Consider the following 68,106-nt stretch of genomic DNA (forward strand, 5'->3'; position numbering starts at 1 on the left):
TTTATCTGAATGTCGGACAAAATTTCCTTATTTAGTTCTTTTTCAGAACTACTAAACTGGTCTGAATTATTACTAATGGCAATTTGGGCATTATATTAATGTGTTAATGATTCTACAATTTTCTTAATATTATATTATATTTGACTGGTCAAAAATCTTATCATTTACCTAGGAGTGTGTGCCTTAATCTTATCATCTAAGGGTTTGTGCCTTGATCTTATCGTCTAGGAATTCGTGCGTTGATCTTATCATCTTCCTAGGAATACATGCTTTGACTTTTCAAAGGTTGACCAAGTCAAAGATGATGTAGTATGATGCAGTCCTTCTCAAAAGACGAGTTTTGACTTTTCAAAGTAATCATTACCTTTGACTTTTCAAACTTTGACTTTTCAATTTATGTCCACAACTCTTTTCTTGAAAATAGCCCTTCAATTTATTTAGTTATACAAGCCAATTTATATGGTTATTCCCAACATCGACATCACAATTCAAGCATAAAAAATTATAATTTAATAATAAAAACTACACAAAAATATTAATGAAATATTAATATTTAATTTCCAAAAATTAATTCATGTAATAAGAAAATATTAATTATCAAATAATCTGATAGCTTATCGCCTAAATAGCGATAACTTATCACTAATTAAAGATAGCTTATCACCTAAATAGTGATAGCTTATTACTCAACAATTGATAGCTTATCATCAAATAGTGATAGTTTATTATCAAATTGTGATAACTTATCACTAGTAACTCCGATAGCTTATCGCATTCTTGATAACCTATCAAGTCCACTTATTACTTCTCAAGATAACTTATCAACTAATTCCTAATTAATTAGCACTAAACATACTTAGCCTAATCTAATCTCATCTTAATCAAGTTTAAGATACTAATCAAGAAATTATGGCGAAAACTCACCCGACAATGATTCTCAAGACATGGGCGCGACGGCAGCGGCGGTGGCGAGGGCTACACGTGGCTTGGTTCGAAAACGATACGGAACAATGATGGATAGATGGACAGCAGCAAAATAGAACCGATGAGGGCTGGTTTGCTCCGTGGGGCTCGGACCGGCGGTGAGAAAGGCTCGAACGGGTGGCGCACGGCGATGGGAGGTCATGTCGGTGCTTTGTGGTGGCTCCAGTAGGCAAGGCATCAATAAAAAGGGACCAAGGTGCTGTTGGTGGTGGCCGGCCAAGAAAAAAAAGTGAGAGAGAGAGAGAGAGAGAGAGAGAGAGAGAGAGAGAGAGAGAGAGAGAGAGGGCACGGGTTTGAGTGAGAGAGGAGAAAGGGTGAGAGAGGTCCAAATGAGAGATATTATCTCATTCAATCTTCTTGAGCAAGCCTAAGATCAAGATATTATCCCCTCATCAATGCTTTGCCCCCAAAGTTTTCACTCATCATGGTCTTTTATCTCAAGATCATAAATGCAAGAAGGGCATTTTGGTAATTTCACAAAGTATAGTATAAAATACCATACGCGTGTATGGGCCAATGTACGGGTTCGTATAGATCATGTTTGGGCTTGAAAGGGCCCACTTGGGCTTGTCCTAGGCCCTATTGGTCGAGCCACATTGGGCTTGAGGCCTAATGGGCCTTCATCCGATCCACTTCCTCGTGGGCTCTTAATCTCGACCGTTAATCCCTTCTTCTTTTTCCGAGAGTTCGAGCCAACCAATAAATTGATAGATCAATGAGGTGACGTCTAATAGTTTAGTCTTGAAATCCTCGAAGGTTCGATACCCAAATTCGGATTCTAATTCATGATCAAAATCGATCGATTGCGACTTTAGTACTCCATGAGTTAATGGGCAGCTTTTAGGAGTTACGCGTATTCGACCCGTAGTTGATTCGACATCAATCAACATTTAAGCTTCTGGAGCCATGGATGACATCGGTTGTTATATACTTGCGAGTGGTCAATCACTAGTTTCGGTGTACACGATCATTAGGAATTGGTTTAGGGTCATTCGCAATCCATACAATGATCAAGCGGAATCACCCGCGATCCAATTGTATATTATTGACGAAACATTCTATGGTCATTCCTTGATCTATCTAAAGTGGCTCAAAATTGTCTCTCCTCAATCCTTATGATTGAATTACCAATCCATGGTTGAGTTCTCGGATTGTGCGTACTTAATTTCTTAATAGCCTTTTCCTTTTAGTTAGTCTCTCATGAGTGATCAATTCAGACCGAGAATTACTAACAGTGCATCAATTAAAATCATCATTTCATTACATCCTGAATAGGGTTGAATTTGAGGATGCTACGGTTTGTTTCATAGAAAACAACTTTCAAGAAAAAGCTTTCAAGAATTTTCTACATTTGATGCACAGAAAATAGATTAATCAAGAAAAATATTTTCAGTCAATGGAAAAAGCTACTTCAAAATAGGGGAAAATGACTTCCTACTTTAAAAATAGAAAATCATTTTCTCTCCTCTGTCTCTTGTTCAACTTAGCACGCTCTGCTCCTCCTCTTGTGCCCTTCCTTAAAAGCCAACTCCTTCACCTTAATCTTCTATGCCTTCTTGCTTCTCATTTCTTTCCGCCTCAGATAGTTCCTCTTCCTTTGTCTCTCTATCTACTTACTCCTCACCTCTCTCCACCCCTAGAGTTCATCCTCCTTCTCTCTCTCAACCCCCCCTCTTGCACCTCATATGTAGTGTCTAACACAATCGATAAAGCAAGGCCAAGTGTATCTGTTGTTGAGAAGAACCCCTAATTGATTTTGAAGTTGATAAAATAATACATGATCTCTTATATTTGAGATAATGCAATGAAATACTTATTTTGTATGTTTTCCATAGGTGTAAATAACACAGGATTGAATATTGCATAGAAAAAGCTTAGACGATGTTCTGAGGAGCTCGGATATTGTATGGAGCTCGGACGTTGGAATGAAGCTAAAGGTCTAAGAGAGTATTTCATGTGAAACGATCAAAATATGAAGAGATATAATGAGATGATCTAATTGGAATATTGCATCATCACAATGGCTAGCAAATCAAGCTGGATCATTCTTGAAGGTTCTCAAACCTAAAGATTAATCAAGGACATGGATTAAAGGAAACGAGAATGATTCACCTAATGAAGAACTATATTTATGGAAACCCGGAATCACGATTTATGGCAATTTGATCCAACGGGTGATTCTTTCCTTTGTTGACCTTAACAGCTACGAGATCTTTTTTATACAGTCTCATCCAAATGGGGAAAGTTTGGATAGCGATCCTTGTACACCTTGCAATGGGTAATTGAAGGTGGAGGAGTATAAAAGGATATCTTAAGGTCGGAGTGAAAAACGCGGAAAAGGGCAGAATTCTAAATTCAAAGATCAAGAGAGCATCACATTATTTACTTACCTTTGATCCAAAACACTGTAAAACCTAGAGGAGGACATTCGAGTGTGTGAGTGTTAGGCGGGAAGTCTTTCGACTCAAAAGCTATCACCAAGTTGTAACCTTTGAGCAATTTACTAGTGGAATCCAGCCGATTGGTTGCTAACGCGAAGAAGTGGACATAGGCTTGAATAAAGCCGAACCACTATAAACTTTCTGTGCAAATTCTCTATCCCTTTAACTCTCTGGTATTCTGTGATAGTTCAATTGTGCATGTCGCTGAATCTGGCACACCTCGGATCTTATTTGCGATCTTCATCCGAGCTTAACTCTAAGCTTGTCCGTTCAAATTCCGCATTGACTTATAAAATCTTTGAAAATCACCTATTCACCCCCCCTTTAGGTAATAACGTTAGCACTAACATTTGTCTCCAGTCGATTTACACCTTTGGGTTAATCCATTAAAGTTGCGCTTGATCGTCTCTCTTGATAAGTCGACTCCTTTGTTTGGAATATCTTTAGTTTCTTGGGTGTTTATTTCTAAAAAAATTGTGGTGTGGACTTGTCGATTCCAAGGGTTTAGGTTGGTTGAGATTTCAGAACACCATTAATGGCCTATTTTCGTCGCAGCACTCGTTCACCCATGAATGATGAAGACATCAATGCTACATTTCGGACCTCTATCACAGAACATTCGATGTGAAGGCAGGTGTATACGACATATTGCAGTAGTAGGGAAAACGAGTCGCCATGCCATGGAGCTTATCAAGAACGTCACAACACAATTAGGCAACCCACAGTACGTTCAAACTCAAGAAAGCAGAATGAACAGAAGAATGATTTTCTTTTTACATGGTCGTAGCTAACTCTCGCGTAAGCTATGGGTGCTCTTATAGATTGTATTTTCAGAAACTTTTTTATTTGGAACTAGCAATTGTAGAGCATGTGAAATGGGGCTTATCTTATGTCCTCGATGTGCTTTTTTATGTGATTCAAAGTCTGTATTTTTTACTATTGCATCAGTGACTTTTGCTGTCTCTCGGTTATAACATCCTTTGCAAGAGTTTTTCATATTAAACTTCATGCATTCTCTAAGTTTATTTTGGTTTATCACTTGCGTTGAGCTCTTGTCGCTAATGCTTCGCTTTCTCTGCCAATTACCTTACTAATTAGACCGGATCGCAGTTCTATCGAAGGGGAGTAAAAGGGTAGTGCTACAGCTTTTGACTCCAACATTAGATTGAGACCAACAGCAAAATTGGGAATGTGATCGAAAGAACCAAAACCAGCTTCGCGAACTAAGAGATTCGAGCATTTATGTCTTGCCTAGTACAATGTTTCAAGTGATGCACAAAATGGACAACAAGGATCAAAATGTTTTCCATTTATGGCACTCTCAGGTAGTGATGATCATAATATTCGTGGGAAAAGGACAGTATACGTGCCAAAAGTTGTGTACGGAGATCACTTTGGTGCCAAAAGTTTCCGCCGGATCACTGAAGTATCAAATCGGAGACAAAACGATCATTTTGGTGCCTCCGACAAAAAAAATCGGTCATTCTCAATACGTGGCATTTTTAATTTTTTTTTTTTAAATTTTTTTTTTTAAATTAAGTCCACATGGACTTCTAAATCAAAAAAACATTTAAAAAATAAAATTATATTTTAAAAAAATAAAAACTAACAAAAAAAATTTTAAAATAAAAACTATATTTAAAATAAATTTAAATTAGCTCAAAAATTAACAAAAAAAAGCTCAAAAATCCCAAAAAAAAAAAATGCAAGATCGGGTGGCGAGAGTGGGGCATGACCGGCGGGAGTTGCCGACCCCGGCCAAGGGCTGGTAACCCTCACCGGCCGTAGGCGAGGGCCTGCAGTTCCTTGTCCAGATCCGGGCAAGAGTTGCAGCCCTCACCTAGATCAGGCGAGGGTCACCGGCCCCCGTTAAGGTTTGGCCGAGGGTCGCCACCAGCGGGGGTCAACCGTTCGTAGTGGCCCTTGCTGCCTAGTTATCCATTGCCCTTTTTTTTTTCAAATTTTTAGCTTATTTGTTAAAATTTTCAGCTTATGCAAGGCGTCCAGCGAGCTAGGTTAGCTTTATATTAATAAAAAATGACATGTCGCATTTCTAGCGAAGCATCTCGGAGTTGGCGCTGAAATGATCATTTAAAAAAAAATAGCACTTAAGTTATTCGAATGAAATTTTTGGCATCAAAATGATCTCCATACACAACCTTTTGGCACTTGTACTTTCCTTTTCCCCTATATTCGCTACATCCTGTTCCTTCATGCCGTGTAACTCCCGCATTTCCTTTGCAGAAAAAACTAATCACCTCACTTTAAGCACTTAAACTCAAAACACGATCCACTGTCCATGGAGATGCAATCCAAAAACTAGAATGTACGTCAAATTCGTATGAATTCACTATCCACAAAAATAAGCAGACATGTATAGTTTCATAGCGGAAAATGGTTTTTGTACCGTGAGGCACGTCAAGAAAATTACTATGCAATTCTGCAAAATGACAACAACACGGAATGATAAAAATCTTCAAATGACACTGTAGAAGAGAAATAGAAGTAACATTCCACACAAGATCACCGTGGACCGGAAAGAATTGATGGTAACACAGAAATTGCAGCGCCCAAGTCAATATTCTCGTGACCAATCCTTACGTTAACATTCAAGGTGCGATGTGTAAAGTCATAACCTAGGTCATCTGGAATTTCCATAAGTCCATCTAACACCTTGTTGACCATCGACATGGAAGGCCTCTTCGAAAAATCACCTTGTAAGCACCATGCAGCAATTCTCATCACATTGACCACGTGGGGACGATTTAGTTGCATGTCCTCACAAGTGTTGTCAACCATATCCAAAAGCCGCCCTTCTTCGGCCTTTCTCTTGAAAACATCAAGAAGATATCTGTCTTCCTCGTTCTGAGAACTATCGAATACTTTCCTTCCACAAACTATCTCCAGAACTACCACACCAAAGCTATAGACGTCCACTTTCTCAGTAATTATTGCGCTTAGCCACTCCGGGGCCATATATCCTGGAGTTCCCCTCATTGTAGTCGCTGCTTGGCTTTGGTCCCTATCAAGCAATTTAGACAAGCCAAAATCAGCAACCTTAGCATTAAAGTTTTCATCCAAGAGAATATTTTGGGGTTTAATGTCCATGTGAACTATCTTCCATCTACATTCTTCGTGGAGATAATTTAGGCCCTTAACTATGTCATGAATGATCTTTCTCCTCTTTTTCCAGTCAAGCATGAACAACCCTTTCGACTTGCAAAAGATCCACTGATCCAGAGAACCGTTGGGCATGTACTCATAGACTAGTAGCCTGTGGAACTTCGCGGCGCAAAGTCCAATGAGTCTCACCAAGTTGACATGATGAATGTTGCCGATAGTCTCAACCTCAGCTAGGAAAGATTTTTTGATTTGGCGCGCCCCGTCGAGGAGTTTCACGGCAACTTTTGTGCCGTCAATTAGAGTGCCTTCAAAGACAGATCCAAAACCTCCTTCACCTAGCTTCTTGCTGAAATCCTCAGTGACGACTCTTAATTCATCGTAAGTGAACCTTGTGGGTAGTCCAGGCAGTTGTTCTAGGTTGTCCTCCTCAACGTCGTCGACTTCTTGCCTCCTATGAACTAGGAAGCTTATGAACACATAAAGAATAATCAAGGCTAAGAGTGACCCGACGCTAGAACAGAGTATTATTACCTCCAGAGTGTTTTGACTTTTTGCTATTTTGATGAGAAACATGAGGCTCATTTGCATTGGGAGAGGGAGAAGGAGCTTCATGAGACACATTCTGTACTTTAATGAGAACAGTGGAATAGCTCAAAATTTCCTCATGGTATATAAGCGAAAGTACTTGAGATACTAAAGCAAGAACCTGAATCATTTTGGAAAAAAGCTGTTGTGCATGAGCAGTCATGAGCACAGGCCTCTTTGCAACTCTCCTTATCCGTATTTGCTAGATCTGGCATGATTTGCATGTCTGGGCTATCGGTGAAGTAAGAAATGTCACTAAGCTCCAAGAAGGTTTGGAACTCCGAAGCTTCGCAAGACAAAGGAACAGTTTCCACACACCCGAGTTTAAAATTTCTATCATCCACTGGCTTGAAGAAGCTCGTGCCCTTGCTTGATGTTGGACAGCGACACCGCCCGTCGGGATAACAAATTCCATATTTACCACAGACCGTTGGATAACTACAGTTCCCATAACCTGGACTAAGAAGATCATCTCTCATATTCCAGCTAGATCCATCCCATTGATATGATGCCAGATTCCCACTAGATCCAAACTTCATGTACTGCATATGTGAATCAAAATGAGAAAGCACAGAACCCTGTCTTGAGGAATTCACGAACAATGCCAAAGCTCCTTCGACAAATTCAATATAATTAGAGTCATTTCTTGTGTCAGGAAAATCTATCCGAATAGAGTGATACACCTGCGGAGGATCAGTCTCTGTCTGGGCAAGTAAACCGCTAGGGGTAAGCGAAAGTGAAAATAAACTTCATTCGGTTCGACTCATTTGGGAATTAGTCGGGGTCAATTTCTGCCCCACCTTCAATTTCTGCCCAAGGACAAGTGAGTCCGTAGGGTGATCGAAGGATTGCCACACTGCGGCATTGTTGTGATCAAAGAGCACAAGATTGCCGGTGTCTGTCAATTTCATGCCCGCAACAGACTTGCCAGTTGTGTTGGTGGACCAAGCCACATACCCATCAACATCTGTCAATACCAAATCTCCTTCCGCCGTGAGCTCCAAGGTGGCGTTGGTACCCACCGGATTGTCTCGATTAGCAGACCACACCGGTATCAGATCTAAAAGCCTGTCAAAATTCTTGTCAGCGCCAGCAATAAGGATGCCGAAATAATAAATTTTCCTGTGTCCATCCAAGTAGAAGGCACAAGCCAATGCCGTGTCCGATCCATTGCGTTTATTCACAAGAATGGGTGACAGGCCAGTAGCCCGATCTTGATAATTGGCTATCCATTTATTGGAAAGGCCTACATTTGGATGAATGTCAGCTCGAGCCTTGTCTAATCCACAAAAAAATGGCAGGAGAAGAAAGGAAAGGAAAGAGCAAAGTCTCCAGCACTTGAACATGGTATTGGAATTATCACAGAAAGCAGAGAGAGGAGTGAGGAGAAGAGCAGAATGAAAGCAAGAAACTGGAAATCGAGGTTGGAGGTGAGAGTACAATCATTTTGACCTCCATTGACAAGTCCAAGAACTATGGAATTGCAAGATTAAGAAATTCAGGACTCAGTCGTCCTCCATACGATGAATGAATGTAGATGCCCCCGATGTGCCGGCCGGATGACAGTGTGAGGAAAGGAAACAAAAGAAACATTCGAAACTACAAGACGGTTTTTCTCGATGGTATCGAAGAACAAACACGATTCGAAAGCGCCAAAGACAACGGACAACATGAAGAAGACAAACTAACATCGGAGGATCATCATTAGCCTATTCTCTTCACAATTGGCAGAAGACACCCAACCCCCCCAAAAACAAAGTCCATGAATGTTGGAGGCATCAATCAATGCTCCGTATTAGTGATTGTAATTGTTTTAACATCCTCAATGGAAAAAATAGTTAAAGTTTATATCTTTACTCAATAACTTGGTAAAAGAGTACATTTGAGGATTCCATTCATAGAATATGAGAGACCCTAACAAAATCCTAATTTCTATGTTTATGACCATATACTAATTATTGGATTGTCGCCCGCTCTATAATAGGAGTGGACCCGCTTGATGCTCGTCAACACCAAGGGCGGCCGCTGGCTGAATTGTGCTCTATGTATTCGGACCAAATTGCCTTTCAAATTGTGGATGGAAGAATTTAGGGAATTGCTTGATTTGTGCGAATTAGATTTGAAGAACTTGGGCAAATTGCTTGACTTGTCCGAATTAGGATTTATATTTGGGGAAAAAATGTCGAATGATGTCATTTAAGGCTATTAATGTTGACTTGAAGAACCAGCGAGCCACATTGGTCCAAACAATTGATCAATTATTGTCGCATCGGATTTCGGCGTCCCAAAGCATCAATGATGCTTAAGTGATTTGGCAAAAAGCTTTGGCACCAAAGTAAGCAGTACCAAAGCTGTGACACTTCTAGTGTCATTTTCCCATACTTAAATTGTTGACCTGTGGGTAATTTGACTTAATTTATTAAATATTTATTGTCTAGGGAATTTCGGAGTGCTCTTCAAGCTCTTATAGTGCAACGAAATTATACATGCTACCGTTGGATTTTAAAGAAACTTTTATCGAGCTAACGGTCGATTCATCAACATGATCTATGACTTCGTCTTTTCTTCTTGTTCTTTGAGAAGACATAGACAAAGACTAGCAATTGTAAATGACAATGACTTGGACATGATCCAATGATCAAAACCGTCCATGCGAGGACTCAAGGCCTTGATCAAGGTGATCATTAATAGTGATCATTGATCTAGATGAAGAGTTATACATGGTGATCTAAATGAAGAGATATACATGGCGCAACTTAGAGGTTTTGAGATTAAAGGTAAAGAAAACATGATGTGTCGCTTGAAGAAAAGCTTGTATGGCTTGAAGAAAGCTCTGAAATAATAGTACTTAAAGTTTGATGTTTTTATGGAAGAAAAAGGATTTGCACATTGTGAGGCTGATCATTGTGTTTATTTTCTCAAGTATAGTGGTGGTGATATTGCGTATCTTTCTTTATATATTGATGACATGCTATAAGCTAGTTCTAATATGAAGAGGATCGCAGAAGTAAAGAAGATGTTGGCATTGTAATTTGCTATGAAAGACTTGGGAGAGGCCAAGAAGATTTTAGGCATGAAAATCATCGGGGACAAAAAAAATAAGAAATTATGGTTGTCATAGGAAGACTATGTGAACAAGTGTTAAAAAGATTTAACATGGATAAGGCAAAACTGATTGCGACTCCTAGCTAGTCACTTCAAACATTCCAAGGATATTTGTCCGAGTACACATGCTTTGAAAGATAAGATGGCGACAATGTTGTATGCGTTAGCAATGAAAAGTTTGATGTATGCCATGGTGAGCATGAGACCAAACACTACACAAGCAGTGGGAGTTGTGAGTCGATATTTGCGGAACCTAGGCGGAGAGCATTGAAATGTAGTAAAATGGATATTGAGATATCTTGCTAGTACATCAAATTACTCTTTTTGTTATGGAGGTACATCACTATAATTGCAAGATCGTGTGAATGCTTTGACGACCCGAAAACCCTCACCTGCTTATGGGTGAATTAGTATTTAAATAAGTTCTGATTATTGGATAAGCATTAAGAAATTTTTATCCGAACCCCAGGATATTTTTCAGAAATTTTTACGAACCCGGTACTATTTTTAATTAGGTCTCACCGGGTCAAGAATGTACGAAATTGGAACAACCGGAGATAGAATAGGGACACATGGCCGCGTATAGACACGCGAATGCCACGTATCATAGCCACGAGGTACGTAGCAAGGCAATGCCACGTGTCACCATGGGGCGATGCTCATGTGACACATGTCATGCTCTGGTCGGTCCACAAGTTGCTCACGCTACTAACTCGTCGTAAGCCGACTCCACTGTAAGCTGGCGACAAGCTAATTGGCCTAAGCTAGCTAAACCATTATAAATGGAAATCGATGTTAGTTCATCCTATCAGCTCTTGTCAGAAACCTCTGTAGTTACCCTGTTGGATTGCCGATTGCTCTAGCTAAAGCCAACCGCCATTTGACTGCCGCTCGATCACCGTCGCCATTCATGCACCTCGCACCACCCACAACCGCCTTAGTCCGTAACAACCTTAGGCCATGGCTGCCCTAATCGACAGCTATGCCATCACCGTTTGCCGCGCCCGCCGTGCACCGCCTTAGCCTATCGTCCGTTCGTCGTCTTTGGAAATTGAAATTTTCTGAATCCAAGCGAGTGAATTTCAAACTTTTATGGTTTGTTTGGATTAACATTAGAACTGTTCATCAATAGTTTGGAATCTTGATTGTATTCTTGAGTTGTCGCTCGATATGCTTGATTCCTACATTGATTAATTTTCTAAAAGAGAATTGATCAATTTTCTTTAAAAAAAAATGATCATGAGAATCGTATGATTCATTCATTTGTATTGAATCTTCCGAGAACCGATGAGGGTAAGATTCATTGTGTATGCATTACACGGTGTCAATGAAATGAGAAAGCATCCTGCCGTGCTACGACGATGCCCCGTGAAGCCGGACGGAATTCGGGATGCTTTCGATTGTGTATCAGAAATGCCTCCGTCTCTATGAACTTGAGATGCCTCTGAAGTGAGATGCCGGGTGACTCATCCTCGAGGACAGCACATCGGTGGAAAATGCTTATTTGCGAACAAGCACTCAACAAAAGGCATTTCAAGAATTCTTCACATCCATCTGAGTAATCCCTTGAGAATATATATATGTGTGCGCGCGCGCGCCTCTTACAAGGAAAAGAATAAATCTAACAGCCCGCATTGGGCAACAAATTCCAAGTTGACCAAATATTTTTCATATTCTTGTCTATGTTGAACTATCCAGTGTTTTTTGTTTTATTGACCGAATTCCACATGAAAATTGGTTTCCGTTATCTTAAAAAAATTTGGAATTATCAAATCGACAACTTAATTTCCAAAATATTCACTTTGGACTCTGCTAAAGGACACCTCAATTGCCAATTATTGTGTATAGCTCTCACTTTGGTGCCAATACTTTTTTTTTGGATCACTTAAATGTCAAATCGAAAAAAAAAAACGATCACTTTAGTGCTAACGGCAAGAAATTCCAACCAAAATATATACGTGGCATTCTTATTTAAAACATTTTAGTGCCACATAATTTATAAATCCACGTGGCTTTTTTTTTTAAATAATCAGTTCACATGGAAATTTTACTTAATAAAAGTCCATGTGGTAATTTTTACTTAAAAAATTTAGTCTTATATTAAAAAAAGTAAAAACAAAAAAACCTAGCAATGGTGAAGGCTTGCACAGCCCTCGCCAACACCATCCTACCGTCTTCGGCAATGGTCTGCGATGGGTGGGGGCCTACTCAACGACCCCCGTCGACCGTTGGCGAGTTCCAGCAAACCCTCACCCAAGCCTAGCCGAGGGTCGCCGCCTATGGGGGTCCGCCGCTAGGTGGCAATCGGCAGGGGTCGCTGACCAATGGTTGGGGCACAACAACAGTGGGGCGGCGGCCGGGTGGGCAATCCTTGCGGTGGCTGGATTTTTTTTTCACTTTTTTTTAGTTGTTAACTTATTTTTAATTTAAGACTGAATTTTTCAATAAACACATGCAGGTTATTATTTCTTGCAATGTTAATCAAAGTTTCCTCAAGAAAAAAAAAATAATGTAGCAACAGAAGGAATTCCCATAAATACGGTGGAAGAAGAAGAATACAAAATAGACGCACAAAAGGAATTTCCACTGATTTAATTAGCTTTTTTTACTTTTTTTGTTATTTAGTTGTTTCGCTTAATTTCTATTTTTTTTAAGTATAAATAAGTGAGTAAATTTTGATGTTTTTGTAAATAAAAGTCATGGAGATTACATTATCATTTGCAGATACAAATGTTGAAGTCCTTATGCTTTTTTGGCTATTTTTTAACTGTTTTTGTTCTGTTTAATTTTTACTTTTTTTTTTTTCAGTTTCTACCTTGTTCTTAATTTTTTAATGTTAGGTGGAATTTTTTTTATTAATTTTTGGATTTTTTTATTATTTACTAGGATCTTCCTACGAGCCATGTAGACGCCACATAAGATTTCCGGCGACGCGCACCGGAGTTGGCACTCAAATAATTTTTTTTAAAAAAAATTGACTCTTAAGTGATCCAGAAAAAATATTTGCACCAAAGTAAGTACTGCGTACAAATATTGGCACTTGAGATGTTCTGTTGCACTTTAGACTGCAATTCCAAAAAGGAAAGATTTCCATTACGGATGTTCACAAAATATCCAATGCCGAATTTTCAGACCTCCAAAATTTATAATTAATCTCAGGTTGGGGTTTTATTTAACAGGCTTAAACTCGAGACATATTTTAACAAATTCAAATCTGTATCAAAGAACATTTGAAGCCAAGTTAGAGATACATGACATATTGGAATAGTAGGGACAAAAAAAATCACCATGCCATGGAACTTGTCAAGAACATCACAGAGTAATTAGGCAACTCACAGTACGGTGAAACTCAAAAAACCAAAATGAACAAAAGGATGAGTTTCGGGAAAAGTACACTAGAAGTGTCATAACTTTTGTATGGCGTTCACTTAAGTGCCATAACTTTTAAAAACGTTCATTTAAGTACCATAACTTTCAAAAATCGTTCATTTAAGTGCCATAACTTTCAAAAATCGTTCACTTGAGTGCCATGTTAACTTGGATGCTGGAAAAGCCGACGTGGCAACCGAAAAGCTAACGTGGCTCGCCGGAAAACTAACGTGGTTCGCCGGAAAGCCGACATGGCGTGCCGAAAAAGTTGTTATAGCACTCAAGTGAACGATTTTGCTTCAACGTGTCACTCACGTGAACGATTTTTGAAAATTATAGCATCTAAGTGAACGTTTTGAAAGTTATGGCACTCAAGTAAATGTCGTACATAAGTTATGGCACACATGGTGTACTTATCCCGATGAGTTTCTATTTGAAACTAGTAATTGTAGCGCCTGTTAAATGGGGCTTATCTTTTGTATCTCGGTGTGCTTTCCTGTGTGATGCGCAGTTAGCATTTTTTACTATCGCATCGGTCACTTTCGCTTTCTCAGTTATAACATTCTTTGAAAGAGTATTCCACATTAAACTCGATACATTCTCTAAGTCTATCTCGGTTTTATCACTTGTGTTGATTTCTTCTTGCTAGTGCTTCACCCTGTCAATTATCTTAGTAATTAGATGATAGGGTTGCAGTTTTTCGGGCTTTTATGTCTTGCATGGTACAGCGTTTCATGCCGTGCGACGGAGAGATCCGGACATTTATGCCTTGCGCAGCGCAATGTTTCCCGTGATGCAGAAGATGGCCAACGAGGGCCCAAAGGTTTTCCGTTTATGGTACTTTCAGGCAGTGATGATGACTAATTCGCTATGTCCTGTTCCTTCATGCCTTATGACTCCTGCATGTCCTTTGCATGAGAAGGGTCCTCTCCTCGCCAAGATAAGAAAAATCACCTCACTTTAAGCACTTTAACTAAAACACAATAGACTGTCTATGGAGATGTAATTCGTCTGAATTCACTATCGAAAAAGCTAAGCAGACATGTACAATTTCATTGTAGGAAATGGTTATTGTACTGTGGAGCACATGCAATTCGGTAAACTGACAACGGCACGAAATGATCTAAAACTTCAAAACGACGCTATAGAAGAGAAACAAAAGCAATATTAACTATAAGATCACCATGGACCCGATGGAATTGATGGTAACACAGAAATTGTAGCACCAACATCAACATTCTCCCGACCAACCATTACATCAATATTCAAGGTGAGATGTGAAAACTCATAACCTAGATCACCTGGAATTTCCATAACTCCATTCGACACATTCATGACCATCAACATGGAAGGCCTCTTTGAAAAGTCACCTTGTAAGCACCATGCAGCAAGTCTCATCATATTGACCACATGGGGTCGATTTAGTTGCAGATCCTTACAAGCCAAGATCAGCAATTTAGACAAGCCAAAATCAGCAACCTTAGCATTAAAGTTTTCATCCAAGAGAATATTTTGGATTTTAACGTCCATGTGAATTATCTTCCATCTACATTCTTCGTGAAGATAATTTAGGCCCTTGACTTTGTCATAAATGATCTTTCTCCTCTTTTGTCCGGTCAAGCACGAATGACCCTTTTGATTTGCGAAAGATCCACCGATCCAAAGAACCATTGGACATGTGCCCATGGACCAGCAGCCTGTGGAACTTCGTGGCACAAAGTCCAATGAGTCTCAGCAAGTTAACATGATGAATGCTAGCAATAGTCTCAACTTCAGCTAGAAAAGATTTTTTGACTTGGCGTACCCCGTCAAGCTGTTTCACCGCAACTTTTGTGCCGTCAATCAGAGTACCTTCAAAAACAGATCCGAAGCCTCCTTCACCGAGCTTCTTACTGAAACCCTCGGTGACGGCTATTAAATCATCATAAGTGAACCTTGTAGGTAGCCCGGGCAGTTGTTCTGGGTAGTCCTCTTCAACTTCATCAACTTCTTGCCTCCTAAGAGCGAGAATATTTTCGACAACATGATGAATGGGGTCCAGACAATGAGTGACCCAACTGCAACTGAGTATTATTACCTCAAGAATGTACGACTTTTTGCTATTTTCAAGAGAAGGTGCTTCATTGGAGATCTTCTGTAATTTTATGAGAGCAATGGAATGGGCAGGAATTGGTCCTAAGTTCATAAAAGAAATACTTGAGATGCTAAGTAGCAAGAACCTGAATCATTTAGGAAAAAAGCTGTTGTGCATGAGCAGTTGTTGGCGCAGGCCTTTCTGCAACTCTCCTTATCTATGTTTGCTAGATCTAGAGTAAGTTGCGGGTCTGTCTCACTGGTGAAGTAAGTAACGTCTTTAAGCTCCAGAAAGGTTTGGAACTGTGAAGCTTCCAAAGACTCCAATCCGTCCCGAAAATGTCCATCAGATTCAAACTTCATATACTGCGCAGATGCATCAAAATCAGAGAGCACAAACCCATCTCTTGTGGAATTCATGAACAATTCCAGAGCTCCTTCAACAAATTCAATATAATTAGAGTCATGGCTTGTGTTAGGGAAATTTAACCGAACAGAGAAATACGCCTGTGGAGGATCAGTCTCTATCTGGGCAAACAAACCACTAGGAGTTAGCGAAAGTGAAAATAAAACCTTGCTCGGTCCAATTCACAGAGGAAGTAACTGGGGTCAATTTCTGCCCAAGGAGAAGTGTGTCTGCAGGGTGATCGAAGGATTGCCCCACCGCGGCATTGTTCTTATCAAACAGCACAAGATTGCCGGTGTCTGTCAAGTTCGTGCCTGCAACAAGCTTACCCGTAGTGTTGGTAGACCAAGCCAACGACCCCGTCAACATCTGTCAATACCAAATCTCATTTTGCCGTGAGCTCCAACGCGGAGCTGTCCCCGACCGGATTGTTTCGATTAGCTGACCACAGCACTACTGAATCTACTAGAGCTTCGGTTTCAAAATTCTGGACGTTGCTAACAATAAAAATGCCGAAATAGCAACCATTCGGTCTGTCTACGAAGTAGAAGCCACATGTGAATGCCATGCCGGAGCCATTGTGTCCTCTCCCGAGAATGGGCGAAATGGGAAAAATCCAATCGAGCTGCGGACGAGTATTAGCTATCCATCTCGTAGAGAGGCCTGCAGTTGCATTGTAAGCTCGAGCATCGACTAAACCAGAAAAGAATGCCAGGAGAAGAATGTAAAGGAAAGAGCAAAGGCTCCACCATTTGAACATGGTATCGGAATTATCAGAGAAAGCAGAAAGAAGAATGAGGAGAAGAGCAGAACGAAAACAAGAAACTGGAACTCGAGGTTAAAAGTCCAGTCATCTTAAGCTCCATTTACAATTCCAAGAACTTTGGATTGTAAGAGTAAGACAGTCGGGACAAAATCCTCGGACATACAATCGAAATAGATGCCTCCGATGTGCCGGCGTGGTGGCGGGGAATGTCTTAAAATCCAAGAGAGGGAAACCAAAGAGGAGATCCAAACTAAAATCCATTGTTCTTGCTTGTAGATATGGAAGAACCAGCATGATTGGAGAGCGCAAATAGCAACGAACAACACAAGAAGAAGACAAGCTGACGTGCGAAGGCAAGAAGAAAATAAATCGAACACCATATTTACATGGTTCGGTTGTAGTGACCACTATAGATCAAGCGATATAAGGATGTTTACAATTACACTCGGATTACTCAAATACTCTAGATTTTCTCAATCTCCAATTACACCAAATATCCCACAAGTGTTTAGCCCCATAATTAAATAATCTATCAATCTCGGATTGACAAATCTTACTCACAAGACTTAATTGGCTTCAATACTAAATTCTTCTCGAATGTAATTCACGAACAAAACCCACGGACAAGTACTCGTCAAAACGGCGCCGTTCCGCGTCCCCAAGCACTCATGTAAAGCGAGGCTTCAATTCTTTTCCCTCTAACTATCCCGGTTGCAGGAAGCAAATATTTATGTGAAAGACTAGACACAAGTCAGATTGAATCATGGTTCAAGTTGGACTTCCCCATTTAGTAGTCTCATTAATATTAGGAAAGTTAATCTCCAAAATTTAAGCTAAGATTCCTTTTTTTTTATTTTACTTTTAAGTGAATGATTTATTTATTTTAATCACTTCAATTCGGGTAGGCTTTTATCTGTTGGGCTCAAACTCGAAACGTACTTAACACGAGGATCATCAATAACCTATCATTCTCTTCACAATTGACAAAAAACGCCCCAAGGCGCATGAATGTTGAAGGCATCAATTATTCAATCATTTATTCTGTTCACAATAAAAATGTTGAAGGGTCATTGTTTTTTCAAATAAGAACGTGAAGTGGGTACTATCTCGAATAAAGACCCGAAATAGACATTACCTATGGCTGGTCAGCCGACGAAATGGAAATTAAAAACAAAAAAACAAAAGGAAAACAAAAAAAAAATAAAAGGCAAAAAGATCATAAAAGTAAAAGATGAAAAAGCTCTTGGTCGTCGTGTAGGTCGGACCTTTATTTGAGATCGTCATGCTCAGTTCGGACATTTATTTGAAATAAAATTCATTTCATATTTTTTATTTAAAATAAAATTCATTTCATATCTTTATTTAAAATAATTTGAGATAATAAAGATACTTCAAATCCGTATTTAAGATAATATCTATTTCACGAACTTAAGTTTGTGAAAACTCTTATTCCGAATTTTCTCTTTAATTTTCGCAAAATAGATGTAACCCCGTCTCCGCTGATCAAGTCTGAAGCCTCCGGACTCCCAGCACAGAGTGGGGGGTGGGGGATCATCCATGGCCGGAAGTCTGGGAAACAAACGGTCTCTCCTTCTCCTAACTCGGTTCCTCGACTCACCGAGTCCGCACCATTCCCTGCTGACCAGCTCCTCCTCCCGGTCCCTGCAAACCCTAGCTTACGAGGAGGTACGCCCTCCTTCCTCCGACGACAATCCCGTCCCCCCGACGGCTTTCGTGCTCCACGGCCTCTTAGGCTCCGGCAGGAACTGGAGATCTTTCTCTCGCTCCTTGGCCTCCACTCTCTCCACCGCCTCCCCTCCCTCTGGTACTCTCTCTGAATGTTTCGTGGAGGACTGGAGTTTTTCTTTTCTTCTGCTTTTTTTTCCAATGCTCTTGGGGTATTGCAGAGTGGAGGATGGTTCTGGTGGATTTGAGGAACCACGGGAAATCGGCTGAGTTGGGAGGCTTTGGTCCACCTCATGACATGTTCAATGCTGCCAAGGATTTGGCTGATCTGGTGAAGTCTCGAGGCTGGGCTTGGCCTGATGCTGTGATAGGCCACTCCATGGGTGGCAAAGTGGCCCTGCAGTTCGCGCAGAGCTGTACCCGTGGGGACTATGGTGAATCCGCCGCTTGTCCCAGACTGGTAGGAGCATTTCCTCATCATTTCTCATCTATTTATCTTTAAGTGATCGATGTTCTCCATCTCAAATTATTATGATTGTCTAGCTCCGCAGCTCAATAATTTTGCCCTTAGTGTGTGGTAAATTTGCTGTCTTGGTGCTTTTTGTTTTTGGGTGCTTTTGGGGGGGAGCTGGGGTGATTGTTATTTAGCTTCTAAATTATGAAGTGAATGATGCTGGTTAAGATTGGCAGCTCCAGCGAAGTTCGCCCCTAAGTCAGCGATCACGTTTCGTAAGCATGCTTTACGTGGTGAGAGTTATATTAATGCTAGAAAAAGAATTCTTTGGGATGGGCAATTGGTTGCTTGCTTTGATTGTCGGTGCTCGTTACGTCATCATTTAAGCAAGATAGGATTTGTATTGAGGTCAAATAGAAGTATGTTTCTAAGCTGAGGGAAAAAATTGTGATGGCACCATTGTCTTCCAAATTGAAATCATACGACGGGAATTGGCTTGTCCTTCACTGGAATGTAGACGTCAGAGGAACGCAAAAACGTTATTTGGACGTGCTTGATTAGTGGTTAGTTTATGTACTAACCAGTCTTAGTCTCTTAGATTTTCTTGACTAGAGCAAACGGCCAGTTATTTTCACAAATAATCCTTATTGCTGGAGAACGTCATTCATGGAGGGTGGGGAATCCATTTTACTTTTAGAAAATAGAAAAGATATTTGAGTAATGACTGTCCAGAAGTGCAACTTGATAACTCAGTAAATTAAACTCCTGCAAACGTTCATTATTGTAGAGCACTGTCGTTCCTTGATGGAGCAATATATGTACCTTCAACACAACTTCAGGCTCTGTCGATCCTTTCCCGGTCTTACTCGTACTAGTCTTTAATGTGTCTAAACTCTGGTGATCTGGTTCTTAAGCTGGAATCCTCAACTTTTATTAATAAGTGAGTGGAATGTGATAGCCTTATGCACTTGATAGTGAAGGGCAATGGAGGTTCTTTCATTAATCCAATAGTTGTGTGCCTTTCCATGGGCTTTGTCTTGAAATTGCTTACCTCATTGTAAAAGTCAAAGTATGGTTGAGCTCCATGTTACAAAATTACTGGAAATATGGAATTATGCTTTTGGAATTCATTTTTCAGTTAATTGATGATCTAGATAGAATATGTTTCATCACTCTCAAACAATGCACCACTGGGTCCGTAGCCACTAATGAGGTGAATGTTACTTGGGGTCTTATTCTTTCAGTCATGCTGTTGGGTTTACAGAATTTGGGAATTTGTTTCTTTGAAACAGTACCAAGGTGGTATTGCTTGTACATCATTCGTTTTCAAAGTAGTTTTAGTAATTGAATATGACAGGGTATCTGGCATGAAAAGATATGCTCGATATGCTAGTGCTCAGTTTTCTGTTTACAAGAATCTGATGGGAAAATTTGTTTTTCTAATAAGATAGCAGAGCACCTCCAAGAATCTGAATCCTAGCACTCCCTCATTTCCCTGGTATTGACCTCTTGTTTTCAGGGTCTCTGATGCTCAATTTGACACATTTACATCCACATCATGTGTTTCGTGTGTAAGGTCCGGCTTACACCCAATGGAAAATGTTAAGAGATATGCTTGATGAGCATGGTATATTCGTTTCCGATTAGCCTAAGCTTTTAGGAAAATTGTCTAACTCCTGGGAGTGAAATCAATATGGTTGACAGGCCTATGGCATTTTACTTTTTCCTTTTCTGTTTTCTGGTCTTGCTTGATATTTTATGCTGACTATGCTGTGCTCTATTCTGAACATGCACTAGTAAGTCTTGTAATTCAAGCCATATAGGTATAATTTTCTTTTTCCAATCATGTAACCATATGATGTCAATGGTACTGGAAATTTTTGTTTGAGTGATCCTGATTGTGATATGTGTGTGTTTGTTTGAGTGATCCTGATTGTGATATGTGTGTGTCTGCATGTTATGGCAGCTAATGTGCTGGCAAAGCTCTTTAGTTATTGCTATTTCCTGATGCAGAGCAGCTGTGGGTGCTGGATTCTGTCCCGGGAGAAGTAAAGCTGGAGAATAGCGATGGAGAAGTAGAAAAAGTTTTGGAAACATTGCAGAGTTTACCTTCAACAATCCCATCAAGAAAGTAGGACTATCCTTCGTCCTTTGCTAGCATGTTATAGTCACATTTTCATGTTGCAACATTTTTTTCTCTCTTTCTTAGTCATGCAAATTGTTAATGCAAATGAAGACATTGTGCAGCAAGAAGAAGTGTTTAATAAGTTGTTCTTAGGACTTCAATACCCCTTGGAAAGTGGTTTTCTGAGTCCACATCATCTTGAGAAGGGATATGTGTATCTCCTTGCTGTCATTCGTGTTGGCTAGTCCAGTATTAGACATGTAAGCAATGTCTTCCATAATTAAATCCCAAAGGGCTGCTCCAAGAAAAGACATATCAGAATGCTTCTCAATGGAGGACAGAATCACATAGTTTGGGCTCCTAGAATATGGCGCCCTTGGGGCTTTTTATTTGATTGTATCAAAAAGGCCCAATAAAGTTGATAATCTGTCTGCAATTTGTCCGAGTTGTTCTAACTTCTATTTGAGTATATTCACAATCATCATGTGGGATTCCTCTTATCATAGTGTTCATTTAAATTGCAGAGTTGAACACAATTTTAAGGGGGTGCTAAGAACTTCGTGTTTGATGCTCGTCTTCAGGTGGCTGGTGAACCACATGCTAGAACTTGGTTTCTCAAAGTCCTTAGCAGAGTGGATAGGCAGCAACCTCAAGAAATCTGGAGACCATGAAACGTGGGCTTTTAATCTGGAAGGTGCCGTCCAAATGTTTGATTCGTACAGGTAATTATCTGCATTCTGTTTGATGTAAGTGTGTGAATATGTACTACTCCCCCCCGTGATATAAGGTGACTAAAAATTCCGTCAGGGAGACATCCTATTGGTCTTTGTTGGAGGAACCGCCGAAAGCTATGGAAATAGCAATTGTACGTGCAGAGAAAAGCGATCGATGGGACCCGGATGTGATACAACGGCTTGAAAGACTTTCTAGTCCAGGAAGGGACCGATCTGAAGGGAAGGTTTCAGTCCATGTTCTTCCTAATTCTGGCCACTGGGTTCACGCGGACAATCCCAAGGGACTTCTCGAGATCGTGACTCCAAAGTTCATGTCCATCTAGACTTGCCCTACTGGATTCCGACTTCCTAGGTGCCTGCCAGTGTGAGCTAATGGCTTTTCGTTCTTGCCTGTAAGTATCGAAATCAGGAAGTGACGCTTCAATATGAATAAATCTCTGTCCTGACGTTATCGCGGTGCGGTAGCGCGCCTTATTTGTCCTCTTTCCATGTAGCAGACGTAGTTCAGGTCCGTTGACCTTTCTTTCATTCACCTAATTGGTTATTTGGATTCAGCGATTGCAGATATTTTCATTTATCGTCAATGGCGTGTTACATCGCCATGTAATGGTGATTGCTCCTATTGATGTTGCATTGCCCTTTTTTCGCTTAATACCATAAAAAATCTCCAACCGAGCAATAGATATATTTATGACACATTTCCTTCAAATTAATTCTCATATCACGAAAAATTGATATTCTGCAGCAAATTCGAAGAGAATGCATGTGCCATCTGAATGAAATCTTAGAGCTGAGGGTAGGGTAATCGGTCCTTGACCCAGTCCAGTCCCACAAAGGAATCAGAATAGATCAGAAGGACCGGTTTTCAGTGTCGGGAACTGATAACCGGACCGGTTTGATTCCTGCATGGTCCGCTTGCTCTTTGTTGTCCAAAGGAAGCGTGAAGCAGAATCTCGACAATCGTTTCACGAACAAAGAACTATCAACGTTACAAGAGGCAACACTGGCACCCCCTACCAATCAGCAAAGACACATTAACGAGACAAATGACCAAAAGGGAACTCAGAGAAATGGAAGCTTTATCAGAGAAATGGAAGCTTTACCTAAACTGCGAACGACGAAGCTCAAGAGGGAGAAGGATGGAGAGATAGAGGGGGAAAAGTGCAAAGAGAGAGACGGGGAGGGGAAAGAGCCGAGAGAGAAGATTAAAGAGAGGGAAAGGCGTGGCTCCTGAGACGGGAAAGGGAAGCTGGAATCTGGAAAGAGAATGGGGAAAGAGTCAAGAGCAGTGGGAATTCGTTCTTCAAATATTTTAAGAAATAATAATAAAAATTGGACCGATCCAAATGGGGCGATTTCACTTTTGAAATCGAAACTGGACCGAAAATTACCGATTCTAATTGTATGGAATCAGAAATCGGACCGATTGCTCTGGGAATCGCCCAGAATCGGCCAATTTGATCCGATCAAATCAATTCCCAATCCGATCGGTTCCCTTTGTTCACCCCTAGTCGAGGGGGGCAAAATGAGGAATCAATTTTGTAGGGCAAAGTTTTCAGGGCCATCAGTGATTGATAACATGCAAGCACAAAGAAATCGCAGTCCCGGGTCTGCTCAGCCCAATAATAAGCCCAAAGAAAGTCGGGGTCAAAGGAGGGACTCGAGAGTCAAACCCTAGCTCGGCAGAAGCCCTATAAAAGGCCTCGAGTTCCTTCTCACTCTCTCCGTTACACCCCCCCGCCCACCGCCGAGACACGCAGAGAGAGAGAGAAAGCGAAGATGCAGATATTCGTGAAAACCCTAACCGGCAAGACCATAACCCTCGAGGTCGAGAGCAGCGACACCATCGATAATGTCAAGGCGAAGATCCAAGACAAAGAAGGTCCGTCCTCCTCCTCTTCCTCCACCTCCACCGGAGCTATGATTTGGTTCGGTTTTGCATCCAGATTCCGCATTTTGAATGTGCTTGCTTTTGTTTTGTTGTCGCTGAGCAGGGATCCCGCCGGACCAGCAGCGGCTGATCTTCGCCGGGAAGCAGCTCGAAGACGGCAGAACTCTGGCCGATTACAACATTCAGAAAGGTGCTCTTTCTCTTTCCTTTGCTTTGTACAAAGTGAATCGCGTGCTCTGTTGTTGTTTGATTGCATCGCGGGGCACTGAGCTGGAGAAGTTAATGGTTTCCTGTTTGTTGTTCGACTCAGAGTCCACGCTTCATCTCGTCCTGAGGCTTCGTGGAGGGATCATCGAGCCTTCTCTGATGGCTTTGGCTCGCAAGTACAATCAGGATAAGATGATTTGCCGCAAGTGAGTTCTTTGCTTTTGCTTTCTGGTGCCCGATATTATCGGAGGTTGTTCGTACTGGAATCGATCATTAGAAATGCTAGAAATGTTGACATAGACTTAAGCTGATGTATTGGACAATGAGCTTTGGGCATGACGACGGGACCATACTTAGCGTCTAAGCTGGAACAGCGCGGGAAAATTATGATAGTTTCCAATAACAATTATCGATCTTTAGTGCTTTCTCATCTGGATTCGATTAGCTCCAGATGATTATGTCCGTGGGTGCATTCTCCTCTTTCTGGTCGACACTTTTTTGTCAGTCCTTGGTGTTTGGTTTATCATTGAGTCGGTTAGCTGTTGTTCTATTTCTTTCTTAATCTTAATGGCGGATTATTGTTTGGCTTCTACAATGTTGTTAGACTAGATTGCTTGTTATTTATCAGGGCATGTTCTATCAAACTCTATTCTACTACAGTTAACTGCTAGAGCTTTTCCACAGAACTGCTTTTAGACCTTCTATCCCCCCCCCTTTCTCTCTCTCTCTCACATACACACAATCATTTTGCGTTATTCTGATGTCTCCATAGAAGAAACGGTTTTGTTCCTTTCAAATGCCATTGCTCTGATTTATCTGTGGTCTGAGGCTATATGTACCAAGGTAAGGGCGTGTGATTGATTTAATCAGTGCCCTTGATCTTGAATTTGCCAAAGCGGCTGTAGCCAGATCCCACTGCTGAGAAGTTAACTGGCCGGTTGTTGTCCATCTCCGTCGACAATTCTGCTTACCGAACTTCTCACATTCCTTTTTCCTGGAAGTTATTCTTCTATTTCCTGTTTACTACTATAAAAATCAGAATTTATTCCACTATAGTATCTGTTAGATCTTCTCCGCATAACTGCTTTTAAAACTTTCTTCCTTCTCCTATTCTGCTTTCTGATGTTTGATGCTCAGATCTTCATCAGATCACTGATCTGTTGTGACATTTGATGCTGCTTTGCTGCTGTCAGTTTCAAATTTTCTGCTGCTTTAAATGGGACTATCAGTTGAACCCTCACTTGCTGTTTAAGTGCAATGGAGGGCATCATAGTTCCCAAAAGCCATTTCCATTTGAACTTTGTCAGCTGGGCTCTGACTATATTCAGTTGATTTTCATTGAATGGTACATTTGTCGTTTAATCATTAGTTTCTGAAACCAGAGGACGTATAAGAGACGAGGAAGATCAAGATGGACGGCTTAGATAGAGATGGAAAATCTCATTCATGTGGGGTTCATATTAGACATTTTTATCTGAGGTTTGGGAAGTTTGCTGCTGTATGTAGACAGCATTCAGCATTGAGGGTGTACATATTCACTGATAGTCATAAGAACTTGTGTTGAATTTGATCTCTGCGCTCTTGATTTCATTTGGATAGACACGTGACAAAATGCCGAAATATCCCATCCTTCCCTGCTGCCTGTGGTTGCACCTTGTATCTGCAATTTTAGACATTAATGTTGATTCTTGTGAAGCCCACATGATTATGTGTATGCTCGTTTTATTTTGTTAACTGTGTTAAGTATCATTCCCATATGAGTCCTTCACTATCAATTTGAGGCTAATTGCAATCCGATGGATGTCTCAAGGTGATAGGTGCTTTAGCTATCTTCTATGTGTGCTCTTAAAATCTCTTGCGTTAATTTCTGTACACTTTTACCCTTTTTTGTGTAATACTATCATGTAATCACATCGGCTGATATTGCTGTTTTATTTCCTGTGACATTTACATCTTATATCCTGCCAGATGTTATGCCCGCCTGCATCCGAGAGCTGTGAACTGCCGCAAGAAGAAATGTGGCCACAGCAATCAGGTTAGCTTGTTTCTGTAGAATAATTTCAGTCTTTTCTTCTCTCTCCCCATTGAGCTAAACCTCGTATTTCCTGGTTTCTGGTCATTTATGCTTTCTTTCCATTATTGAACTTGTTCTACGATGAAAGTGATCAAAACTTTTTGACTTGCAGCTGAGGCCTAAGAAGAAGATCAAGTAAACTTTAGGTGGTTACCTTACTGTTGCAGAGCATTTGTTTTCCATTGAAGTACACGCTTTGTATGGATGACTAGTTGACTACTTTGATTGTTTCAACCAAGAATTCATTTGGGCATGTTTTTGCTTTTTGCCTTTTCGGGCTTAGCAGGTGATATTGTTTTTTCCTTTGTAATGTTTGAAAGTGATTGTCCCTTTGTTAAGTCCCCGAGTAAGACTGGATACCGCCCTGGGAAGATAAAAATAAGAAACTTGCCTTTTCGATTGGGTGAACATTTCACAATACAAATAGCAGAAAGCAGATCTGAAACCCAACGGTGGATGAAAATCAAGAAGCGGGTCAGAGTCTTCAAACAATAGCTTTTGAGAAGCACATTGAACATCTGCCATCACAACTCTAATCAGTATTGATGCATGCTCATATTTGTAGCAAACATTACAAACATCTGCAATACTTGGGAGTGTACATGTTTCCCCTCTGAAGCATACCTCACCAATTCCCCACTGCCCCCTTGTAAGCGGAGTCCGCATCGATCCAACCAACTGGAGTTCGTCCTATTCATTTCCGACTTCCCAAGCTTTCATAGGAAAGTCCTCAATCTGCATTCATAGCAAGGAATTGATTCCTTCACTAGATTTGCTCGAATGCCTTGACGGCTCACTCTTATTTCGCAAATATAAAGGTCAAAATCTCTAAGCATTCGTGCGGACATGGAAGGGAGAAGGGGTCCCCTTGTTTTGCTGCAATGGTTAAAATGCCCCGAGTGTATGTCAAAATATTTAAATGATGGAAGCATTACATGTACAAATGCAATTCCAGATGAGATCAGTCTAGAATCGAGGAAAACAAAGTAGTCAAGGACCCTTCATCGAAAATCACATCTGAATGTGTCGTAATCTCTTCGCTAAATAAACTTCTACAGCGAAGAACGCCTTCTGCTATTGTTATTACTCATGCAATGCAAAATTTCTGTGGCTAGGATGACCGTATCTGAAGGCCTGATCAAACCATCCACTGAATGTTTTGAGTCTCCTACCGAAATATTTTATGCTAATTTTATGGAGAAATTTCACTTTGCTTCCCTTTACTTTAACGCCTTTTCTCAGCAAAGCTAACACTCGGCTTGTGGTTGCACCAAGCTCTATCTAACCTTCCTAGAATGATGGCTCTGTCGTCTCGTCATAGAGGCTGGATCGAGTTGATTTTGAGTCGATGAAGCTCATATTAATGACATTGACAGAGCAATGCTTCATATAATCCTTGAGAGCACTAGCTAGCTCTGTGAACAACTATCCCATTCCCACCCATTTTCCCCCTACTATGGATGACTTCAATTTTGTCACTCTCGATTACCGAAGGTACGTCACAAGTATTAGCGAACGATTTTAGAACAGAGGTCATACCTTAACAAGCTCTATACTCCATCTAGGACTCGGGCAGATAAAATCTAAGACATTTACATGCGCGTACTTGAACCGTTAAGTGGATTTTGCGATCGGTTTGAGCAAGGATGATTATGGCAATTGAACAGTCTCTCCAGCGGAATTGAAGCGAATTGGCCTGAACTACCTCTCGGGCGTCCCAGATACCACTTGCGTAGACATCAGCGTCCAACTAAATCAAGAGGCATGTTTTCTCCGGACCTCTCGAGCTCTTTCTCTATTATGTAGTATCTAACAATGTAAGGATTGTCGCATGATATGCTGAAAGTAGAACTATCCCATTCTCTACAATTGCACGAAACTATCTTCGCAGGCTCTCAGTTTTCACTCACTGTATATGTCAAATTCCCCGGTAAAGATGTAGTAAGGATGGTTGGCATCGATGGTTAATTTCTGTTTGGACTGGTAGTTTGTCTAAATGGTACTTCCATAACTAAACCTACAAATCTTATCAAGAAATCTCTTCTTTCGAATTTGAGGTGTCTATAGAGGTCATTGAGATGACCGATTACAATCTGTTTAATCAAAAATACAGTCTTGTCACTATCTGTACTGCAGAAAGTGGTTTTGAAACTTTGAATAAGGTTGAAAGTGCGTTCTCCTACTGAAGAGGATACAAACATAGTACCGTTGAGGAAGTCGGAGGAGCTAACGGCGTGCATGGCAATACTTCTGCTCTAAAAATCAACTTTTGCTTCTAAGTAGAAATTGATTTTTCTACTTTTAGATAGAAGTAATTTTTTTTTTTTTCAAGTGGCTCCAAAATTATTTCAAAAGCAAAAAAAAAAAAATACTCCATAAGTAGAAATATGAAGTTACATAACCAAACGAATATTTGCTCCAAAAATTGCGTTGCCAAAGAAATTTTTGTTCCATAAGCACTTTTGGAGCAAAAATTCTACTCCAAATTTGTTGTCATGCACGCCCCTAAACTGCTAATTTCAGTAGTGAACCAAGTCAAAACAAACTCGTCGATGATGTTATGCACTTAAACTACAGGTCAAAGAAAAGTGTCATCTAATGATAAGAAAATCTCTCAAGCCCCAAAGCAAAATTTACTTAAGCATTTCAGGTTGCCAGCGTGAAACCATATTCCCATACTTTCACTGGTGAAGAAATTCATTTGAATGACATTAATTGAGTTGAAGCAATACACATCAGAGTTTCTATGCGCCTCCAGTTTCACTAGCCAAAACTTGTTACATTACAGAGAAGATTTATACGACTCTAGAGGAGCTTTACATATAAATTGTTTAAGCATAAGCGAGAAGCCTACGCTTAATAATGCCAGATTGCTTCATGAAGAAACAAGTTTCCGTAACCTTATACTGTGATTATTCATAGCCTTGCTTCATTCCGATTCTGGCTCCAGCGACCTATCTCGCATCCTTACAATCCTCAAGAGACAGATATTTAATGTACACCAACAGTACAGACCCTCACGTGCCCGCCAACTATGTTCCATGAAAATGAGATGTGAGCGATCACACGTTCAGTTGATCAGCGTCAAGGGTGAGCGTGGTATTAGAGACGGCTTCAAGTCCTTCCCATCGAATGATTCATATGAATTGTTTTCACGAAACTCCTCAACAAGAGATTCCATTGGCATGGCCCGGAGGGACTCAATAGTTCCTCTTGTTGGAACTTCTGGATCACTTCTAATTGGCGTCGTCCCACTTGGCTCATAGTCCTGTATATGAAATGCATAAATTGAATCGTTATCCATCATATGGAGTCAGGGTCGGGGAACCTAAAAGCTCCTTGAGGTTTGATTGCTAAATCGAGAAATGAATTGTGGCGCAGGCTTATCTGGACGATAAAATTTAAGAATCAAAATCCAAGAGCGTGACCACAGCAAATAAAAGCTCCCAGAACATGCACTAGGTCAATACACCGGCTCAAACTATCCTTGTATGTGTCGTTATTGAATTAAACCTGATTTTTCCAAGTGAAAAAACTTGATAAACAGTTAATGGCTTTGCCAGGCTTTTCCCACGAGGAAAACCTGAATTTGCAAAACCATAAAAAGTAAATTGTCTGGTTACGGGATGCTATACTTTACAAATTAGACAGGATGTTTGAGGACTTTGCTTCAGGCATAGTAACCAGTGTACGTACCTTAAGGTAAAGTGTTCATTTTATCACAGAAAATGACAGCGACTGACAGTCATATCGAGGAGGCAATATTCAAATTTAGTAATTGCGGAAGTAGGCCTACCATATAGCGATGTTGAAAAGTTTCTTCTGCTTTCTCCCTGACACTTGAAGCTTCGCCAGAGTGGTCCTCGCGGAAACTTTCCAACAATTGCATGTGTGCCTGGACCGTTTGTAGAATACCCGATATAGATTCTCGCTCTTGCACTGACACACCTGTCATCATCATAACGAAATGTTTATATAAAACTGTAATAATTGCAGCAATAACGTGCACTTTCGGATGGACCATGAACGTGCAACAATGCCACAGCAATCCCCAGTTTACATAAACTTGAGGGTTGAATCAATGTCATTAGAAGAACAAACAAAGTTCAATCAACTAGAGAAATTTCAAGAAAAATTCCATCAACTCGTATTTCCCCCTCTAAAAACTGTTAAAGTTATCTTGCATACAAAATGTTTGCAGCAAGTACATGCATCGAGTAATTTCACGATTTTAGTTCAGACACGTAACAATAATCAAATCAGAAACGCAGCTGTAAATTCAAGATTGGTGCCAAATGAGAATTTAACAAACGGAAAAAAGAGACTGTTTATGCCCCAGATTACTGGCCTATAGCAAACTTATACTCACCGTCAACATGCTTAATGAAATCTTCACTACACTTGACCGCATCTCGCTGAGCTGCATCCCTTGCAGCACCAATCTCTACATCATGTTGCTCGTTACTATCAGAAGCATCCCTGCAAAAGCAATTTTACAAATGTCTTAGATTGGTTACAACAGAAACATGTAGAAGATCTTCACAAAACAAGGGTCTAACAAGCCCGTAAACTAACCTTATGTGTGATCTCATAGAGGAAACATGATTATTACCCATCTCGCATATGGCCTCACGTGTGCTATCCCAATGCTTGGCAGCTGATTCTGCGGTGCTTACACTGACCATGTTGAAATAAAATTAAAGGCTGAATGAGGTACTGATATTAAGATGGTACCATGCATAGCAAGCACATTACCATTGCTGTAAAAGCAACTCCATACGGCAATGTTTGGCAGCAGAATAATCAGCACTATCCTTGGCATCATTTTCTGCTTCAGAAGAAAATTCATGCCACTTTCTTTTGGCATCCGTGGTAATACCCTCCAGTGAAGAAACATGCCCGTCCAAAAATGTCTTGTTCTGAGCAGCGGTTCCCCTAAGGCTAACAAGCCTTGTATCCACCTACAGTTTTTAACTATCAATCCACCTTAACAGGGAGCACCAGAAGTAGAAGCAATTTATTCATATATAAAGCAATTCATTAGCCAAACCATTTCTTTCTGACGACGGAAGTGATTACAAACTAAATTTGTCATATCTGCTAGAAGCTTTTCTTCTTCAGATTTAGACTTTTCCTGCATAATAACGATTGGACAATTCAGTAAATGATTTACCCAATAGTGCCTTATTATTAACAGGTGTAGCAGTTGCCTTACTTCATAAGCCTTCTGAAACTCGGCAATACTTTTCATTTGAATTTCCTCGATCTGTGTTGCATGACACTCAAGTTTTTTAGATTCTTCAATAAGCTTCCCGAGAAGTCCATTAGTGTACTCAGAAATGTCCTTGGTGTGCTCGATGCTGATGCTAAATCTCTGATGAATTAAACACATAGGGGCAGGATTCAATGGACGACCTCAAGGCGAATCACAGTTTCCATTTAATGCACCAAAGCAGAAACAGAGCAGACAAATCTAAAGGCACACACCTGTCGCAGTTCGCTGGTGAAGTGTGCCATTTCTCCTGCATGTGTTGAAAGAGTGCATTGGAGATCATCAAACAGAGCTTTTGCTTCTACATCTTTTGAAGTCAGAAACTGGTACAAGCATGGGAAACAGTTTAGTACATTGCAGAACATTGAAAGATCCACAAGCTTGATAAAGTACCACTAGATTTATAGACAGCATAAAAACCAAAATAAGGTGGGGACATTCAAACTTCACTGCAAACCTCTTCTGTAGATTGCACACTGGAAGAAGCCAAGGATAAGATATTGTCCAATCCTGCATTACAGCTAGCCTTGTGTAAACGTACAACATTTTGCAGCGCTTCAATATGAGAGATGTACATAGCCCTTGAAGCTGTAACTTTCTTCTTCATGTCCAAAACCGCCTATAAAAAGGATTTTTGTAAGAAACAAAGTACTTTTAACAAAAAGAAGCCTGAGATTAATTACTAGCCTTGCACCACATATAGAAACAACACTTTTAGAGAGAATTGACTATGGAACAGATGAAGCAGTTAAAAAAAAAAAATTCCCTACCCTTTCATGTACTTGCTCAAATGAATGGCAGAATTTTTCCACACTATCAAGGTGCTCATTTTGCTGAGAAAGTGATCCATCCACCACAGTGCGAAGTGAAGAAACTTGTCTCGCCAATTCAGTTAGGAAGTTGTTTACTACAGATTTGTTATCAGCATTGAGCTTATCTTCCCTATCTACAAGGTACACATCCAAAAGCATCAGGTTAATGCAACGTATATGTAGCCTTTCAAATTCACGCGACTCTATTCCAGTTAAAGAGGACTTACCAATTTTAGAAAATAATAGAGCATTATCTTGTAGAGATTTCTCCAAATCGGCTCTCAAGACACAAGCTTGATGAGCCAAAGCATTTTCTGTTGGATCATCAAATCAGTAAGAAACATCTCTTTCAATACAAGACCCACTCAAGAATAGAAGCCTCATAACATACCTGCTTTTCTCTGTTCCGATATTATGAAATCCCTCTCCTTTATAGAATACTGACATTTCTTAAGTTCCTCTTTAGTGTTAGCCAGCACTTTACTCGTATGCTCCAAATCTTTCTGCAATATTTGACCAGCTGAATGAGAAAACAAGCACAAGGTTTAAAAATTATCCATAATAATGAAACATCACTTACCTCAGTTGCATCAAGCTTGCTACTCAAGTCAGAACATTGTTGAACCTGAGAATCATATTTCTCTTGCAATTCCTCAAATTGCTGTTGCAACATATGGTGAATGAGGATAACATCGCACAAGATGTCAAACCAAACTGCTATCAAGGAGATACGTTATAAACTAACCTTTTGATGGATCTCCATAGTAACTCCCATTTGTTCGATCTGTTCAGCCATAGCCTGAAGACAGACGTCATCAAAGCAGTCAGAAATAAATTTCTACTTAAGATGTGTCTAACCCGGGGATTGGCAACTATGAGAACTGTGATAGAAACATCTTCAAGGATCTATAAGGACGTAAAGGATTAAAGTCCAAACCAACCCAACATTGAAGATTACAAAAGTGCACTTGAAATGAAGATTCCATGGAAAAGGGGATAGACATTTAGCTTGCATTGCATTAGTGATTATTATATCATTCATACATGTATGTACATGTACATATACATATACATATATCCTGAGATAAAGTAGGTACTCGGAAATCCACACATGAAAAAAGTCAAGATAAGGAAGAAAAAAATACCTTCCTTTCACTCTCCTCCTGATAATACCTCTCCTTAGGAATATAAACACCATTTTTCTCGTGAGCAGCATACACCTCTACAAAATAGAAGCATCTCATCAACCAACACTAACTCAAACCACTATATGATATTGTTGTATTCAACAACTTGCATCCCAAGACAAATGCCAGTATGAATGGATCTGGGTAAGATTCTCACCAGCCTTAAGCCGGTCAATTTCACCGTAGAGATCCTTAATAAGAGTTGATTTCATCATCTTTTGGTTTACCTACACACACAAGTGGTCATCCCTCAGTGCAAGCATGAGTTGCAACTTGAAAGTAAAATGAAGATTGACTTTGAATCAAGCATCACAATGTGTATAATTGCCTTTTGACAGTAGGGTGGTTGAAAAGAATTAATTATTCTTATCATAATTTCAATAATATTCTTCGTAAATTTTAAGAATGTCAGGCAAGAATAGCAGATATGCATATTCAAATTAAATATCATCAAGTTCAAGCTAATTGTGCCTATTCACATGCAAATCATCTCCACAATGTTCAACCTCCTAGCAACTGCATGAGGTGCTCCTTATTCCACAAATCAAGAACACCGGTGACATAGAAGTTCATACTAGCAAACAATAAGAATATTGCTGGTTAGAATATCATGTCTGTAGACTAAAGGGAGACAAACCAGAACAAAAAACAGCTAAAATTGTCAACATGATCTAAAAAAAAAAATTACTGAAGCGGTGAAGATAATCTAGGTGCAATTATGTTAACTTATGCAGAAGCTGACCTAACCACAGCAAATAAGGGAAAAGGGTCAACGTGAATTGGAATGCTCCAAGCAATTAAAAAGGTCGACTATGAAAAGAACAAAACAATTGACTAAAGAAAAAAACTTTGAATTATGAAATACAGGTGACAGTAAACAGACCTCAGGCTTATTTTTAATGTTCTTTGCCCTGTGCGCATAATCTAGGGTGCTCAGGGTCTCTTCCAGACAGTGGACTGCAGGTGAAACTGTTGCAATAATACAAGTCTTAGTCCTTCCTCCGAGAGAATCCCGAAGTAACCTAGTGAGCTTGCTATCCCTGAGAAAAGGTCATCTCAATCAGCCAAATTTGACTGGAAAAGTGTAGCGCGTCAGATTTTATAATATTTTGGAATCACAATGTACCTATAGGGAATATGACCAAGATGCTCCACAAGAGCATTAATGACTCTTCCCAACGTGAGCAAGCTTTTGTTAATTTCTCCAGCTTCTCTCGCACGACCCTGTCAAATGAAAATACACGAGTTATACGACAAATACTGCACATCAGTCAAATCTTATGCAGATTGTATGGAGCAGTACCTCCCTAGCACCAGAACGGGATATGTTTTCAGATCCAGCCAGATCCACCAAGTTAAGTTTGCCGCATTTAATAAGCTCTTCTCCCTCTGGTGTTGATTCTTTGATGTGAATTGTGATGGAAAACAAAGAGTGTGACCGACTACATCAAAACCAAAATCAATGTCTTATTGTAAAATTGAAGAACTGACCCATGACAACACATAGTGAAAGAAAAGCATTTTATTTTTACCTTGATTGTTTATTGAGCAGTGTTTCAGCAGTACGACGCTTTGAGGACCCCCTCTCAAGCAAAGTAAAGATCTCGGTAGCACTTGTCACAATTTCCTCCTCTATACCTCTAACAAGAACACCCCCTTTTCCATCCTCCATCAACGGCAGCTGCTTTTTCTGCTTATCATCCATAGCGACTCTGGAAATTTCCTCAGGTGCCAGAAGATCAGTGATTTCTTCATTGTATAACTCTATAAATGTAACCTTCACACTGTATTCAGCATTTTGGCTCTCCAAAGTATCAAAAATTTGCTGCACTGCTCTAGGTATGACTCCTGCTTCTGGAGGTAATTCTCCATTGGGTCCACTCTGCCACGTTTCACCATAGAGAGGTTATAATTCCAATTTTTGCAGAAAGGAGAAAATCCATAATTAAGAGGGTCATGGGAAACACAAAGGCATAATACCTTCGATCTCTTGCATTCACCTTCCATTGTGTATGTTTTTCCAGTTCCTGTTTGGCCATATGCAAAAATGGTACAGTTGAAGCCTTCAAGAACTTCATTTACAATTGGAACTACTGCTTGCTCATAAAGATCTTTCTGCTGTGCAGATGGACCAAAAACCTGCATGCAAGAAGCAAGATGAAGCATGTAACCATCAATAAAAGACGTAACGTAGATGAACTAAAAGGGGTGTTTTCAGATTATGCAGAAAAAGATGAAACTCTAGCAGCATCTTATTGAGACTTCAATCCATACCAAGCGAAATCTAATGTATTGTCTGTTAAATGTGATCTTCACAGCAATCAGTCGACAGAGAGCAAACTCATATTTGTTTTTTTAAACACCCCAGTTTCTGAAAGGAAAAGATCAAAGGATAATGCCACCTCTTCTACACATTTACATACAACTTAAAATAGGAAATAGCCACTAGTTAGGAATCATTTGAAAATTTGATAATCGATCACTCATGAAAAAGACCTTCCCGTGCCAGGTACTATTGTCTTTTTAACGAGCAATTAGTTCGGATAAATAGTCAAAATGAGAAATTACTAACAGTTCTAAATTGAATACCAGTCACTGCGAGAGAAACACCTTGTCAAGCCTAGAAGGGAAAGTCTACACATGAGAATCTCGTAATGTTGTATGTAGGGCACAGAGTGCCCGAGTCCTGAGGTAGTACCAGAAGCTTAATAATTTTATTCTAATAGCACATCAACGAGACCACCTCGGCCAGACCCAACCGTGACCCAATGTGACAATGACATAGCTAATTAAGAAACCCGGATGAAGTTAGCTCGATTAACCCGGGAACCAAGAACCTAGAAGAGAAAGCGATGAAGAAAGAACCTTATCGAAGGTGAAAACCCGATCGATGTGCTTGCCGGCAATGCTCTGCGATACGGCGACTTCTCTCTGGTAATCATTGCAAGTCACCACCTGAGGCGCATTGTTCCGCAACTCGTCTTCGCTGAAGGGCCTGCAGACACAGAGCACGTAAAAGAACAAGCAATCGAACGGAGCAACTGCTCGAACAAGAGCCCTAAAAAATCGAACGAGACGAGCTCCGGACCAAATCCTGGTCCCGGGATCTAAACCAGTACCTGCATCGGAGGAGGACCTGGACGTTGACGCCCTTCTCCTTCTCCTGGCGGCCGGCCATCTTGCAGCGGACTCGAGAGGGCGAATCGAACGAACCTATGATTGCTTCGTGTCTTCTTCAACCTCTGGATAGATCTACACCAGAGACTCTTTCTCTCTCTCTCTCTCTAACACGCGCAGATAGATGCACAACGTAGAGAGAGTGTGTGCCTTCTTCTTCTTCTTCTTCTTCTTCTTCTTCTTCTTCTTCTTCTTCTTCTTCTCGGGTGTGAAATGTGAGAGAGGAGCGGGAGAGGGGTCGGATTTCAAATTTTCGAAACGCGCTCCGCTGGGGTTTCATCCGACGGCCAATATGAACCGATCGGACGGTCCCTATTGTTTTTGATGATCGGCTCTCAATTGGCCTCGATTATGCACTCCACCCGGACACGTGATGTGACCTAAAAGTTTTCTCATTTTTCTTTCAATTGCGGCCGCCTATTGTTCTGTTCCATGTTTTAAGGTTTTTCTTTTCTTTTCTTTTCTTTTCTTTTGGTTGCAATTTTTTGAGGAAATAATGTGGAAATGAATAAGGAATTGTGACTTTAGTGAATTTGACATGGGATTTACGGCTACTGTGACACATTCACCTTACAAAAAAAAAAAATTAATATCGCAAAAAATCCTAAACTAGTGCACATGTGATAAATTTATCCCAAACTATTTTTTTAACCACAAAAAATCTCAAATAGGTACACTTATGAAAAATTTACCATCCGTTAATTTTCTTTAAATTTAACCATCAAATTACTGAGTTAGATAACATGTGGCGGTTCATGGGTATATCGGTTTAGGGTTTTTTTACCCTCTATTTGTCACGGATGTATCAATTTGAGATCTTTCGTTATATTAACCCAATTTAACAAAAAGTAAATCTATCACAGGTGTATCGATTTGGAATTTTTCGCAGATCAAAAAATTAGTTTAGGATAAATTTGTCACGGGTGTACCAGTTTAGGATTTTTTTATGATCAAAAAGATAGTCTAGATATATTTGTCACGGATGCACCGGTTTAGAGTTTTTCGTAGTTAAAAAAATAATTTAAGGATAAATTTATTACACATGCACCAATTTGAAATTTTTCATGGTATTAATCTTAAAAAGTTTAAGACAGCGAAGACTCCTATTTACCCTCGGGTTTGTTTCCATCAGAAAGCACGGTTAAAAGTCCTATGTGATTGCTGATGTGGACGATGGAATGCGAATGGAGATGATGTGGCGTCCCCGGAGCTTAAGCGACGAAGTTAAAATGTTAATGTCGTCCGTAATTTATATATTTTTACTCGTAAATCCAAACGGTCTTTCTATTTTGGTTTGGCTCCAAATCGTTCTTCAACATCTCGGAAAGTACCGCCAGGTCGTCCCTAAGATCGGTCCGACGACGAAATTTGTTAATGCTCACTAAAGCCAGTTAGATATTTGCTGACCTTTTTTTTTTTTTTAACCTCCGACCAAAGTTCGAAACTTTGCTGACCTGGATTTTCTCTTTTCGAACCAAAGTTCACCTGGATTTTCTCTAGATTTTCCAAAACTTGGATCCTAGAGCCCAAGCTTCTTGAACGGGAAGCGCCGCCGTGTACTTGTGCAGTCACGGCCACTGCTCAACGGCTGCGGCCGGTGAGCTCTATAGCTCAAGCGGTCGTGATCGCGAGCATCAAACTCGAGTGGGCCATGGCGGCCGCGGACTCAGAGCTCGAGCGGCACAACCATGGCTGCGAGTGGAGCTCAAAGCTCGAGTGTCCACGGCCGCGTGCTCCTGAGATCTCGTCTCCATGGCTGCGCCACGAACTCGACGTTGGTGAGCTCCAAATTCGGCCATGGTAGCCGTTAGCTCAAGCTCCACTGGCCTAGTTGCCGTGAGCTTTAGAGCTTGAGCTCACGGCCATGGTAGCCGAGATGGACAATCGTGACAAGACAGGTATTATAGTACGACATTCGTGTTAGCAAATCAGCGGTCCATTTCGACACAATTAGGTTAGAAATCTCAAAGACACCCAACTTTTTGCATCTAAGACAAAAATAACAAAACGTTGCATCTAGAAGGAAAAGAAAAAAAAAATCGACCAAAAAAAGAATTAAACAAAATTAACATTTTGTACGCAAAACAAGAATGGTCCGGGCAGAAGGGTCAGTGAGCATTTCATAGCAGGTCCTCCCTCGTGTATTGACCTCCACGAACACGTGTCCGACACGCCTTACTACTCAAATATGTACACTTATTTTGTAAGATCACAAGGTTACCAGATTATCACAAGTTGTTTTACACTTATGCTTTTCAACTAGAACAAATTCTAAAGCAACACTTGGGATATTCAATCGGTTTTTTTTCTTGCATTGGTTACTCGTTGGCCTTCACGACTTCCTCGTTTTATAAGCCTCGGTAAAATAGCTGTTTGAGCATCCATGGAGAGGCAAAAGAGCAGTTGGAGTTCCTCTGTCGAAGTACTTCATTTTTTCTATGTTATTTTTCTCGAAATATTGAAGGGAATCAAGCTAAATATCGATCTAATAGGTACTTAGGTAATTTTACCTTCTTAAAGCTCATTTATATTAGACGAATTGCCGGGAACTCATGCCTATTGCATAGATAATCCTCTGTTGAAGTACGTTCGGTCGAAGGACCATAGTCCCGGTCTTGTGGAGTAAATTCATTTTGAAAGAAAGTTTGTTCAAAGGAATTTTGTCAAAAGCAAAGGTATTTGGGAGTTCACAGATAAATGGAGTAGCTTCCACAATCTTACAGTAGTGCAAATTTGAGGGTCAAAACATCACTCGACATGCAGTGATTGATATGGGTCGACAGAAACAAGGCATTTTGCGCGCCTCATTTGACGGCCATAAGTGACTGCCAAAATTGCATATAGAGGAGGACTGTGAGCTGTTGAATCCATGCATTAAGCAACGGCGCTAGAATATTCCATGCATTAAGGCTGCAGGGACCAAATGGCCGTAGGCATCAAAGTGATCATTTTATCTCTGATTTGACACTTAAGTGATCCGGCAGAAACTTTTGATACTAAAGTGATCACTGTACACAACTTTTGATTTTAGGCCGATTCAATCGTCCACAGCTTTTGATTTTAGGCTGATTCAAGCAACCCCGAGCTACCATCGGTCTTTGGAGTTTCGTCCCGATCCAAGGAGCGCGCAGAACACTTCCGTCTTCGCTGACAACCTTCGAAAAGGTAAACGAAGGATCATCCATCCATCCACAGACAACAAGGCCGAGAGGAATATGTGTGCCGAAATTTCAAACTTTATCCACCAAAAATTCTTATCCTTTCAGTTAACTCAATTTGATCTTTAAAAGAATCGAGCAATTTGTTACTTTGCTTGGGCGCCGCTCCTTCATGCAATGCTTTCCCCCGCTCCTCTTTGTCAACTTAGTGTCCGATGTGGGACGCGGAAGCAACATGATCTATCAGCCCTGTCCACGTCAGTATGTTTCGCCGCATCTGCTGCTTCCTTTAGGGCTCGAAAGAACGATCCCGTGGCTCCCAGCCTCCCGTCCCGTGAACCCCCCTTGTCATCTTCCCCCATAGAAGCAGCATGATCTGGTGACCTTGCTTTGTTGCATCTACTGCTTCCTCTTGGACTCGGAAAGATTGATTTTGTAGCTCCCATCCTGCGAACCGCCGGCTTCATCATCCCCCGAAGAGGCAGCGCGATCCAGTGACCCTGATTTATGCTGTATCTGCCGCTTCCTTTCGGTCTCAATCGATCGAAAGATCGACCGCGTCAAACGATCTCTCGCTGCTCGTATGACTCCGAGAATATTTTCCGCTGTCTTTGCTCATCTCATGTTCCGAAGACACGCTTCCATTAGAGACACTCCCGGCCGCTTAACTTGCGCGAATAATAAAGGCTTTCCATCATGCGTGAACCAACTGCTTCTGTTCTGTCCCTCATTGTGACACACTTCCATTCACTGACATGGACATGGATGGCCTGTGTCTATGAATGAGAAGCAGAAACAAGAAACCCACACGCTGGCCATTTTCGCTAGAAACTCTTTCTTCGCCTTCCGCGGAAGATTTTGTCCCCGAAGATGGCGGGCACATGGCTCTTTTTAGTGTAAATTCATTCTAGGGCTCTTATTATACAACGTGTCCCAGCGTATCGAAATTCTCTTTTTTTTCAGAAATCATGTGTTGGCGTGTCGTGTCGTATGTCGGGTTCCGTATCGTGTCGGTGCTACATAGATATTGATGTTGTGAACTTGAACATCGAAATGGACCGACACTAAACACTAAAATAATAAAGATATTACTGGTCAAAGTATGTTTTCTTCTCCTTCAATTTAAATAAATTTAGTGAATTGGTGGTTGGCTTAAAAATATAAATGACAGTATTAATTTCAGCAGCAAGAGAGGAGATAAATTGAGAAAATTATCAAAAAAGTTCTAAATCTATTGCAATTGTTCCAGTTCGGTCATAATTTTTTTTTTTTTTTTACAATTCAGTCCTAATTTTTTCATGTTTATTAGTTGAGTCCGTCCAATAATTTTGGCCAGAAAAACGCTAACACGGACTCCGTCTATTACATGACACGGTCGGCGCTGATGTAAAATCGATTTTATAATACTTGAATTTGTTTATAATTTTTTCTATTTTATTTACCTTTTTTTCTTTTTTCCATGGCTTAGGGCAGTCGAGGGAAGCAAACACTAGTACAGAGGGAAAAAAAAGTAAAGAAAATAGAAAGAAAGAATAAAAAATTACAAAAAAATCAAAATATTACTAAAATTTATCCACGTCGGCGTCGACGGTGCCACGTCAAATGGTCGAGGTTCACGTTAGCTATTTTCAGCCAAAACTCATCGGATGAACTGAATTAACACAAATACAAAAGGTTTGGGACTGAATTGGCACAATTACGATAGGTTTATGACTTTTTTTGGCAATTTTTCCGAGATAAATTAGAATAGGCATAAGGACCTCACCCAAATCACTAGTCAAATTGCCATTGCTTTGGGCAATATAGACCAAGTATCTACTTTGGTCGAGAAACTCCGGTGTTACAATGCTATGATACAATTCTTCAATGAGTAAAATTTAGGATACAGGAGATGAGCTACAAAGGGCCAACGAAACATCTGCCTTTCTGCTACTGCTACAATCTATGCTAACGAGATCACCTAGACAAACTCCTCTACCAACTCGCCAAACTCAAACTTCCCATTGCAGCCCTCCACAGCGTTCAACACCTCCCGGAAAGCAGGCACGCTGCAAAGGACCGTGAGCCCGTTCCTATGCTCGAACCCGAACTCCTCGCGCGCCTTCTCGAGCAGCATCTTGAAGAGCGGGTGAGACAGGAACGCGGTCGGCACGAGGAACCGCTGCCTCCCTTCCCCAACATAGACCGGGAAGAACCCCGTCGGGGTAGTCGACGACAGGGAGGACAGCGAGCGTCCCTCGCCGTAGCGCTCCTTGAGCAGGCACACTTCTTGCGACAGTTGGTCCCGATCGGCCGATAGGGCTCTCTCCTTCGCCATCTTCGCGAGCTTCTTCAAGGAAACTATCGTCTTCCCCATGATGTGCTTGATTTCCTAATGTTGGAGAATTCTTTGTGAAGGTTTGGAGATGAGAAAGATGAAGACGGAGAGAAATTTTAGAAGCTAGGAAGCTCAATGCCACATTGGTGACTTAAGGGCATTGCTTTGGACGGGAACAAATGGTGGGTTGGGGAGGATTTGTAGGATATGTCCTTGCAAGTATCTTTGAAATTAATGATGAGATGAGTTTTGATTTCGGTCTCTTCACTTTAAAATGGTACGAAACGTATGATTGATTAGGTTGTCCTAATTCAGATTATTATATAGAATTAGAGAGCAATTGGAAAAAAAAAAAATTGTTACAATCGACATCATAAAATATAATAGATGATGATAGTGACGGGGCGGCAAGAAATAAAAAAACAAGGAGGTTTGTTTATACCACATTATTGGTTGATGATGCAAATGTTGGTAGGCCTCGAAATTCTCTCTCGAGCTTTGAATCCGTCCTATCGTTGTAAGGGGAAAATGAGGAGCCGATCGCCATTAGGAATATCTTTTCTAAGATGTATTGCAATTATTTGATGTATAAGTCGTATATCATAAATATATCGTTCGCGGTTAAAGCTTTTGGGATGGACTTTTTATGGGTACAAAAGCCAAAACTGATGGGTCTCGGAGTCCATGCGAGCTCAATTTTTAAGTCGGTCATAGTTGTGATTTGGTTTACAATCTTGCTCACATAATGCCATCTGCCACATGATCCTCAATTGATACTAGGGTTTCGCCCATACTGAGTTTTGCTTGTCCTATCCTTCATGTGAGTAGCATCGCCGTGAGCACCACATCCATCGTCGGCAAATGCCATCTCAACCCTGGACAACTTAACCGAGTTTTGCTCCTCCACGCCGCCGCCACACCTCTTGCCGTCGTCCTCGTCCATTGTCACTCTCACCCAGCTAGGCACAGTGTCATCCATTGTCGTTCATCTTCGCGCTTCCAAGGCTCGAATGTCCAAACCATCGTTGAAGCTGCTCATGACCCATTGAACGTCAAGAGCACACCATTGATCGACAAAATGGTCGTAGAATTGCTCTCGGTGCCACATAGAATTGAGTGGTTTTAGAGCGGGCGGGTTCCTGGCTTAGAACCTGAAACCTACATTCTCGGGATCAATTCTCAATTTTTAGAACCTAAAATCTACCCTATAAACATTGAAACTGATCATGTCAGTCTAGTCCGGCCGATTCCTTTCTTTTGTTGGTTTCATTGTTTTTCTTTGAGAGGACAAACTTCAGCAAAATATCCCCTTATTTACAGCTAATACTAATGGTATTTACGGCAAAATAGTAGAGCAACGAAACAACGAGAAGTAAGAAACTAGGATGTGTCCAACTCATCTTTTAGTCAAGCAAAATGAAAATTCAAGCAACAACAGAAATTTGCATCGAGAAACTATGAAAAAAGGGGGTGAAGCATGGCGGAGAGTGAGAGAGAGAGAAACCAGAGGCAGAGGCGGCAACAACAGGAATACACGATGCAATGTAAAACTAAAAAGAGAGAATTATGGTCTATCAATCTATTTTCGGGAATGGGACCGATAATAGCTGGTTCCAAATTTTAAGAACCGGGAACCATATAAAAAATGGTCAGGTCGGTCTACTCCGATGCCAGGATCTACCTTGGATCGGTCCTCGCCCCTTATGTCATATGTTAATTTACGGCTCTTAATCAGTCCCCCACTTTTAAATTTTTCCATTTACATAAAAATAACGAAAAATTCGTGCTAAAATCGCTTTGGGGTATCGGTTTAAGAGTCAAATTTGTCAAATAACACAGGTCCACCCCCTGCAAATTCTACCCAAGTTTGATTCGGTCAAGAAGGGAGATCACAAGCTTCGGGTCTCACCAGAAGAATATTCCTAAACCTAGAGGCGCACCCACCCTCTTCCCCTGCCTCCTCTCTAAAACCCTATCGAATTTTCTAAACTAGTTTAAGTCAAGATAACAACAAAAGCGCCCCAAAGGGTGTGGACAAAAACCTTGGGGACGGGGTTTGGTCATGGTGGGTGGGTGTGCGCCTATTGTATATTCGACCAATATCTGCAGCCATTATTGAGAAACTTGTTAGATCACAAGAAAGCTGATGACGCAGCTTGCAGACTCAGTTTTTCCAGTTGATGAAAGAATGGTCAACCCACCCGCAACTCCCCAGGAGTCCAACGACGTGTTAGGAGCGAGGAGGAAGAGCATCCCTCTCCATAATAATTCCAGAAGGCCAGCACAGTAGAGAGAGAGAGAGAGAGAGAGAAAGCAGTTGAAGAGGCGGAGGAAGAACGCCCAGGAAGAAGAAGACAAAGCGAGGTTGGAGAAGTAGCGTGGACGGGAGGGAGACGACCAAAACGAAGCTTGGTTACCCAAGAAAGGAAAAAAAAAATGAACGAATAAGAGGGCGAGGGAGAATTAGTTCTGCAATTTCCACTTTGTGTCGTTTAATCTTACAAAAAATCTGCTTGTATTATGGTATATTTGCAGTCCTCAGCTACACGATTGAAGTGACCGCAAATACCTTCCTTAGAGGGACTTTAGACACACCCGACCCCTAAATTCCAAAACTCATTCTAAGCCAGGTGTGCCATGTAGGGCAGCCAGCATCCACGTCAACAATATAAGGCCAAAATTAGTTGGACAGACTCAATTGACAAAATATGAAAAAGTGGGCACCGGCCTTGAATGCCTTGAGCGAGGGCTTAGCAGCCCCACCGGTGGCGGGTAAGGGCAAGGCAACCCTCGTCTACGTTAGCGATTTCCGATCAAAATTGGTTGGATGGACTCAATTGATAAAATGTGAAAAAATTTAGAACTTAATTGACAAAATTGAAAGCTTTATAGTTAAATTGACAAAAGTGCAATAACTTTAGTACTTTTTAAACAATTTTCTTCCACTAGAGACAAGCCTATTTAAGTCGTATTCTACTAAATTTAAGTTATTGGTTGTCTCCCTTTCCATGATCGTAATTTAAGTTCCCTGGCGTTAGATTAGTTAAGAAGTATATCTGAGAGGAGTTCAAGCTCGATACCCAAGGTGGGATTGAAGCAATATCGCCATACATACACTTTAGGAAAATTATCGAAAAAGTTCTAAATTCATTACAATTGTGCCAATTTATTCTTAAACATTTATTTGCCAATTCAGTCCTAATTTGAATTTTTACTTTTCTTTAATTTTTTCTTCTTCCCTTTTCGATAGTTGGCGAGGTCCACCTTGCCGGCCTTAGGTGAAGCTTGCAACAAGCCTCACCATCGTTTGGCGAGGTCTCGGCCGGCCTCATGCAGCCACGTTGAGGCCAACCTCGCTCTGTGACGGCAAGGCTCGCCCTCGCCGGTGGTTAGCGGGGGTGAGCTTCGCCTGAGGCCAGCGAGGTGGACCTCGTCGGATAGACAGAATTGATACAATTGTAAAAAATTTAGGACTAAATTAACAAAAAAAAGTTTCAAATTGAATTGACATAATTACGATCAATTTATGATTTTTTTCTATAGTTTTTCCTACGCACTTCAATTGGCGTGGCAAGTTCGGGAGGTGAGGGTCGATCTCTCAGTGCGATCCCGCCAAATTAGGCTAAGCCTAGTATTTCCATGTTTATATTACTTAATCTACTGTCTTCTTAATTCCACTAATGAAAGTTCACGATTGTAATATTGTAATGAAGCTAAATGACGTGTTTATCGAGTTAATGTTCTTAGATGAAAAAAAGAGGAACATTTAAACTCTTATCACGTCGAAATAAAAAATGCGACGCTTGAGGATATCATGGAGGAATGATAAATCTTTTCGAGGAATAATGCTATTTTATATTTCAATGTCGTTAATATTTTTATATCCCTTATTTTATCACCCTATTTATCATTGAACCCAAGAGCCGCACCCTCCTCTAGGCTGTATCTAAGGATATGGTAACACTTTTGAAAATGAATTTATGCTTCAGAAGTGCTTTTGGAACAAAAATTCGTTTGATAATGTAACTTCTGAAGTAGAAATCCATTTGGTAAAAATTTGTACCTTTCAAAGAAATTTCTGCTTCTAAAGTGAATTTTCATTTTTGAAGATGTTTTTCCCTCAATTTGACAAGTTAAAAAAAAATTGTTTCTCAACTCAAGAAGTATTTCTCGCCTCACCCTATTTTCATTTCGACCATGCCTGCCTCCATTGTCGCCCACAGGTGACCACCGTCCATCGCCCCCCTCGACCACTGCCATCCACTGCCGGCCGCCGCCCACGACCACCGCCAACCACCTCCCACGACCACCGCGGACCTCCGTTCGCCTCTGCACATCGCCACCTGCGTGCCGTTGCCACCTCCCGACCGCCAACCACCACCGCCCGCAACCACTACTAGCCACGCCGACCATCGCCCACCTTTGTCGGCCACCGCCCCCCACCACCACATTGCCTTTGAGTCGCCGTCTCCGGCCACCGGAGTAAAAAACCTAATATCTTTTTTATTTTTAAAAAGTAAACAATATTTTTAATAATAAAAATTACTTTTTAAAGAAATTTAAAATTTTAAAAATGAAGTAGTGTTTTTTCGGCTGCCGACAATAATTTTTCATAGACATAGAAAAATCAACTTCTGCTTCTGAGTAGAAGTATAAAAATTAACTTTTGATAAAAATTTAATTTCTCAAGTATAAGTGTTGCCATGTGCCCCCTAATTTTCTAAACTATTCATCTAAGATACAACAGATATGTCTCACGCCGATCACGGCGGGTGTGCGCCTATTATGCTTAGGTTGCGCATGGTAACCATTACGTTGCGGAAAACTGATTTCGATTAAAATGACTTTTTCTGATTCTGTTCCTAGATGAGTTTTAGATAATCAAAACGCGTTTGACAACTATACAAAATTTCAATTTCAAAAAACTGTTTCTTTTCCTAATTTTTTTATTTAAGTCAAATAACTATGTAGTTACTTTGTAAAATTTCATCCTAAATTGAAAACTAATTTTCAATACACACTAAAATAATTTAAATTACATTTTTTTAGCATGTCATAAATGAAACACAAATTTTAATACATTGTGTTTGAAGTTCGATTGAAGCATGGGACAGTTCCTATATTAAGAACTCATTTTTTTCTTTAAATGTTGCATTGTCCAAAATACATACAAACATGGCATTTGAATAATCAAATTATCCATCGACAAAAATAAATAAATTATCCTCCTTAATACAAAGTACAAGTCCTTCACTATCATTTTGCAGCTTCTGTCTTAAATTCAAGTGGGTGTTAGCTTCGGCTCCACGTGCAGATGTCTACATTTTGTGACACACGGCTATGAATATATATGTTATTATCCACATGTTGGATGCCATCATATTATGTGACATTTTTTTGTAGAAAAGTAAAATCTATGAAATCTAGGAAATTTAGGCACAAATTGATGAAAATGAGGTCAAACTAGCCTAATATAAGCTTATTCTATTTTTAGGGATTTTTTAAATTTTTATGATTTTTTAAAAAATTTCCATTTTTTTAAATTTTTTTATTTTATTTTATTTTTATTAGGTTGAGGGAAAAGTGATTAGAGAACTGAAAGAGAAAAATGAAAGATATAAGATTTCATTTTGTTTTATGATTCTCAAAAGTGATTCTTTTTCCCGGAATCAATTTTTTTTTATTCTGAATTTTGCTCTAAAACTGATTTTGATTCTCAAAAGCTGATTCTGGGAACGGAATCGGAATCAAATTTATTTGCGTTACCAAACGTGATTCTCATCTTTTTTTGTTCCCAGAATTAGAAACAGAGAATAAGAATGGTTATCATGTACGCCCTTAATTACTCACCAACTCAAGAATTTTTTTTTTTTTTTTTGGGTTCTCGAGAAAGTTTGCTGGCGCATAGTTTAGACTCAGTTTTTCAGTTGATGGAGAGCAGTCAACTCCCCAAGAGTCCCACGACGACAACGACGTGTTAGGAACGAAGAGAAAAAGCTTCTCTCTCCTTAACAAGTCAAGAAGGCCGGCACTGTAGAGAGAGAGAGAGAGAGAGAGAGAGAAGTGGGACGAACGTCCACGGAGAAGAAGACAAAGCGAGGATGGTGAAGGTTAGCTTATTAGGTAGAGTGCGCGGGAGGGATACGACCAAGAACAGAAAAAGTATAAAGGCAAATTTAACTTTGCACTTTTCACTTTGCATACTCTGTTTTTAAATCTTCTTGTATTGTGTCATATTTTTGGTCCTAAGCTACACAACTAAAAGTACTAAAGTACCTACCGCAAAAGAAGGACGCCGGAAACCCTAATCCCTTGATCATCCCGATATCTCAAACCTTATCCTAACCTGGCTACTAACCTCTACCAATCCCACATGGTAGAATAATTAAATATTGAATCGCTTTTTCATCTAACAGTTTAAGTTTTTAGAATAATTGATATCTTGAGATCGGGAGAAGCTCGATAGGCAAAAGAGGGTGCCGCCGAGGAAGCATAGTTGGCTCCGCATGCCACACTTGTCAAGGAAAGCACGAGTGACCGAGGTGCCCGAATAGCTTTCATCGAGGAAGCTACTAATGGGGTGTAGTGGCCTGTTCTATTGGATAGGCTTTGGCCATCCATGTAAGTCCCGAGGGAGCGACGTTGATGGTGCTTGAGAATGTAGGGGAGCGATGAAACAGCTCGCAATGAGGATGTTGCGGAATTGAGTGGGGGAGAATGTCACGGACTCTAAGTTACGTGACTCAACGGATGGAATTCTCCCGTACTTACGTAGCATCCGTTAGTAGAGCTTGTGGCGTCACGGTGAAGAGTAAGTAGTGTAGAAGGGTTGGTAAAACTTGTTAGAAGTGGCGTCTATGTGGTTTGTGCTATGAGTTATAGGATAAAAAGATTATATCTCTAAAGAACTCTGAATGCGGGATTGACTTCCCATACATAAACTAATTAGGAGCTAATACCGCTCTCATTATGAGGCTATGGTAAGGTGAAATCAATTGTTGTGCTTAAGTGTTACGTGTATCTCACCCGGTGAACTGGATGCCCGGTCCAAGTTGGGTGCGTTACAATCTCATACGAGAAGCTATTCGTCATATTGTTCTTAGGAATAGCCATAGAGGGAAGGCTCATAAGGTGTTCTAGACTCGCTAGAAGGCGCATGGACTATTCCGTGATCAAGAATCCGTCGGCTCGTGATAAAAGACCGGATTAAGCGTGGAGGAAAGTAACATAATAATTAAATATTAAACTGTGCCTTCATATAATAGTTTAAGCTTTTAGAACAGATGATAGTGGTCCTACAAAATCTCACACCACGCGCTTTCATATTGCCTCCAACCATTGCCTTTGATGAGGTGAGCTATGTGCGCGTGTCTCGCTGTTTGTGTATGTGAGCGCGCACATGGAAGTGATCGATGGCTTCGATGCCATGGCGTAGAACTTTGTCGTCGATGTTGCGGTAACCACAGAGCGAGAGAGAGAAGAGCAGAGAGACTGCTGTTGGTGGCGGCCAATGATACCGACGACTTGATGTCGTGGTGTCCGACAGGGTTAGCGGTACGATTATGTGAGCCAAAAGAGTTATTTCAAGGAGGAGGGCGAGAAAAAGGGCAAAGTATTCTCGGAAAGGGGAACGATTGTTCTTCTAAATAAACGCAGAATCGTACCAAGTTGAGGGTATAAAGTTGTAGTCTTAGAATTAGTAGATGATTTCGGAAATTCCACCTGTAGTTTCATCCCGTATGTTGTGATAATTTCATGATGTCCACTACATACCATCGCCAAATTGAACATCCCTGAGTAACTCGTGACACTTGGTTTTTTTTTATGGCCGGCTTGATTGACTCAGACATCAACGTCAGGTGTGGGCAGAAAATTGAGCAGGCCAGTCACCGGCATCGACGTGCGATTGGGTACAGAGGACGTACATCGCCAACATCCCCGGACCGTTATTGCCACCCCATATATTCTTTGAGAGCTCTCTTTTGTGTTCTTTAATGTTTGTTGATATGAATTTTTATATGTTTTAGTCAAACGAAAAGCACCGAAAATCCCAGCAAACGTCGCTTTATCATGTCCTAAGACTAGACGATGTTGGGGGGTGGGGGTGGGGGGTGCGAGGCTAAGGAAGGATGCCCGCCAATTGAATCGCCGTGATGCCGACATCCCGAGATCGTAGGATCACGGCCTAACACGTCGATGTCATGCACACCGAATCTCTCGCCAAGCTTGTGCTGTTCACAAGTCAATTGGCATGGTCTACGGTACATCTTATGTCAATAAAGCCGATATCGCCCTTGATACAGTCAATACATCACAGGGTCGATATCTCCTTCCGCATGGTCAAATATCTACTTTGGCTTTTCTTAGATGTCGATGCTCATATAATTCCCTCTAATTTACTGTACAAATAAAAATAAGTAGGTAAAATGAAATTATGCGATTGAGTCGCGTCGCCGACAAGTTATATCCCAATTTTATTCACATTAGTCAAAAGAAAAAACAAAACAAAAAAAAGTCGCTAAAAAATTAAACAAGTTCAACGTACTCGATGCTACTTATCTGCACTACTTGATTCATTTAAATCCTACCAATTTATGTCGTGCTAGGGGCGTTTTAGGAATTGTATTTCTATGTATCGGAAGATAAAAAAGACCACGCAAAAAGTAGAAATTCAAACATTCTAAAACCTTGTATGATCGATGACAAGGAAAGAGAAAAACCCGTGTAACGTATGCACAACATGTAATCTAATCAGAAATTCATTGCCAGACAGGCCCAGAACATCTCTTGATCATAAAGAAATCAAGACTAGCTTTTATACTATTTCCCATTAGCAAGATGGTAGCTAGAAATCCGAAGGCCCTGTAATTTGCGAAGTTCACTTGCGCTGGAGATAGTCAAAACTCGAGCCGAGCTTGTTGTATATACGCCTGAGGACGACGCAATCAGAATGGCATTACCGAATCTGTTCTCACGGGGAGATTCTAAGTGGATCGCGAGGGAAAAGAGAGGTTTTCCTAATATTGTTGAGGCCGCAGAAGAGCATAACTACCCGCTCCAGTCCCACTCCGAAGCCCCCATGTGGTGGTGCACCATACCTGCACAGAATCACCATCGTTATGTCCCGTCATAATGGAGAGGAATAATCATGTTCAGCTTGATCAACTAGCTGACCAGGCACCGAACATGGACCAACAGAGCTGACTCAACCACTGCATCAATGAAAGCAAAAGAAACCGACTTTTTGGAGAACAAAGACGATCAAACTAAATTACCTAAAAGAGTCGACGTATGTTTCAATGGTCTTCACTTCAATTCCAATTGCCTCAGCACGCTTGATAAGAAGTTCAGGAACATGGACACGCTGAGCTCCTGATATGATCTCCTCGCCTGGGGACAAAATGATACAAATCAGAAGTTTGCAATGGACTATGGGTCGAATGCAAGGTGAGTAGGTTAAAAGAGTCATATGGGCAACTCTCAAGCATCTATAGCTCATTCATGTGAAGAGACATGAGATTTACTGGGGGTTGTTGGAAAAGGGTTTGGAGTTATGGAAGATATCTCCGTCTAGGACTTCCTGGTATATAAAAAATCAATGGAACCCATGGTTCTCCCGAGAGTTCAAGCCTTCCCTTCCAAGCAAATTCCTCCCTATGTTTCTTTTCTAACAATTTGAACATGCATTTTAAACAATACCAAACCAACTGTAAGGCCAAATAATCATACTAAGGCATAACTCCCAAACCATCAATCAGAGAAAGAAGGTATAGAATGGCCGAAATATTTACCTCTAATAAAAACATCAAATGAATTACTGTAGGCAGGATCATCACAGCATGGCATGGTGTAGAATGGCCTAACAGCCAAAGGATATCGATGAAGTATATAGAACTCGGTGCCATACCTAAGAATAAAGGAAAGCTTGGTAAGTTATCATAGCCAAAAGTAATAGCAATAACAATCAGAAGCCTAACTTAGAACTTCAGGCACATCAAAGATTCTTTAATTTATATTACTTTTCTAGAACCAGCTGACCCAACTTCCTCTCTACTTCTGTGCTCAAGTCACCAAAAGGATCAATCTCAATGCCAGCATCCTGTACAAGCATAGTAATGTCAGAACAGTGTGAGGATGGTGCTCATTTTTCAAGTATTCAATTTGTAAGTTGATGTGATCTATGCATGCTATTAGACAATGAAATGGCTTGAGAAACTCAATGCACTCATTCTGAGGGAGACAGGAAATCAAACTCCAAAAAGCAATAAATAAGAAGCAACCAACCCTTCTTTGATTAGTTAAATCTCAGTCTGAGGATGCTTCTTTAGATTTAGCTAATGTTAAGAGCTTCCTGCTGAAACAACATGATTTTCCCTACGCAATCTATAGTAAAATTCACTAAATCCGAAAATCCAGCAAAAAAACCTGTCAATCAGAAAATATTTGCTAAAAATTGGCCCAAAATAAATGCTGGAACTCAAAAATATAAAATGCATCCATTAGAGTAAAAGCAAATTATATACTAACTAGCACGGATCAAATAAGGGTGAGTTTAGGAATGTTATTATATATTAACTAGCATGCATCCTATGAGGGTGAGTTTAGGAATGTCATTACATTTGGAAAGCTCCTTTAAAGAAGGGGCTTTGAATCAACATTCACCCGCTTAAAGTAGTTCAGTGTTTAGTAAATAGTATGTTCCAATCCCATAAGACACTATAGTTCGGTGAAAACTACACTTAAAAAATCTTTGATCATTCCTATTAACAAAATTTAAGAATTATCTCAAGGTTGGTATTTAGCTATAAATAGCGGAACATGTGCGTTATATGATATACTAATTAAATAAAAGAACAATTAATGAAGAAAAGATTCTAGAATGTTGGCAAAAAAAGAGCAAAGGATGCAGATCGATCCGCGAAAACAGGACTAAAGTGACTGATGATGAGACGGAACGGGGTCCAGATTGGCGTACATTATTCTAGGGCTTTTGTGAGCGAGTGTGCTGGGGAGAGAGAGAGATGTGGTGGTTCTGTTGAAATTCAAGGCAGGGATATATCACTTATGAAGATGAAGGCAACCGTCAACCTTGCAATTGAATCCCAACGCCACCAGCTATGTAGCTAGTGAAGAATTGCAAGGGAACTGGTTTTCAGAAAGTAGAGTCATAGAGGGCAAAATTGGAATTATGGAGTCCACATATGGGTAGAATGGGAAAACTTGAAAATCCATTAATTCCCTTGCATTTGCATTCTGAAAATATTAAAATACCAACGCAGGTCAGGCCCTGCATTGAGAAAACCACCTTTCGAAAGCAAAAGTAAAAGAAGTTCATATTTCTCTTGCCACTTCCAAAGAGACTTTAAAACATAATGTCTATGTTAGAAGATAGCCTCAGGGTATTGAGCCCCTAGAAGCACATTTAGGACTGGAGAGATACCTATGATCGTGGGAAGATGGACCTACACATATCAAGGAGATGAGTCAGTTGCTCTAAGTAGTTGATGGTACCAAAGCTATCCAACTCTACTTAACCAAGCCAACAATCTGCCCCCAATGTACACCTAAATGGCATATCATTGTAATTCACACTTTTTCATGGTTCCTCTTCCAACAGAATAAGTCATCAGGTAAGAGCAGTGTTACCACAAACAGTTGGTTTCATCTAGAAGCAGCAAACAAAAGATCAGTTTAAGAAAACTCATGGTCCTACTTTTGACATAGAAGTGATTGAACCAATATTTTGCCACTCTATTTGTTCTCTTTTTCTTTTTTTTAATACAAGCAGTAATATTAGCTGCTGAAAATTTTTTCCTCACCTTGAGCATTTGAACCCCTTCTTGGAATGTAAGCCGCAAGGTCTTTCTCAAGTACTGCAATTACAAGTTACAGCCCATGAGTTGCATTTTCATGATAAGTACCTACTGTACCGAGAATTGCCAAAAAAAAAAAAAAAGGTAGATCATATCATAACCTTCAAAGGTTCAAACGGATATTGTCTTCCAACAGCTTCAAGTTCTTTCTTGCAACTAGCATTCAATGAGTCGAACATTGTAACGAACAAACGGTCCACAATGTCCATTACCTGCGCATGAAATTCTAGTTTACTCGACTGAACTTAAGCACAAGATAAATGAATAAGTATCCACTCCCACCTCAAAATAGTGCTTCTTAATCTCCATTTCAACATCAAGGCCAGTAAATTCACACAAATGCCTGTGTGTGTAGGAGTCTTCTGCCCTAAAAACAGGGCCAATCTCAAAAACACGCCCAAAATCACCACAAATGGCCATTTGCTTGTGAAGCTGAGGTGACTGTGCCAGGCATGCAGGGCGCCCTTTATAGTCCAGTTTAAAAACAGCAGAACCTCCTTCACTGGATCCAGCTATCAGTTTCGGCGTATGGATTTCAATAAAGCCTCCAGATAACAAGAACTGCCTAAATATCTGCACGATGTTGAATCATATAAATTCAAGTGTTAGACTCAAAACAACAAACGTACGCCGCATAATGCATACATCCAGAGCATCAGCATCTTATCTTAAGATATTGGACTACAGGTCATATGGAGATTGGAGACTAGAAAAAACAACCCTTTCACACTTGAAGTAAACAGAAACAAAGGTAAAAGAGTTCCCCAGGTCTCCTATCATATCACCCCGTGCATTATAAAGCTTCACTGTGTTTTGAAACATTTACTCCTCGATGATTGGAGGAAACTATTTCCTAATTCAACATTTTGCATCTAGAAATCTTGCAGTTCCTTACTGAAAGTACAGAAAAGAAAGCAAGTCAAAATAATGTCACCTCCTACTAGTTGTTGATTAAGGCATGGTTTGAGGAAGAGGGGACATAAGAAATGCAATGAGTTTGTTGAATTTCGTCAGGAATGGAGATAAGGGGAAGCTCACATTGCTAACTTGACTCTGGATTCGAAAGATTCCTTGGTTGGCAGGCGTGCGTATGTCGAGGACTCTGAAATTTAACCTCGTGTCCTGATTAACGCGAACTAGCTGCTCTCCAGCCTGCAAATTTGGCAAACACGGAACATAAACAGGAGACCCTAGCCTTCACACATAAAGTCGAGAGATGAAACGACTGTCAGGGAGAAAGACCTGGAGAGCCTTCTCGATTTCGGCTTCGCTGCGAGCAGCGTCCTCAAGATTGATGGGAAGGGTGGGCAAGGCCTTGTCGACGCAATAGATCTTGCTGACCTGAATCTCCACCTGCTGGGAAGCGCCCTTGATCGGGGAGGAAGGGACGGTGAGGGAGCCATGGACGTCGACAATGGACTCGCGATTCAAGGAGGCGACGAACTTCACCATCTGCCTGCTGACCAGGCCTTCCTTCTCCGTCACGACGCACTGCACGGTGAACCCCCTCTCCCTCACCACCACAAACGCCATCTTCTTCCCCACCGCCCTTATCGTCTGGGCCCTCCCCCTCACCAACACGATCCTCCCATCCATCCCCTCCCCCAGCTCCCCTACCTCCGTGTACGGCTCTCCCACCTCCTCCTTCGACTGCAGCTCCGACAGCGGCACCTCGCCGTACTTCTCCGCCAGGGGATCCTCCTCGTCCGGGGCAGCCGCGGCCGCGACGGCGGACGAGGCCTCCTGGCGGCGGCGCAGCTTCTCCAGCTTGGCCTCCTCTTTCTTGGCGGCCTTCTTGCTCACCTTGGGTTGCTCCGACGCCGGGGCTTCCGCTTCCGACGACATGGTGAAACGCGGCAGTCTGTGAGGGAGCGAGAGAGAGAGAGAGAGAGAGAGGAGAAAAGGAGACGGCGGGCGAGAGAAGAGGGAAGAACAAAACCTAAACCTCAGTCCCACGCTAAGCGCGATGTTCCCTTCTGCCCTATTGGCCGGGAAAAAAACTTCCTCATTATTGAGGAATATTCAGAAAAAGGAATAAAATTACGAAAATCCTGAAAATTTTTGCGCGGAATGAAATTGAGTCGTATCAAAATTTCAAAATCATTTAATTTTGTTGCTCGTTGAAGTGTGATTTGATTCTGACCAAAAAAAAGTATGATCTGATTAGACCAAAAAAAAAAAATACCTAGAATGACGATAAATTGTGATAAAATGAGAAAAAATTCGTAAATATGCTCATCATAACTTTCGATTATGTTGGTAATTATGTAAATGTCGGATTCGAATTCACATGTATTTTGTCTTATCCTCATGTAAAAATTGTCTGTCTAGTCAAGTATCAAGGGAGCGAATGGTAACCATTCTATTTTTTTCGTTTTTTTCTATTTTCCTATTTTCGAGAACATATTTAGAACATAAATTCTTTTGATAAAATAATTTTATTTTTATATTTTCAAGATAAAATTTTAGCTTGAGAAAAATAGGTTTGGAACATAAATGAGAAGTACAAATTTTCTATTTTTTTTATTTTTAGAACAAAAATAGAAATAAGAATTTTTCTCGTCTCTCGCTTCCTCTCTCTTGCGAATCGCCGATCCGTTGGTCTTCGGCCGCAAGTCGAATAATAAAAAAAAAAAAAGAGTTTCAAAGAAAATTCAACATTGACTATAATGCTTCAATGCATTTTCATTTTCTTTTTTTTTCCTTTTTTTTTTTATATATCGTCTCTTTAAGTGACTTCGGTTGAATTTTACAACTAAACACCACATCTAATTTTCTGACAAATCCGATGCCCACTAGACTCGCTCAAAAAACAACATTTCAACCAGTAGCCCTTTTTTTTTTCCGGCCTGGCCACCGTTCATTATAGGAAACGGAGGTGGGGAGTTCGATCCCCACCATACAACCTCCGTTAAGGAGCTATTAAGAAAAAAAAATACAAATAAATCATTTTTTTTTTCAAGTTATGATTCTTAGATGATTATTGAAAAAGCTCCAACATCAAAGTCAATACCGTATGATAATTTTGATATCAGTATTGTCTTCTTCTATCTATCCACAATGAACTTAGTATGGACGAGCAACTGGACCGACTCGCAAGGCCCTAGTCTCGTTCCCACTTCTGAAATATCGAAAACCGGCTTTGACCATTTTGGTTCCCAATTCTATATTCAAAATCAAATGATTCTATTTCTGAATTCTCGAAAATTTGAAGCCAAATCGATTTGGACCGTTTGATTCTTAGTAACTAATTTTTACATCTTTTGTAAAGCAGAAAATATTTGAAGTTGTACGTGTTTGGCGTATTATTCTCAAGTAAGAACATTCGTATTCATGTTCTGACACAAAGCAAATTGTACGTACAATAAAGACGTATAGTTTTTTTTTTTAAAGAAATATGTCATTCATATATGAGAATATATGAGATTTGTCACAATAGACGTTCAACGGCCGATCAATAGATCCGATAATAAGGACACGCCGAGCTCTCCTACTCCGTTCACAATAGCCTACGGTGGGCGTGTAAGATCGACTCTCTCAACACCATCGTCTTGCATAGACATGTTTCAACATTGATGACATGTAGTACAATACGCCTATTTTTTTTTTTTTTTGGGATTTGCGAAACCGTGCATCGCACGTGACTTTCGCTGGGCTCGGAAGGCCCACTCAGGCGTTCTGCGCGGGAATGAAATCGACTCTCTCCCTCCTCATTCTCTCTCTCTCTCTCTCTCTCCCCAATTTGATTTCACCGCCATTTAAGGAGTCCCGCTCTTCCGTCCCTTTTGGAGTCGCTTCAACTCTTCCCCCGCCGCCGCCGCCGCCGCCGGTCGTTCTTCAGGTAAAACCCTGATTCCCAATAATCGTTTGTCATCAGGTTTCTTGGCGTTTCTGGCTTCTCTCTCGGCTTTAATCGGGATTCCCGTGCGATTTTTGGGATTCTACATGTGAAATCGAGAGAAGAAATGAGATGCGCTTGGCTAGCTTGTGGCTGGTCCTATGGCTTAGGGTGTCGTGTTTGGTGTGCTTGATGTGGGCCGACGAAATCGAGGTTTCTGTGGTGCAATCTGTGGTTCGACCTTCACGAGTGGTCGAAGCCTAGGGTCTGGGTCTTCATTCTCAATTCTGGAGGCTCATGGGGTTGGTCCAGTTTGTCCTTGGTTTTAAAGAAAACAATCAGTCTGTGGTGATAAAATATGTTGACCCCTTGCTCATGTCTGTAATCTTCCCTATGGCTGTAAGCTCTTAGCTTGTTAGATTCGACAGTTGTTTGCTCCACATATTAGCTAACCATTCCTCAGTTATATTACGGCTTGATCGCTGTTGTAATTTCAAACTTGTTTTCTCTCTAATTGCTGATTTTAATCTCAAAAGATTACGAGCCGGAGCAGCTGAAATGACGGTATGTTGAGCAATCTTGTACGAGTGCCAAGTGAAAAATTTGAAGTAGGACTACTTTTGGTGTTGCGGGATGGGTTTCTTCTTATGTTTTCCTACTTTACGTAATTAAACCCTGGCATGGACATCAATAGGCCCATCATGATCGTGTGGTCTACAATACTAGATATAATAGCAGGCGAAGCTCTCTTGAGAGCATCTAAATAAGGTTCCCATGTTCAGTTGCAGAGCTAGTCATGGACACGTCAAATCCGACAGTTTTCGTGAATGCCGAGTTGCTTGGAAGGTATGTTGGACGGAAGGTTCGGGCAGTAATTCAGGTTATTCGAAATGATGGCGCGGCGGTAATTGGAAAATCTACTGACGAGAAGCAGATCACTGTAAAGGGCTTGCCGCCTTCTCAACTCACAACTTTTGTCGAGGTTATTGGGATTGCTGATGGTCAAAATTCCATTGCTGCTGATAAGTGGACCAACTTTGGTGATAATTTCGGTATGCTTTTCAGCTCTTGAAGATTTTTCAGTTTTTTTTTTTTTTTAATTTTTGGACTAACTTCTCGTCTCTGTTTGATCAATTAGCCCCTTTTGCATTAAGAAGGAAGGTCAATGCTTTAGTGAAGCGAAGCTAAAATTTTAGTAATAGTGGAGAGCTCGTAGTCGCGGCCTTTCTTCATATCAACTGTATCTGAATTCTGAATGTTATCTTGGGTAATAATTGGATAAAAGAATCCATATGACCAATTCCTCTCCTGAAAAATGTCCTAGTCATTATGACCAACCTTTTGAAGCCTTGTAGCATAACCGTTCTTACTATTGTGAATGAGCTCTCCATAGCATCTAAACACCAAGGTCTGTTCTGTTGTGGGATGGGATGTGTATGTCGTTGAGTAAAAAAAATTGAATAGTTAGGCGAAAATGAATGCACTTAATCTCCTCCACTTTTTCAGTTGTTAAGAGCAAGAAATGAGGCCCTCATTTAGTTTCACTTAGCAGAAAGCTGATTGTTCCTTGCTAAGAAAATAAAACAACCCAAACATAGGATTTTTCACAGTTTTACTATCCCGTTGCATAAGAATGCCGGTTTTGGCAGCCTTGTTTCATTGAGAATGGAAACAATGCCGTGTCCTACTCTCAACTGTAAAAGGTGCTTGAGTAGGTCTTGATCTATATTTAGGTTTTTTCTTTGTCTGACTCAGCTGGTTGATTTATGTTTAGCTGTGGGATCATTACGGATGTTAATGAGTTAGGTAGGTTTCTATTTACAATGAAATTGTTCTGTTTGAATCTGTTTCTGGGTAACATTAGGTTGCATATCGAATGAAGTGAAAATTGCTCAGTTCATACCTAGCTGTTGGGAAATGTCTAAATTTCTGGAGCACCCTTATTGCTTCCCAGTGACTAGTAAGCTGAGCACTTAACTTGCTGAGGACTTGTACATGCAAATTCTGCTTATCAGTCACTGATGTCCATGCCAGAACATATGAATCATTTATGCTGCATTGCATGTCTTTGTAGACTTTGATATGAGTTTCACTGTTTGTTTTGAATGACTTTTTTATTCTTTGCCAGACATCTTTACTTACAACAAACTTTGTCAACTCGCGAACGGCGAATACCAACACCTATTTCTTTGAGGAGATATGAGATCCCTGCAGGTGAAGCTCAAAGGTTTCTGCTGTATCACGCATGCTAGGAGCGATAAAAGCATGAATGATGAGTCTGCTTTATTCGTGCGACCTCTTTATTGTAGAAAGCTTTAGGTACTGTTAAGTCATGTGGTATGATGCTCTTGACGTCAGGGTTTAATTTCTATTAGAGATACCTATGTTTTGAATTCATCAGAAGTGAAATTGACATGTTCTTGAGCCTATCTTTGATCCTCAGAGGTGAGAGAACTTTTGTTAGGTTGTTGAAGAAGGTTAAGGTAGGTAAGAAGAACCATTCCCTTGGATTTGCAATTTTTGCCCACATATATCTGTGGATAACCCTGTTACTTGGCTGCATTAATGGTTGACAATTTACGCAGCCATTATCTTGTTAATTGGGATTATCGGTACTTGATCTTTGTGATTTTGGAGTTCTAGTCTGTGCCTGTTTAAACTTCTCAAAAGCAAATGACACATTGAAAATATTATCGGACTTTTAAGAATTACGAGAAAAATTTATATGTAAATTTACTTGTCAATAGCATATACACATTTTAAAAGTTAAAAAAAGGATTAGTAAAGATCAATGCGGATCTGACTTTTCTGAGGTGTAATTCTGTGTTAGCTTGTCATGCAAGCTTGTTCCTTGGGATTCCTTACCGAAGTTTCTCCCCATTCTTTCGTTCCTTATGGGTTATGGCTATGTACGCCTGTTTCTGTTATTTTCTTTCTGGCATGCCTCAATCCCATCTCTCTCATCTTCATTCGTATCAAAAAGAGAGTTTTGCGAGGATTGACAGAGATTAAACTTTGGGCCCCCAAAAAAACCTTCCTGAAATTTAGATACAAACGTTGGGCTGATGATTGGACCTACTTTCCCTGTCTAGGCCTGGCCCATCATCTAATGCCCATGGTTCGGTCCATTGCCAATCCCTGATCTTGTCAAGCAAACTATTCCTCGCGTCGTGGAAATAGCGATTGTAAAAATGCTCATGTGACTGTTGAACGTGACTCTCCTATAGCAACTTTTTCTATTAACACATCGTTAAAGAAATTTGAAATGCAGAGAAAATTGTTCGATGCTTGATAGGTAGATACTTATTTAATGGAGGTCATTAGGCAATGTTGAAAGCTTTTTTGTCATTTTGGTAGCTTGCGATTGTGAACTCACATTTTAGTATGCAAAGAAACTTATTCAGGTTAATGATTCCCGATGAGATTGGTCTCCTTTACTGGAAGTGAACGGTTCTCGATCCGATCCGGTTCCTCTCAAGAACCGGGAATCGGATTTGTGGTCCATTGAACCGGTCCGTTCCGATTTCAAGGCGTTCCAATGGATCTGATAAAATATCCAATAATCTAGAAAAAGAATAATAAATGAAACCAAAAGCCCAATTTCTATACAATCTCATTTCATTTAGCCTCACGATATGGTGATCTGTGAATGATGAAACCGTAATGCGAGTAGAGAAATTATTGGAGCAATAATTGAATAAAGAGAAGGAACAAGGTAAGGACAAAACAAAATTCAATTTAAAAAAAAAAGAGTTAAAATCGACCAATCCGATATTATGCCCCGGGAATCGAGAATCGAATCGCTACCCTCTGGAATCGGGAATTGGACCACCGGTCCTGGCCAATCCCGGTTTAGTTGGTCCAAGTTGCTCATCCCTATCATTTACTAATAATATTGAAAATTTCTAATCAGTGGTAGGAGATAGATGTATAAAGACAAACAAACATCTGAATTTACTAAAAAGTACAACATATCGGCATTCTTTAATAATCGTATATAAAAGAAATTAGGATGCGTGTGTTGACTAAGTAAATGGAGAAGATAGTTTTGGTGGTCCTGTATGTTTAAAGCTTGTCACATTGTTTTCAGTGGATCGAGGGCATCGACCATCACATGAAACACTAATCTTGTATGACTGGATATCATTTCCAATTTCTCATTACTTATCAGTACATGGACACAATCGAACTTCTTTTGAGCATGCTTTCTTATGCATGCGTCGTTAGCATCTTGCGAAGCGCATCATGTCGTGAATTGCGGGTATAAACTGAAAAGACGAAGGCGACATTAATTAATTGAATCGTAGATGAGAGTTCCATCTTTTTTTTTCACGAGGAATACAACTGTATTAGGCGTGGGAATTCCGTAAGGTTGACATTGATTAGGTTTGAGCAAGAAAGAGACATTGATTAGGGTCTGTCGTTTGGACGATATTGTCCTTTGTTGCCGTTTCTTTTCTCCAACAGTCCAAGCCCATCAAGAAGTGAAAATTCCAAAAAGGCAAAAGCTACATTTGAGGGAGAAATGTATTGAGTCCAATCTCTCGGCAGTGGCTGAGGGAGAAAGTATTAGGCCTCAAGTGTCGCCATCGGCCCACTCTATTATCAAATGAAATTTTGCTTTGTAAACATAAATTTTGTGTCGTTATCAAACGTTTTTTTTTATAACTCAAATGTAACCGTGATTCCACTTACCGATAATGTTTCTTTAGAAAACACATTTTGTAATATTACTTTCCTTCGTGATCTTCTAGAAAACCTTTTGATCTTAGAACATTTACACACACTTCCAAATTCCGCAACTTGACTACTTATCCGTCACTCATGAACTCCCACTCTTATGAAGAAGAACGACACTTTTTAGGTAAGCGCGGCTTTTCGACCCTAAAGAAAAAAAAAAAAAAAAGTAAACGCCTCTGCTTTATCGACCTCCCGGAAAAAAAAAAAAAAAGGGTAAAGGCCGCTTTCCAATTTCTATTGTCAAAATAGGCTGCGTTTTTTCTTCTTCTTTTTCTTGTCTTTTCGTCCCGATGACACTTCCAACGTTGTTGTAGCTTATGCAAGGAATTTCGAATTATCAAAGCAGTCGTTCTTTCTGGTGGGTTGGTAAATTACCTAAGCTCAAGACCAACGAGACCGTCGTCTCCGGGGGTAATGTGTGGGGACTGGGGTAGGGATTAGAGTCCCCACGATTCTCTTTTGGTCCCACATTTTTAGATTAGATTCTTCAATCCAACTCTTGAATCGACTTTAAACGGAAAAATTACCAAAACAAGTTATAAATCTATTGCACTTGTGTCAATACGGGGCAAATTTAGTCTTAGACCTTTAAACAATTTTTCCAATTGAGTTTCGATACATAAATCGCTTATGTGGAAGCTGGTCATCCTATGCGGACGACTTTTGTAAATTTTTGTCTTGAAAAATTCGAATTTATAATTACCGTATATTATTTTCTTTCATTTTGGCCAACGAGGACCTTTGCGTCCATGTTCGTGGCTGGCGAGGCCGCGATGGCCTCACCCAGGGCCATTGCGGCCATGCTGACCAAGGGCGAAGGGCGAGGCTTCTGTAGCTGGTGACGGTCCTTGCCCGAGGGCCCGCAAACTAAAAGGAAAGAAAAATATAAAATATAAAAAATCAATTGAATTACCAAATTTTTTGTGTTAGCGCTACTCGTGCCACATGGCACGACCGGCGTTCATGTCAACGATTTCTATTGTCAGAATTACTCAATTGGAAAATTGTCAAGAGGTGAACTGAATTAATACAAGTACGATATGTTTATAAATTTTTTGGATAATATTTGCCCAACTTTGTCAGATATTGGACGTTGTGAAGCGTGTACAAGTGCAATTGATGCTGGACGAATTCCTCCGGTAATTTGGGAAATGGGTTGCTAGTGCAAATCTTTAAATAGGCAGAATAATTACCAGAGATTTCATTAGATTTCTAGATTTATTTCATCAAAGGACAGCTATAAAGACATACTTTTTTTTTTTTTTTTTCTGAAAAGCTAATTTTGTCATTCCGACGGTCTACTTATTCATGAAAGTCCTGTTCTTAATTCGGCAGAGTAACTGCTATACTTATTTAATGTCTAAGATGATTTCGGCATTTTGACTGGACAAATTTTAATTAAATAGGGTTTTGGAACCCTTGTTGTAATGTTATTCTATCCACATATGCCCGAGATTCGTTTGAATTTTGCATATGATATCTTCGAACTTTGAATTTTTGCAATGAAAGATCAAGGTCGTTCGCGATTAGAATTTTGAAGCGTAACACAATTATTTGAAATTGGCCTGGAGTTTTCTGAGCTGCATTAATGGTTGAGGATTTACTTGGTAGCCATCTTGTTAATTTTTTCTTACCTATCCTATCTCTAATTCTCATCTTTGTTTTGCTTTTGCTCTGCTTAGGAAAAAGACCTTTTTTTTTTACTGCATTGATGTGTGATCTCGTGTGGGGCACGCCATGTTTCGTTTTTTTTCCTTTTTGGTATTCCTCAATCCCATCTCCCCACAAACCAAAAAAAAGAAAAGAAAAAAGAAAACCTTCTTGGATTTGAGAAGCAGCTGTTACAGATATGAACAGTCAGCCCGGGCTTGATGCTTGGGCCTGCTTACCCTGGCTAGGCCTGCCCCATTATCTTATATTTTCCTCGTGCATAAGCAGATAAAATGATATAAAATGATTCCTGAACTTTCACACAATATATAATATGGTATTTAAACTTTTAATTTATTCAATGTGTTCACTGAACTTAAGTTCAATAACCAATGTGCTTTTTGAACTTTTAATTTGTTCAATGTGATCTCCGAACTTTTGGTATATGTTCAATTTAATCCCTGAATTATATGAAAATGTTCGATGTTGTCCCCGAACTTGAATTCTTGGATGAACAACATAGAACGTTTTTATAAAGCTCAAGGATTTTATCGTTCAAGGATCGCATTGCATATTGAGCTAAAGTTGAATAATCACATTAAATAAATTTTAAAAAGTTCATAGACCACATTGTACATTGGCCCAATTTCGGAGACTATTTGAGTCATTCTCTCATATATAAAGTAGAAAAGAAAATCTCAGTATAACATATTTGTTAGAATGTACGTGTAAGTTGTGTTGGGGAAGTCCCACATTGAAGAATTAATGTAATGTAGAGTTGTTAATATATCCAAGTTGACTCATAACTCATTGGCCTAATCTTTTGAGTGAAGATGGGTCCAATCGAAAATGTTAACGAGCTCGTATTTGGGCTCCCTCTTGGCCATCTCCCCGAGTGGAAGTATTAGACTTCTATTGCGCGCTCCCAACAAATGGAAAAAACCGATGGTTGATTGATAGGCTTGATGGACCTCCAATCTCTTCCGGTGTCTGGTGAATATCTCCATGAAGGAATTTGGTGACCAATGTGATTTTTGGGCCAGTGTGGCGTTGTAGTGTAGTAATGCGGGCCCGTTGGGCGTTGATGGAAATTCAAGTTGAGATATATTGGTATAGAATGATACTTGGATTAATTGGGAGCAAACCTAATCTTGAAGCTCACATGTGAGAGAGAGATTGCATTATGTGAGTTGTGTTAGAGAAGTTCCACATTGAAGAATTAATAGGGTGTTGAGCGGTTAATATATCCAAGTTGGCTCATAACTCATTGGCTTAAGCTTTTGAATGAATGTAGATCCAATCGAATATGTTAACGTGCTTGTCCTTGGGCTTCCTCTTGGTTATCTCCCCGGATGAAAGTATTGAACTTCTGCTACGTGCTCCCAACAATATTAACATGCTTTATTCATGGTGTACGAACAATACTAGAATGCATGTGTTGACTAGTAAATGATAGCTTTGGCAGTCCTATTTATTTGAAAATTCATCATAATGGATTAACGGAATCAAGGGCATCGATTTAGACATGGCCACGGGCCGTGAACCGGCGGTTCCGGTTCGTGACCATGATTGAACCGGAACTAGCCCTTGAAAGAGCGGTCCCGGTTCAAGTTTGGAACCGCCGATTCTGGGCCGATTCAAGGGCCAGTTCCGGTTCCGAATTTAAAATTTAATTTTAAATAATAAATTATGAAATAAAAATAAATAAATTATCAATTATAAATTATAATCAAATTGTATATTGTAATCAAATTTGGGAGAAAAAAAAAAGGAGAGGGAAGGAGCTTGAACTTAATGAATTATTATTAAGCGCCTACATATCTTCTTGGGGATAGAAGAATCAAAACCCATGTAGTTTTTTTACCTTTAATAACCCCAACTTACCTCATCGTCAATTGTCGCTACTCGTTGTGGTACCCGTGACAATGATATATCTACTATCATCATTGAAGAATTCATCATTTCGATCCAGTTCTTGTTATTGAAATTTAACCTTTGTCCAATCATGGACACAAGCTTGAGCCTCCACAACATCCAGATTTAATCTTGAATGGCGATCGTCCAAAATTAATCCCTCAGCATTAAATGCTTGTTCAACAGCAACTGTTAAAGAAGGGGATACTAACATCTATCTTGCGATGAGAGCGAAGAATGAGAATTGGGTTGAATGAGTCTTCCATCACTCCAGAAAATTGAAATCTGTGCTGTGTTCGAAATTGCGAAACTCAAAAGGAATGGTTAAATAGTTTTCTAATTCGAAAATATTACATGTTGCTCCCTTTTATCTTTTTTGTCTACTAATGAGCAGATTGTACCATCTACTAAGTCTACCACTCTCCTCCCTTCGTGAGGCACTAGGTTGAGAAGATCTATTATCACCTAAACCATATGTACTACAAAATTCATTATATAATGCTACTATAACGTCTTTAACCTCTACTTGTATAGTTGTAATATCTACTATTTCATTCAAATGTAAACAATCATAATAATAATCCTTCAGATAATCATACAAACCATCTAATTTAGCACGTGGATAAAAAAAAATAGCAACCAAATAAATAAGAGGAATGCGGGCATAATAATGCATCCATTTTGCTTTCATTGCTATAATAGTCGAAGTTAATTGAGCATCTTTTTCATATTCACAAAAAACACCAACAATATTAACACACTCTATTAAAAATAAATGCGTAATATGATAATAAACACAAGATAAAGTATAAGTTGCATCATTAAAAACTTTCAAAAAATCTATTTTTTTTTTTTGCAAACAACCCAATCTTACGGGAGTGAACTAATTTCGGAAACATTATTCGAAATAAACATACATAATAAATCTTTATAAGCAAAAGATTGATGAATCAACTCATAAGTAGAATTCCAACGAGTCGGAACATCTTTTGGAAATCTTTTTGGTTTTTGTCCATGTGATTTACAAAATCTGTCGAATTCTTTTATAACTTGGGGACGACTCCATAAAAATTTAATTGCTTTCTTTATTGGTATGAGAAAAATGTCAAAAGTTCGTAAACCATCTTGTACACACAAATTTAAAACATGGCAGTAAAAAAATTGTCCACCAAAAGAAGGTTTACAATTTTTTTCTAAATCGAGAATTGAAGTCGTATTTGACGTAGCATTATCAAAACCAACTGAAAAAATTTATTAATCAAATTATATTTTTCTAAAACTTGTCAAATTATTTAATAAATATTATTGTCCGTATACCTTTCATCAAACACTCGAAATACAAGTACTCTTTTTTGAATGTTCTAATCGTCACATATCCAATGACATGTGATACCCATATAAAAATGAATTTGCCAAGGATCACTCCAAATGTCGTTACCTATACGTACACGTCCATTGAAATCCATAAAAAAAGTTTTGTAAAGCCTTTTTTTTATTGTTTGTAAACCCTAAAAAGTTCACGTTTAAGAGTAGTTCTCGGAACAAGTTTGCTTGCGGGGGTACATGCAGTGTTGATCAAAAAATTCAAATCAAAATTTTCACCGGTGGTAAAAGGTAAATGTTCAATGGCAACATATTGAGCTAATGTTTCTTTATAAAGTTCATCACTGTAACGAAATAAAGGAAAAATGTTAGGATTGGCGTACCCGAAAATTTGTTGTTGCTTGATGTCGATCCCCGCTTGCGTTGCATGCTTTTACGTCAGATGCCGACGGTATGTTTCATAGCCTTCTCCTTTATTAAAATTGTATGATTTCGTACAATATTTACAATTTATCTTGTATTTGTCTTTGCTTACATGTACCTTGTCGAAATGTTGCCATAAATTGGATGTACTCTCCCGGGCCTTCCGTTCCGACTCCTTTACTGTCAATGTTTCTTTAACGCCGGTAGGATGATGAAGACTTTTTTGCGTTGGGACGTGCTCGATATTGGGAACATAGTTGATATTATCATTATCGTCTACCCAACATGTAAACTCACAAAGATCATATTGATCATGAGGTTGAGGATAATCGGATTCTCCCATCCCCATCGATATCGGGCTCTTTCCCTTGTCACCAGCTCCACTTTTACTTGCCATTT

General features: G+C 40.1%; 7 protein-coding genes and 1 non-coding gene across 8 annotated transcripts; 4 read left to right on the forward strand and 4 right to left on the reverse strand.

Moving 5' to 3' along the window:
* Positions 1-5,948: 5,948 nt before the first annotated feature.
* On the reverse strand, positions 5,949-7,169 carry LOC115741881 (G-type lectin S-receptor-like serine/threonine-protein kinase SD2-5). The gene has a single exon (XM_030675896.2). It carries the CDS (start codon positions 7,167-7,169, stop codon positions 5,949-5,951), a length of 1,221 nt encoding a protein of 406 aa, XP_030531756.2.
* Positions 7,170-18,358: 11,189 nt separating this feature from the next.
* On the forward strand, positions 18,359-22,442 carry LOC115741894 (protein ABHD11). The gene is made up of 5 exons (XM_030675909.2): positions 18,359-18,677; positions 18,760-18,998; positions 21,011-21,123; positions 21,699-21,839; positions 21,925-22,442. The coding sequence occupies exons 1-5, from the start codon at positions 18,410-18,412 to the stop codon at positions 22,172-22,174; spliced, it is 1,011 nt and encodes a 336-aa protein (XP_030531769.1). The 5' UTR covers positions 18,359-18,409; the 3' UTR covers positions 22,175-22,442.
* Positions 22,443-23,568: 1,126 nt separating this feature from the next.
* Positions 23,569-26,396, forward strand: LOC115741895 (ubiquitin-60S ribosomal protein L40). The gene is made up of 5 exons (XM_030675910.2): positions 23,569-23,733; positions 23,846-23,932; positions 24,053-24,155; positions 25,918-25,984; positions 26,136-26,396. The coding sequence occupies exons 1-5, from the start codon at positions 23,631-23,633 to the stop codon at positions 26,160-26,162; spliced, it is 387 nt and encodes a 128-aa protein (XP_030531770.1). The 5' UTR covers positions 23,569-23,630; the 3' UTR covers positions 26,163-26,396.
* LOC115741958 lies at positions 24,846-24,936 on the forward strand. The gene has a single exon (XR_004015509.1). It is a non-coding gene; the product is annotated as a small nucleolar RNA snoR109 (small nucleolar RNA).
* Positions 26,397-28,625: 2,229 nt separating the features above from the next.
* Positions 28,626-36,614, reverse strand: LOC115741839 (kinesin-like protein KIN-5C). Its single transcript, XM_030675848.2, has 23 exons — positions 36,414-36,614; positions 36,160-36,289; positions 35,275-35,433; positions 34,827-35,176; positions 34,598-34,736; positions 34,421-34,518; positions 34,178-34,334; positions 33,452-33,521; positions 33,253-33,329; positions 32,853-32,906; positions 32,688-32,768; positions 32,499-32,610; positions 32,335-32,421; positions 32,066-32,241; positions 31,753-31,914; positions 31,511-31,618; positions 31,239-31,397; positions 31,074-31,157; positions 30,779-30,984; positions 30,599-30,700; positions 30,393-30,502; positions 29,820-29,971; positions 28,626-29,291 (listed from the first exon to the last, which is right to left on the reverse strand). Exons 1-23 carry the CDS (start codon positions 36,470-36,472, stop codon positions 29,094-29,096), a joined length of 3,030 nt encoding a protein of 1,009 aa, XP_030531708.2. The 5' UTR covers positions 36,473-36,614; the 3' UTR covers positions 28,626-29,093.
* A 4,844-nt stretch (positions 36,615-41,458) lies between these two features.
* LOC115741883 (auxin-responsive protein SAUR21-like) lies at positions 41,459-42,117 on the reverse strand. Its single transcript, XM_030675898.2, has one exon. The coding sequence runs from the start codon at positions 41,983-41,985 to the stop codon at positions 41,590-41,592; it is 396 nt and encodes a 131-aa protein (XP_030531758.1). The 5' UTR covers positions 41,986-42,117; the 3' UTR covers positions 41,459-41,589.
* Positions 42,118-50,690: 8,573 nt separating this feature from the next.
* Positions 50,691-55,789, reverse strand: LOC115741840 (aspartate--tRNA ligase 2, cytoplasmic). Its single transcript, XM_030675850.2, has 10 exons — positions 55,062-55,789; positions 54,858-54,971; positions 54,102-54,392; positions 53,921-54,031; positions 53,766-53,819; positions 51,966-52,045; positions 51,738-51,853; positions 51,222-51,336; positions 50,870-51,044; positions 50,691-50,831 (listed from the first exon to the last, which is right to left on the reverse strand). Exons 1-9 carry the CDS (start codon positions 55,662-55,664, stop codon positions 50,918-50,920), a joined length of 1,611 nt encoding a protein of 536 aa, XP_030531710.1. The 5' UTR covers positions 55,665-55,789; the 3' UTR covers positions 50,691-50,831; positions 50,870-50,917.
* Positions 55,790-57,517: 1,728 nt separating this feature from the next.
* LOC115741841 (replication protein A 14 kDa subunit B-like) lies at positions 57,518-60,183 on the forward strand. The gene is made up of 3 exons (XM_030675851.2): positions 57,518-57,660; positions 58,440-58,709; positions 59,786-60,183. The coding sequence occupies exons 2-3, from the start codon at positions 58,454-58,456 to the stop codon at positions 59,848-59,850; spliced, it is 321 nt and encodes a 106-aa protein (XP_030531711.1). The 5' UTR covers positions 57,518-57,660; positions 58,440-58,453; the 3' UTR covers positions 59,851-60,183.
* The last annotated feature ends 7,923 nt before the right edge of the window (positions 60,184-68,106 follow it).

The sequence above is a fragment of the Rhodamnia argentea genome, chromosome 7 (assembly GCF_020921035.1).
Source record: "Rhodamnia argentea isolate NSW1041297 chromosome 7, ASM2092103v1, whole genome shotgun sequence".
In the NCBI taxonomy this organism is placed as follows: domain Eukaryota; kingdom Viridiplantae; phylum Streptophyta; class Magnoliopsida; order Myrtales; family Myrtaceae; genus Rhodamnia; species Rhodamnia argentea.

Coding starts and splice junctions, on each gene's coding strand:
- LOC115741895 (XM_030675910.2), top strand. CDS start 23,631: ATGCAGATATTCGTGAAAACCCTAACCGGCAAGACCATAACCCTCGAG. Junction 23,933..24,052: donor CGATTACAACATTCAGAAAG/GTGCTCTTTCTC, acceptor TGTTCGACTCAG/AGTCCACGCTTCATCTCGTC. Junction 24,156..25,917: donor GATAAGATGATTTGCCGCAA/GTGAGTTCTTTG, acceptor ATATCCTGCCAG/ATGTTATGCCCGCCTGCATC.
- LOC115741894 (XM_030675909.2), top strand. CDS start 18,410: ATGGCCGGAAGTCTGGGAAACAAACGGTCTCTCCTTCTCCTAACTCGG. Junction 18,999..21,010: donor CCGCCGCTTGTCCCAGACTG/GTAGGAGCATTT, acceptor GATGCAGAGCAG/CTGTGGGTGCTGGATTCTGT. Junction 21,124..21,698: donor TCAACAATCCCATCAAGAAA/GTAGGACTATCC, acceptor GCTCGTCTTCAG/GTGGCTGGTGAACCACATGC.
- LOC115741883 (XM_030675898.2), bottom strand. CDS start 41,985: ATGGGGAAGACGATAGTTTCCTTGAAGAAGCTCGCGAAGATGGCGAAG.
- LOC115741841 (XM_030675851.2), top strand. CDS start 58,454: ATGGACACGTCAAATCCGACAGTTTTCGTGAATGCCGAGTTGCTTGGA. Junction 58,710..59,785: donor CAACTTTGGTGATAATTTCG/GTATGCTTTTCA, acceptor ATTCTTTGCCAG/ACATCTTTACTTACAACAAA.
- LOC115741840 (XM_030675850.2), bottom strand. CDS start 55,664: ATGTCGTCGGAAGCGGAAGCCCCGGCGTCGGAGCAACCCAAGGTGAGC. Junction 54,393..54,857: donor TCCAGAGTCAAGTTAGCAAT/GTGAGCTTCCCC, acceptor AACATCGTGCAG/ATATTTAGGCAGTTCTTGTT. Junction 51,854..51,965: donor GGTCAGCTGGTTCTAGAAAA/GTAATATAAATT, acceptor CTTTATTCTTAG/GTATGGCACCGAGTTCTATA.
- LOC115741839 (XM_030675848.2), bottom strand. CDS start 36,472: ATGGCCGGCCGCCAGGAGAAGGAGAAGGGCGTCAACGTCCAGGTCCTC. Junction 32,907..33,252: donor AGGAGGAGAGTGAAAGGAAG/GTATTTTTTTCT, acceptor GTCTGTCTTCAG/GCTATGGCTGAACAGATCGA. Junction 30,701..30,778: donor GAGTTGCTTTTACAGCAATG/GTAATGTGCTTG, acceptor CAACATGGTCAG/TGTAAGCACCGCAGAATCAG.
- LOC115741881 (XM_030675896.2), bottom strand. CDS start 7,169: ATGTGTCTCATGAAGCTCCTTCTCCCTCTCCCAATGCAAATGAGCCTC.